At 45.0% G+C, this 70,499-nt stretch overlaps 4 protein-coding genes across 8 annotated transcripts in view; 1 reads left to right on the top strand and 3 right to left on the bottom strand.

Annotated features, from left to right (window-relative positions):
- The window catches only part of arfip1 (ADP-ribosylation factor interacting protein 1 (arfaptin 1)), a 17,007-nt gene extending 565 nt beyond the window's left edge, over positions 1-16,442 (bottom strand). Inside the window, exons 1-8 of one of the 2 annotated variants that reach the window (XM_072464079.1) lie at positions 16,382-16,440; positions 13,317-13,699; positions 5,754-5,855; positions 4,992-5,100; positions 2,182-2,294; positions 1,238-1,459; positions 876-1,033; positions 626-800 (exon numbers count right to left, since the gene is read on the bottom strand). In XM_072464079.1, the coding sequence (XP_072320180.1) occupies positions 626-800; positions 876-1,033; positions 1,238-1,459; positions 2,182-2,294; positions 4,992-5,100; positions 5,754-5,855; positions 13,317-13,697 (1,260 nt within the window). In that variant the 5' untranslated portion in view covers positions 13,698-13,699; positions 16,382-16,440. Of the gene's footprint in view, positions 1-625; positions 801-875; positions 1,034-1,237; positions 1,460-2,181; positions 2,295-4,991; positions 5,101-5,753; positions 5,856-13,316; positions 13,700-16,381 lie in introns of both variants that reach the window. The other variant, XM_072464081.1, reaches the window with a different exon arrangement.
- A 1,684-nt stretch (positions 16,443-18,126) lies between these two features.
- On the top strand, positions 18,127-40,003 carry fam193a (family with sequence similarity 193 member A). 3 transcript variants are annotated; one of them, XM_072464061.1, is made up of 23 exons: positions 18,127-18,522; positions 19,902-19,976; positions 21,191-21,430; positions 26,403-26,578; positions 27,309-27,476; positions 28,751-28,991; positions 29,087-29,211; positions 29,965-30,112; positions 30,194-30,256; positions 30,343-30,417; positions 30,492-30,601; positions 31,117-31,359; positions 31,433-31,586; positions 31,702-31,842; positions 32,628-32,915; positions 33,716-33,938; positions 34,405-34,692; positions 35,121-35,400; positions 35,554-35,758; positions 35,861-36,100; positions 36,231-37,047; positions 38,227-38,308; positions 38,959-40,003. In XM_072464061.1, the coding sequence occupies exons 1-23, from the start codon at positions 18,316-18,318 to the stop codon at positions 39,050-39,052; spliced, it is 4,683 nt and encodes a 1,560-aa protein (XP_072320162.1). In that variant the 5' UTR covers positions 18,127-18,315; the 3' UTR covers positions 39,053-40,003. The 3 variants fall into 3 exon arrangements, with proteins under 3 accessions (XP_072320162.1, XP_072320163.1, XP_072320161.1); XM_072464062.1 differs by having other exon boundaries at positions 30,194-30,268; positions 35,572-35,758; XM_072464060.1 differs by having other exon boundaries at positions 30,194-30,268.
- A 5,930-nt stretch (positions 40,004-45,933) lies between these two features.
- On the bottom strand, positions 45,934-53,148 carry tnip2 (TNFAIP3 interacting protein 2). 2 transcript variants are annotated; one of them, XM_072464082.1, is made up of 6 exons: positions 52,694-53,148; positions 51,395-51,712; positions 49,454-49,525; positions 47,666-47,923; positions 47,464-47,580; positions 45,934-47,115 (listed from the first exon to the last, which is right to left on the bottom strand). In XM_072464082.1, exons 1-6 carry the CDS (start codon positions 52,985-52,987, stop codon positions 46,798-46,800), a joined length of 1,377 nt encoding a protein of 458 aa, XP_072320183.1. In that variant the 5' UTR covers positions 52,988-53,148; the 3' UTR covers positions 45,934-46,797. The 2 variants fall into 2 exon arrangements, with proteins under 2 accessions (XP_072320183.1, XP_072320184.1); XM_072464083.1 differs by having other exon boundaries at positions 45,937-47,118; positions 52,694-53,090.
- A 4,530-nt stretch (positions 53,149-57,678) lies between these two features.
- sfrp2 (secreted frizzled-related protein 2) lies at positions 57,679-62,401 on the bottom strand. Its single transcript, XM_072464086.1, has 3 exons — positions 61,871-62,401; positions 61,197-61,277; positions 57,679-59,473 (listed from the first exon to the last, which is right to left on the bottom strand). Exons 1-3 carry the CDS (start codon positions 62,367-62,369, stop codon positions 59,169-59,171), a joined length of 885 nt encoding a protein of 294 aa, XP_072320187.1. The 5' UTR covers positions 62,370-62,401; the 3' UTR covers positions 57,679-59,168.
- Between the last annotated feature and the right edge of the window lie 8,098 nt (positions 62,402-70,499).

Below are 70,499 nucleotides of genomic sequence, written 5' to 3'. Positions count from 1 at the left end.
TATAAAGTTGGCAACATTTAGTGGTAAAACTATCAATGGGAAGTAAAGTTATTTCCTCCTGCAAACACTCAAAACACTAAACTAAAATGTTAAGGTGTAAAACTTGCCTCTGACAGGTTTTTACGATTTTCTAATTTTGACTTTCTTTGGTGTATTTATACCTGTTGTACATATAAATTATAGTTTTACACCAATCGAGCAGGTATTTGTAGAGAAAATGACAGGAAGTGACATCACACTGGGGATACTCATACCAGTTCAAAGATAATTTAGACAAAGAAACAACTTTTTTGACTCTCCAAACATGAATTCCTAGTGTGATGTCATCAATTACAAACAGGAAGTGAAATTATAAACCTATAAAATGCTAAAAAAAATTGCTATTCTGTGAAAACATTTTTATAACACATGAATCCGTTTAATCAAATATTATCAACTCTTACTATCATATTTTCTAGTTTTCTGGTTGATAAACACGGCCTTAAACCATTAAATCACACACTTCATCATCTCTGATCATCCGATAACTTTCCATAAACGATTGTCCTCAACATGTGTGAGTAAATAAAGTACTAAACTTCTGCAGCAAAAGCGAGCGTAAAGAGTCACAACAACAATATCTGACCTTGTTTTCCTCGAGGAACTTGAGCTTGACCGACACGTCGCTCCTCATCTTCTCGTACTTCTCCCGGTGGATCTGGAACTGCTGTTGGGACATCTCGATCTTGGGCACGGTGGCGGCGTCGCGGGGCCCCAGGTTCATCTCCTCCAGGTCGGTGCGATAGGCGTCGTACTCCACCCTGGCGAGAGAGAGGGGGCGGGTCGTTTTACTCGCCGTACGCTCACCTGCGGGGGCGGAGTTTCGAGGGGTTTACCTGGCGAACTCGTACTGCTTGATGTTGATCATGGTGTCTTCGATGGTCTTGTCCACCAGGGTGTTCACGCTGGAGATGAAGAAGTGGATGGCGGCGAGCAGAGTCTCTCCGTTCTTGGATAGGAGCTTCTGGGTCTCGGCGTTGTACCCGAACTCCTCCTGGTGGCACAGGATTGGCCCGGTTAGACTTTGGAGAGCGATACAAAACGGATTCCAGTAGTGTCCATTGTTCAGGTGTCTGTACTTCACTTACCGAATGACTATAAGTACAGATGCACTGCTCTAAAATTGAGTGGAATCCCCCAGGTTTACAGTTTTAAAATGGTTATACATATACGTTGAAACTAAAGGGTGTGGCCTTACGTGCAGCTCGGGGGACTTGAGGCTGAGGTCGGAGAAGGCGTCGGCCAGCTGCTTCTGCGTCTGCATGATCTGTGCCAGCTGCCCGGCCAGCGTCTGCGCCAGGCGGATCACTTGCTGGTACTTCCTCTTGTTGTCCCGCAGCACCTCGATTTGCGCCTCCAGCTCCAGGTCCACCGTTTTGGAACCTTTACCCAGCTTTTCGGACAAGATCTGCCGGGTGCACTGCGGGCGAGAGGAGAGGAGGGTGGTTACGGCGCGAGGGAGGTGGCAACGGCGCGAGGGAGGTGGCAACGGCGCGAGGGAGGTGGCAACGGCGCGAGGGAGGTGGCAACGGCGCGAGGGAGGTGGCAGAGGTAGAAATAAAGATAAATAAATAAAGAACATGAAGAAATAAAGAGCAAGAAAGTGATAAAAAAGAAAAACAAAACAAAAAAATGAAAGAATTTAATAAATGAATAAATAAATAAAAGATAATCAAAGATGACTCAAACATACAGAACATGAGTCAAAACCCGACATTGAGAAGGTAAATAGGAGAATCATTTCCATTTGACAGAATTTCCCTTGGAGATGAACAAACCCTGAAAACAAATTATAAATAAATAAATCTCACATAAATCCAAATTGCTCCAAAAAAAAAAAAAAAAAAAGGATTTTTTTTTTTTTTTTTTTGCTGATAATTGTATAGAATTATGAACATTTTAAAATTGGCCGCTCCAAACACAGCTGTTTGCTTAATTCTTAGTTTATCTTTGCTCTAAGAGTATTTTGAAATGCGCTATATAAAAACAAATGTATTATCATTAAAGTACACAGACATTGATCATATCATAGGCATATTCTTAATTACTGACTTTTATATAATGACTGATTAGTTTAGAAAAATAGCACTGGTCAACAAAAAAACACCGTGGCAACATTAAAAAAGTAAAAAACATCATTACTTTGTACGTGTTGATGCTCCATTTCCGGACCAGCTCCAGTTTTTCCAGCGCCGGGTTCCTGAGGTCGTCAGAGAGCACCAGCGCCCCACTCTGGGACTCGCCTTTCATTGGACCTGGACAAAAGAAAAGTAAGAATTTAATAAAACGATGAAATAAGTGAAAAAAATTACAGAAAATAAGTCGAATAATATTGTAAAAGCTGTTCAATGGACGTATGTAGAGTCATTTGCTTGAGCAAAGAATATATTTTATTGTTTTAGTTCAAGCTTCCAATAACCTTAAAGTGCCTGATTTCAAGAACATATTTAAATGGTCTAACGTGTTCCTAGTTCTCACAAAGCCTTTGGCACATGTTAGTATTCACATGCAGGAGGTAGAGTTCTAAAACTCTCTGTGATGTCATCAATGTGCGACGTGCCACTGAAAACACAAACATTGAACTGACACTTTTGTTTGTTAAATCATAGCTGTTATAATGTAATTCATATGGATTTAGGCCCTTGTTTACAGACTGGTTGCTAAGTAACAGTTGTGGAATGACCTCTACCCATGACATATTCGTGCCTGTGTCCAAACAGGAAGTACACATACGGTAAGAAAAGTTTACAAGAATGGTCAAACTGGGGACAAATAGGAAAAGTGTTTAGTAAAGTCTTAAATATAAATGTATGTCATTTAGACTTTAACCAACATAAAGATTGAGCATTTACTATTGTTGTTTGTATGTTGTTTTGTATATGTATATCCCTTATATGTATTGTTGTCTGTAAAGCACTTTGGGAAGCTCTGGCCGTTTTTAAATGTGCTTTAGTAATACATTTTATTTTATTAGAATCTTTTGCGTGTCATTAAAATTCATTTAAAATAACGCTAAAGGGAAGAAATGGGAAAACATTAGATTTGTGACATGTAAAGCTTAGATTGAGCGAAGGAGAAAGAGGCAGAAGTGAAAACATTAGATTTGTGACATGTAAAGCTTAGATTGAGCGAAGGAGAAAGAGGCAGAAGTGAAAACATTAGATTTGTGACATGTAAAGCTTAGATTGAGCGGAGGAGAAAGAGGCAGAAGTGAAAACATTAGATTTGTGACATGTAAAGCTTAGATTGAGCGGAGGAGAAAGAGGCAGAAGTGAAAACATTAGATTTGTGACATGTAAAGAGTAGATTGAGTGAAGGAGAAAGGCAGAAGTGAAAACATTAGATTTGTGACATGTAAAGAGTAGATTGAGTGAAGGAGAAAGAGGCAGGAGTGAGCGGACACACTCAAGAGGCGGTGAGGAGCGAGCCGGGCGCCTAGCAACCGCCGAGCTGGGAGCTACGGGCGTCGCTGGGGACGAGGGCGGGCTTGGCTGACCCCGAGGAACACGGCAAAGCACAATCGCACACGTGTCCGCCGAGCCACTTGCGTTTGTGGGAAAAAGGAAGAGGCGAGAACGTGAGATCAGAGGAAGCGCTAATTAAAATCAAACGGACGCGTGCGCAATTGAAATTCAAATGTCCTGCTCAGTGAGAAACGGCGGACACTCATGAACAAAGGTATATATTTATGACAAAGCAAGAGCGCGCGTGGATCGGGACAGTGCCATTCTGTGACAGGAATAAGCGGAAAAATGAAGAAGGTTTCAACTAAAGGAGGTAAAGGTAAGTAAGTAAGTAAATTTTATTTCTATAGCACCTTTCACAGACAGAGGTCACAAAGTGCTTCACAAAACACAGAATAAAACAATAAAAACACAAAAAACTTACAGTGAACAATACATATACAACAATATACAGTAAAATCAGTCCGTAAAACAAGTGCATTTAAAAGGCTTGACTAAATAAAAAGGTTTTAAGCTGACCCTTAAAAGCAGTAACTGAGTCCAGTGACCGCAGGGAGAACGGAAGGTGGTACTAAAGTGCCATTAACTCGATTTTAATTGCTTTCCATTCTCAAAGTTGTATTTGGAGTCATCCATGCGAGTTTTGAGTAATTTATTCAAACCGCGCTCACTCTTAAAGTGACGCATGACAGGTTTTTATGATGTTCTGATTTTGACTTTATTCGGTGTATTTATACCTGTTGTACATATAAATTATAGTTTTACACCAATCAAGCAGGTATTTGTGGAGAAAAGTTTAGAAATCTGTAGAAAATGACAGGTAGTGACATCACAGCAGGTCCGTGATTATGACGCGCCGCTCTGGGTAGCCCCCGTCAATTTGCAGATCCGAGGAAAGGAAATAGTCAGTTCTCTAGCTAAAGACTGCGGGAATGAATCAAAAAAACACTTTGGGCACATATATGAGGCACAAATAGCACTGTAAGAAGGCTAAAAGCTCTGAAAAGTCGATTTTGCATGATATGGGACCTTCAATTTTACAAACTTACAAATTTTTACTTTTTTTTTTTAATTAGCCAAAAGATTTTAGTTTTTCGGAGTGTTTGCTGGGTCATTTTTTCCTAGTGTGATGTCATCAATTACAAACAGCAAGTAAAATGTTATATTAAAAAAATAAAATAAAATGAACTATTCTGGGATAAAATGTTTATAAGTTTTAGTTAAATTTTAGATGTATAAAACTGCATTTCAGTTCAATGAGTCGTCCAACCTATAGGGGGCACTTTAAACGGTGAAACTGTGGGATTCGGCAGTGTCCTCTAGCCATTTGGGCTCAAACGACTCAATATTGTGCTTTAAAAAGTCCAGAACCCCTACTAACGATCCACGGTGGTCGTTGATCATAACTATAAACCGAACCCGTTCAAAGTGTGTGGAGCGCAGTACATTTACGCTAAAAACGATACCACAGCTTGAAATCCCAGTCACCTTGGAACGGCCCTGGTTCTCCGGCGCCCTCTGCTGTTGGAGAGAAGTGGTTCGGCGACATGCAGGAGTCCGACAGGTTCAACGCTCCGGGGCTGCCGGAGTACGAGTCCTGTCGGGAACGCAACACGGCTGAGATCAGTATTCATCACGTACGTTGTATACATCATTGTACAGTCGACAGCAGTAAAAAGTATCATTAGGATTCACTTCAGGTCATTTTAATCAACCACGTTATTTCCTCCTTAATCCGCTACGTCGCGTCTTCTAACCTCGTCACAACAGCGTTTGTGTGATCCTGCGTTGTCCTCGAGTGCTCGGAAAATTATCATTTTCACCCATCCCCTATCCCCACCCACATCGCCTGTGTTTAGTTTTGAAAAAAGTAAAAATACGAGTGATTCAGGAAGAGTTCTAACATGTAACGTCGCTGCTTTTCAACAATAAAAACATGTAAACGAGGATCTGCTGCTTTGAAGAGGCGGAGCTTATCAGTCCGAACAGGAAGTGGATGGAACCTTTACAATTATTGAGCCCTTTTAAATCAATCAATGAATAAAAGGTAAAATATGATCTACTTATGATAATAGTTCAAGCTAAAACTGCCCGTGTGCCACTCTTGTTTGTTCATAATTTAAGTTTTACAATGCGCCCGGTGCCAGGTGGCGCCCGGGGCCAGGGTGGTGGCGCCCGGGGCCAGGGTGGCGCCCGGTGCCAGGTGGCGCCTGGGGCCAGGTGGCGCTGTAGAGCTGTGGTCACTCTCACCCTCTGGAAGACCTGGTCCGGGCTCTGGTCCAGTTCTCCGTTGGTGGTGACGGGGATCTCTGCGGCTGAGCTTCGGTGTGCGTCCTCAGACATGGTGCTTTCCTGTGACACACACCACTCACAGTCAGACCTCTACAGCGCGCAGTAGAAGTAGAAGTAGAAGCAGTAGAAGTAGTAGTAGTATAAGTAGTAGTATAAGTAGAAGCAGCAGCAGTAGCAGTGATCTGAACACTAGTCAGCAGAGGCGCTGCCATCTGCTGGACAGGACTTTTTACATGCTGATTGGGTAATTGGTGTGATATAAACATGTTTAATAAATCAAGTTTATCATTGAAATCAGCATTTGATTTTCTATTCATGAGTTTCAGCCTCTTGTTATAGTAACATTTTGAGCACTTTTCACCATTACAAATCTGATCTTTAGTTTGAAGTTGTTATTTGCTATTGTCTTATTTTTTTCATCATTCTGAAACAAACCCACAGATTTATATTAGATTTTCACTGTATTTTCCGGATTATAAATCGCACCGGCCAAAAAAATGCATAATAGAGAAGAAAAAAATATTTAAGTCACTCCGGAGTATAAGTATATAAGTATAAGTTGCACCCCGGCCAAAACTATGAAAAAAGGTGCGATTTATAGTCCAGAAATTACGGTAATGTTTATGAATTATGAAGATAATTCTTACAGTCACTTTTATTTATTGAATGATATGTTAAGGATATGCTGAGTTACATCTTACAGAACAAATAAAATAAATAAAATGAAAACTAAATACAAATAAAATAAAATAAATTCTTCCCAAAAGCCCACATGCTGGTGCATCATGGTGCCTGGTGTGAGTCTTGAGCTATGGTCAGGTTTGATCCGTCTCTAAGGACCAGGCTGTGGGAGTGGCTCAGGTGGTTTGGACATGAAGAGGAGGACGATGTGCTGAGGACGATGTGCTGAGGACGATGTGCTGAGGACGTTGTGCTGAGGACGTTGTGCTGAGGACTGCTTTGGGTCATTGTAAGATAAGATAAGATTGTACACAGTAACTCATAGCCCTGATTATAACTTGAATGAATGACTCTGAAGATCATTGGCTCAGTGTTTGCTGCCGTAACCTCGGCCTTAGCTCCACAAGGTGGAGACAACAGCTGTTTGGCAACGAAAAGCACAACGTGGCGCCCCTCCCTGGCATGAATACAGCTGCTTATTGCACCAGACTTCAGAACTAGGACATCAACTCCTGAGTCACAACAATAAAAGGTTACACAATGTCACTATGGCCCTAGGCCCTAGACTTAACACATATGCAGTGACTCACAAGCAACTACAAGTCTATAGCATGTTTATTACAAGTTGAATATTGACTATTGTTGGTGTAAAGATTTTTGTGATATTTTTAATAGGAAAATTCTATAAAAGTCAATAGAACTGGCTCTTGTATTCCATTTACAATACGAACACCACCGAAATAAAAAATAAATCTAAAAAGGTAATCGTAATCTGCCCGTTATCAGTAAAGCTTCAAGGACACGTCGCCTGTGCAAAGCCATTTATTTACAAGCATGATTTTTTTAATGATCGTTAAACCGCCGTCATAAAGCGCTTCCTGCTGGCCTTATGTTCAACCAATCCGGGTTTGACATCATAAAGAGGGGCGTGTGCCGCGTTTGCATCTGGCTCGTTTGCATGATATCGGCTGTGACCATCTGACGTGTGCGTTTGGTGCCGACATCTACAATATATTATCCACGTGAACAGAAGTGTCCTGTGACCCGGCTCGTGAATGTTTTAGAGACACTCGATGCTACGGCGACGGCCTCCCAGACACGCACCCGCTCTGGAACCAACGGCTGATAACAAAGAGGATCAAAGCATGGAAAATGTAATAACGTCGTCGAGTTACACGGGAAAAAAATACAGTTTCATACTGATACCAGGACAATTGATTATTAGTATTATTTATTGAGTTATATATAAATATGCACATAAGTAATTAATGTGTATATATAATTTTTTTTTTTCCGTCTTTAGTGTCATTCGTGCTCGTATGAAGAATCCTGGTTAGAAAGTCCTCTCTCCGAGCGTCATAACCACTCTGAATTTAACCGATCTGTGATGTCATAGGTCGAGTTCTGAGAATCTTTTGTGCAGTTTTTAAAGTCCGTGAATCATCTCCAGATTCGTTATGAGCTTATTTCTGCCTCAAATCACATCATCATAATCATATTCATGTCGGAGGAAAGCTAGCGTTTGTTGATCTCATCTATGTAATTCCCTCTCCTGCCAGAAGATGGAGTCGATGTTTGGCGTAAACTGAAATCATTTTAGTTTTTGTAATCTTTTTTTTATTTATTCAAAAACATGAGATGCCAAACAAAAGATAATAAAGAGTATTTTTAATGACCAACAAATATAAAAAATAATGCTTAATATTTGTCCTTTAAGGTTATTTTTGGTAAGAATCTGAAAGTTGCTTATTCTTTAATTTCACATATATATATTTTTTATTTTGGCTCATGTTTTAGAGTATTTTAAGCCCAGATAACGATAACTATGAGTACAAAATACAATGATTTTAATTTTTCTGTTTAATCATTTGTAATGGTGCAGTATCAACAGGGTGTTTATCAAATACAAACAAGATGGATTTGGACAATTAATACATTCTCAGTAAAATATGTGCACAGCGAATGAGGTCAGCTGACTACTTATCCAGAGTATCTGGAATGACCATGGAATTACAAGCGAAGGGGAAGTCCACTCTGAAATGTTTTTTCTTTCTTCTTCATTAACTTTAAAATTACTTTCCATTGTAAATAATATTCAGCTCATATCTGGGACTCTCTTTGCAATGTAGGAAAATGCAATAAATCACACAAAAAAAAAAAACACATCTCCGACTAAGGCTGGGTTTGTTTGAGAAATCTTACGAGGATTTTTTTCAACGAGCCTGATTTTCTGAAAAAGTTTGGGATACATTTTCTTATTACATCTAATATTCAGAAACACACCCTTAAAGTGCAGTAAACGTACTGTAGTAAATGAAACGTCACATCGAGGCTGTACTAACCCAGAAATATTGACTATAGTCTAATCCTGGATGGGTCAAATGTCGATTAATCGCAACTATTCGATCAATGAGATAAGTTAGTAATCAAATAATCATTATATTGACAATAAACAGACCCCAAAACAGAGCAGATGTTTTATGACCCGCACAAAGCAGGAATTACATAACAATGACACGAGGAAACTTGTACTTTTAGCATTTTTGATCAAAAAACAATATTATCTGTAACATATCAGGACGAGCTCAAGCGGCGTCATCTCAACTTCATCTGGGCCAATTAAGTAAAAATCTGATATTTACAGGCATATTTCGCTTACTAAACAACTAATCGATTGGCAAAATGGTCGTTAGTCAAATGCGGAGGACGCGTTTCTCTTCCGATTGTAACTAAAACCTTGAGATGGTGTGACGTAGAATGGAGATGGACCGGTTTCCTGCACATAGCGACCTTAAAAGCTCCAGAAAAGACCGATGAGATGTTTGAACGCTTATAACGTCACCCGTGCACAGCGCAAAATGTCACTGCTGCTCTATTTGCAGTGAAACATGGTAGAGGATGTGGAAAATTAGCCGCTATATACAAATATTTGCCTTTATTGTTATACTTTTCTTATGTAGAGCGCTGTCCTGTAGCAACATAAGTAAAGTTTCTAGTTTTACATATATATATTACATCATTTTAAGGTGATAAGAGATGTCAGTATCAGCGTTGAACGACATATCACTCAATCTATTTATTTTTCAAGCGATATCCATTATTTGGCTCGTGGCTGTGGAAGATACTGCACCATATTTGCCCGTGTCAATATCAAACGTTCAGCGAGGCCCACGAATTGTAGCAAAGTTCTCAAATTAACTTCAAATTTCCGTCAAAATGTTTACAAAATCGGCCAATCTCTATATAACATATTTTCCAGAGTATAAGTCGCACCAGCCAAAAAATGCATAATAGAGAAGAAAAAAACATATACAAGTCGCACTGGAGTATGAAATGTGGTTGCAAGTGTGAAAATAACAAATAATATCACATATAAGTCGCTCCGGTGTATAAGTATATAAGTATAAATATAAGTAAAAGTCGCACCACGGCCAAAACTATGAAAAAAGGTGCGACTTATAGTCCGGAAAATACGGTAAGCACAAACACCGACTATCCTGGTCAAAACCATAGCTATTTCGTTTTTTATAGGACAGTATGGCGTTAAATGGGGGAGAAGAGCAATGACATTCAGCAAATATAACAGCGTTTGTGGCTTTGGGTTGATTTGTAGTTGGAACAATACGAGAGGACTGGGAACAGCAAACAGCAGCCGGAAGAGTCACATTCCAGAGCCACAAAAGACAGAATGTGACCATGTGACCGCACCATGTGCAGTGCACCCACAAACGGCATGACTTACACACGGGATAACGGGGAGAATATGGGAGAGGGAAAAGCCGCTACTCAAGCTGCCGTTAGTAATAAACTGTGAAAAATATTTAAAAATACGTCGATACTAAAACTAGTACTGATGCAAAAATATAAATCATAAAGACGGGACAAAACCAGATCTGATATAAGACCACAGGAAGAAAGTACCGTATTTTCTGGACTATATGTCGCACCTTTTTTCATAGTTTTGGCCGGGGTGCGACTTATACTTAGGCTACCCCAAATAAATTGTCTGTTTGCTGTAACCCGAGTCAACATTTTTTAAGTGGCTCGGGCGGTAGGCAAATTCTTATTTTTTTTTGCTTTGAAGGCAAAAAAAAAATGATCAAAATTTTGGGGGAACATGCGGGGGACACGGGCGCCGCCATGTTTGTTGTGATGACGCTGCTGGGCGTGTTTCAATCCCAGAATGCATTTGCGTAAGTCAAATTTCACACCCTGACAGAGAAACACATGTCCTATGCAGACCTCAGTGGCGCCGACAGAGATAAACCAACTCGATAAAAGCAATATGACAACTCCTGCGCGGGTTCTGATTTGTAACAGACGCATGTGGAGGACTGAAAATGAAGACGTACATGTGTAGCGCAGTGCGTTTTCAGACCTTTAGGATGACAGAGGTTTAACAGCGTGATAAAACTATTCAACACGGCGGTTTAGGAAAGACCGGTCGGTGAGTCTGCAAAATAATTGAAAAATAAAAGATTTTGACGTTTTTTCAACAAAATGCCGAATTTTTTTTCTTCTGTCGGCTAATTTCATAACGGGTCGGTCGGGTTACGGCAAACAGACATATTATTTTGCCTAGCCTTATATTTATACTTATACTCCGGAGCAACTTATATTATTTGTTATTTTCAAGCTCACAACCTTATTTCATACTCCAGTGCTACTTATATATGTTTTTTTCTTCTCTATTATGCATTTTTGGTTGGTGCGACTTATACTCCCATGTGACTTATAGTCCGGAAAATACGGTACTATTATTTTGGGTCGATTGTAGCTTTTTTGTTATTGTTGTGGTATTGAAATTGTTGTCGAGTCTATTGCCTACGTTTTGTTGAGTGTGAAACTCGATATAAAAATAACTATGGGATCTTTGTATTAACATGAACATTTGGTGGTTGTAGATTTCAGTATACTTCATTTGTACCTGCGGTTATTTGTTAATATTACGACTGAAGTATAAATTCAATTGCAAAACAATTTATATTCAAGTGTTTACATACTAATGTTAGGGTGCATTATGCATTTTCTCTGGTCTCCATGGAGATTGTATTCCTTTGTCTGGAAAATTCCACAGTACAGCATTAAGTCAGATATCATGTCTGTGAATTTTTATTCATTATTTTAATTCAAATATGCCATAATTTAGTTTTTGAATATTTAGTTGATGTTCATTTCTATTTATTTATTTTATTTTCGCTCTGGTCAGTTTCAGTTGTGTTTTTGTTTGTTCCGTTTATGCATTTGAAAATGGAAATAAAATAAATAAAAAATAAAACGGAAAGAAATTAATAATAAAAATAAAAATAAAAGCTACTGCACTTGAAAAAACATTTCGGGCACTGATTGTGCTCTCACGCAATATTAATTAATAAATAATTAAACACAATGAAGTATAAATATGACTCTTTCTCGCACTTACCTCAGCTCTAACCACTTACCATTTTGCTGAAAACATGTGAACAAACATCGACAATTATAATCATCATTCTGCATTCTCACAAACAGCATTGATTTGAATTGATTGGCGGTTTCAACAATCACGAGTTGAGCCGGCGTAAAGCGGAGAAATCACAAACATCACATTGGGCAGCGTCGCAGAGCAATCAGAAAAGCCACGGTGATGCACCAAGCGGAGAAAACAACCAGCTCGCAAAGCACCGCCACAGCTACTCACTACAACCAAGGCCACGTCGTCAAGGCAACGAGTAGAAAAGACTCAAAAATGTTTCAACACAGTGATATGGTACGGGTCAATTCAGAGTAAAAGTTTGAATTCACTGCACTTTTATAATGCGTGTATTTAAAATCAGTCAGTGGTTCAGTAAAAAGGATGTAGTTTAGAGCATAACTTTTCATTCAGATTCACTCATTTGTAATTTTCATAATTTACTCGGGTCAATCCTCTGTTATTAGAAGTATTGGAGGTATTTGGAGCAGATTTAACACTTCAGAGTAAGAAATTTGACTTTTTTGTGTGTTAAATGGCACTGATTGCAAGTTTTGTTTATGATCAGGAATGTATTGAAAGCCATTTTAATTTTGGAGATATTTATTTGTCAGGTGCTCTCTATTTTTATTTCGTTTTTTAAAAAGCAAAAAGAAATAAATTGTAAAAATTTTGCTTGTTGAACGTCTTTGTAAGTCCCTGTGATGCTTAAATATGAATTTTCAGGGCGTTTGAAGAGCCCGTCGTCGCCCCCTGCTGTCTCGGAGCAGAAAACAAGCCTTGCAACATTGAGCTCCGCCTCTTTAAATAGTTTCTAATGTTTTTGTATGTGATCGTACTGCCTCGCTACATAAAACGATCAAAAAAATAAAAAAATAAAACACGTTTGTGTCTGTTCTCCGACAGTGTATTTTCACAAAGGAAGCTGCAGGGGGAGCTCTATTGCTTAAGTTGCTTAGTTCTGCTTTAAGAGTGTACTTTCAACACTAATCCAAGTAGATTCTTCTAGTTTCTTGCGCTAATTGGCACTAATTCGATGTCTGGCTTGTTTAGGACTTCAAGCATGGTGATTAAGATTTTTCAGTTCCACAATTACAAAATTAATGTAGCAATACTTTTCAAAACCGTCCTTGTATTAAGACTGAAAGCCACGTTTCTTTGTAAAAAATAACACTGAATCTAAAATTGTGACCCGTTTCTTTGACATTTTGCTCAGTGCGTAAAAAAAAAATACAATATATCCAAAAAGTACAAACCGGTACCATACCACAATGTTGAAAACTGCCAAATCAAAGTCTCACAGATATTTAGCGAAGAACCCACCACCATAAGCTACAGACACCGACACAGAGCCACGGCTACGGACCGCTAACCCAGCGCTTCGGCGTCACCTTGGTTTCCGCCTGCACATCTCCGCCCTCCTCTGGCAATCCCGGCGTGTCTTCGCTCACACCGCCAGTAGCTCGTGCCTCGCCGCCGCGTACAACTACCGCCCTCTCCTCTTGAATCGCGCCATCGTCTTGCCGCTGCCTTTCCGACCTCGCCCCGTCTTCGCTCTCCTCGCCGCTATCTATTTCCACGTCGTAAAGCTCGCCGGACCTATCCTCTGCGCTATCGCCGGCGTCGTCCGCATCGCTAGCGCCGTCCGCATCGCTAGCGCCGCCGCTGTCCGCATTCTCCTCGCTCAAGCTCTGCCCTGCCATGTCACTCTCCGCACAAAGTTCCTCTGCGGAGGTCTTCCCCGACTCTGCCTCAAGACTAACTTCCTCCATACCTGAAAACAAACACACCACAGTTCATGCACAGGTTCTCGTGTTCCGTTGGCCGAATTACATTTAAAGGGGACGCGTTATACTTTTGTTCGTAGCACTTCTCTGGTGCCCAGAGTCAGGACAAAACATGGGGAATCTGCGTTTCAGTTTTATGCAGCTAAAATCTGGAACAGTCTTCCTGAAGATGTGAGACAGGCTTCTACTCTGACAATGTTCAAATCTAAGCTAAAAACAGTTTTGTTTAGCTGCGCATATGACTGAAAGGATTTTTTCTTTGCACTCTTCTCTTTTGTTTGTGATTTTATTAGTTTAGAAAATCAGTTGGATTGATAATTTTTAATTTAGTTAATTTTATTGTAGTTAATTTTTATCTTTGCACTCTTCTCTTTTGTTTGTGATTTTATTAGTTTAGAAAATCAGTTGGATTGATAATTTTTAATTTAGTTAATTTTATTGTATTTCTGTTTCTGTAATTTCTTTGTGATTTGAATGCATTTTTCCTGCTGTGTGAAGCACTTTGAATTGCCTTGTGTATGAAATGTGCTCTACAAATAAACTTGCCTTGCCTTGCCTTCATATTTAGCTGTAGCGTAAGTAGATCCTCATTGTACATTTTGTTCACTGTAAACCGCGATATCGATTTAAAACGGCTCCGTAATAGAAACGGGTTCTTTGACTTCCTGTTCAAAAGTGCAGACCTGACAAGCCCCGCCTCTTCATAGTCACGTTACACTGGATTGTTATTTGCATGTTCTTGTTGTTGAAACGTGGCCAAGAGACATTTCAGAATTCTACACGTGTCACTCTGAATAATCGCGACTGAGTGCAGGCATGTGGGCGGGGATAGGGGGTAGGTGAAAACAGGAATTTTCTGAGCACTCCCGGCCACAGCTGCAGGACAATACAGGATGAATCAAAATACAACACACAAAATATATAAAACAAGAGTAAACTAATGATGAGGAAACACAGTTGTAACGAGGTTAAAAGCAGATTTAACAAAACAAAAAAGTGCCTCAGTTTTGCTAGTTTTTTTTTGTTGCATTTTTTAATCTCCAAGTGTTTCTTTTTCACTTCCTGGATGGACCTGGCCTGCAGATGGTGACTTAAGGTCATTCTAATACTGCTACCAGGCAACCAAGCTGTGAACAAGGACCAACGCTTGTTTACTTTACACAACAGAAGCTGTTTAACAAAGTAAAATATGACAACACCTTTATTTTTGTTGAATCAATGTTTACACGGTCAGAAAAAAATGTTCCTTGTAAAGTATCCTTGCATATTCTATGGAATTGTGTGTATTTTTGGCAGTGTTGAGAGGAAGTGCTTTTCTAAAACTTTGATTTTTCCTGTCATTTTCAACTTAAATTTTAACATTTCTTCACTGCCTCTTGACTGATGTAAAACTGTAATAAATGTTCAGTACTATCCCACCACATGATGTACAATAATTAGAAAAAACATGTAGAACTTTGAAAAATATACGTGTGAAGTGTAAATAGACTACTCTTGCGTCGTGAAGGGTAGAAGAAGGTAGAAGAGTTTGAGATAAGAAATGTAACAGTGAGTTCTGTATAAGCCCCGTCAGTAGCACTGTGATATTTAAACATCTGATTTTACAATTGAGTGTTGAAGACAAATTTCAGTTTTATTTTGGAACATTCAGCTAGAATTTTATTGAGAATTTTCCCGTAATTTTTTCTTTTTTTTTTATACATATTTTTATTATCATTAACTGAATACCTGAATAAAATTGTAAGTTTCTTATTTCACGCTACAATATTTTGAAACCAATTTTGAAAGTGCATGTGACGGATCAGACCAAACATTTCCCAGTTTGACAATTTTGTTGAAGTTTAAAATGCCATTTCCTGGTTGGACACGAGCATGCACAGCGGTGATGCCACAACTGTTACCTAGCAACCGCATTGTAAACAAGAGCCGAAAGCCATACATATTTACATACACAACAGTCGCGATGTGACAGATAACAACACCCGATTACACCTTTACCTTGTTAAATAACCGTATAAACTTAAAAAACATGCTGCAGTTGCGTGTAACTCGTGAACGTCGCTTAATGATGACATAGAGGGATTCTGCACCGCTTCTTCCGGTCATTTTCAACACTTATTTCCCTAAATTCATTGACAAATTGCCACTGGACAGATGTAAAACGACGACGAATATTTACCACATGTGAACAACTCCGCCCAAACTAAGACGTAACTCGAAAAAACATGAGATCTTTAAAACGCGCCGCACTTTCGCCGTAAATCGCGGACTGTCGCGTTCTCGTCTCCGTCGTTGCCACGTTACGGACCGAGGCGACCGTTAAAACGTATAGTTTCCTACCGCGTCAGGTGAAACGACCTGTTGCGCCAACGATACACACGTGACCGCCGCAATAAACTCCGCATCAACACAAGTGACAAAAAAACACAAAAACATTTAACGATTAAAACTGCACAAAGTAAACGCATCAACCGCTGTGGACGCGTTATTAGTGAAAGTTGTGGCGGAAGGACGCGGTTAGCTCGATGGACGTGACGAGATGATGCTTAACGAGCTAACGCGCGCCACGCTAACACGATAAACATTAGCGGTGCGTGCGCAGTGCTCGTTTTCAAATGGCTCGGTGGTCGGTTAAAGTCGTTAGAGACGATCAAAAAAGTTGAAATTACCCGTGCAGGTCCGTGGCTAACGCTCTGGTCGCTAGCTGTCAGCGGCGGGTAGTTAGCCGCGGTACGAACTGTCTGTTCCGTGTGGCGCGTGCAGCAGCGGCGGGGCTCGCGGTCACGTTTACGCGTCTCTCCCGGTCATGGAACGGGACGTGCGCGGGGAGGGTGGGGGAATGTATCGTCCGCGTCCGTTCGCTCTTTGCGGTTCAGCGACACCGGGACGTTGTGCTGCTCGAACCCCGGAAAGAGAGAAGACTGGTCCGCTGCGGGGCCCTCGGGTGTCGTCGGGTGTCATCCGCGTCAAACTGCATGGCACTGGCTGGTCAAGTCTGCCCCCGCGCGGGCAAACTGAAGAAGTGCAGCTTTGTGGATAAACTACTACTACTAATACCACTAATACTACCACTAATACTACTAATACTATTACTACTACTAATACCACTAGTACTACCACTAATCTTATCTTATCTTAATACTACTAATACTACTACTACAACCAATACCACTAATACTACTACTAATACCACTAATACTACTAATACTATTACTACTACAACTACTACTACTAATACCATTATACTACTAATACTATTACTACTACTACTACTACTAATACCACTAATTTGGAGTTTTTATTTATTTATAGGAGATCTTCTACTGAAAGTGTTTTTCAGACTTCCTATAAGTGATCTGTTCTTCTGGATCTACCTCTGTATCTACCTGCGTTGCACCAATGAAATTTCCCCATGTGGGACAATAAAGGAATATCTTATCTTAATATCTTATCTTAATACTACTACTACGACTACTTCTAATACCACTAATACTACTAATGCTAATACTACTACTACTATTACTAATACCACTAATACTACTACCACTACTATACTACTTATACTACTACTACTTATAAGATAAGATCCTTTATTGTCCACACATGGGGAAATGTTGGTGTTACAACACAGTAGATACAGAGGGAAAGGACAGATAACTTATAGGAAGTTTAAAAAAACACACTTATACTACTACTAGTTATACTACTACTACTTATTCTACTAATACTACTACTTATACTACTAATAATAATAATTATTATTATTTCCATGATATTATCATTATTATTATCACTAATTAATTAATTCGTTAATTATGTTATATAAATTATTCTACATAGATACTTTTACAACATTTCCTAGCTGTCTTGTAAGTCTACTAACTAATAATATGAATAATGATAATGATGAAGATGATTATGATGATAATAATAATAATAATATTAATGATTATTTTATAAATGATTCTACTGAGATACTAGTACAAAATAGCCCATCTGTCTACAGAAGACAGGCTAGTGTATCATTTGTATTAACATGTTTATGAGTAAATAAGTGTAGTTGTATGTTTTGCACAGGTCGGTGTTATTCCTGAATGGTCCAAAACTGATCCATAGTTAAAATTAAAAAATAAATAAAAAGCTTCTCAGAGCAGCTCCACCAGATTGAAAATGACTTTCGGATGGAAGTCGAAACATCTCGACTTCAAAAACATCGTCCTGCTGACTACCTCTAGATCTTCTCTTAACTATATGTTTTGCGCATATTTAGTTGAAATATATATATTTTTCAAGTTATTCTCATAATATAATACATCCATGGTTATTCTTCAATTCTTTTGCCGAAAGAGCGAAAACTTAAAGTCCCATGAGCCTCTTCGCGGGGCACGCAGGATGACGACATGACGCAAACCACGGCAGCAGCCCACCCAGAGGCCATATTGGAATCTATGAAGTCGAGCTGCACTTTGGTGGAACTGTGCACCGTTTTGGGAGACTTCAAACCGTTTTCCCGGACCCCCACCCCAGCGATTCCCCCGGACACTCGACCCGAGACGCCCTCAAACCTGGAGGACAAGTTGTCTCGCTGTGTTTGCGCGGAGAAATGAGTCCGACCGACGCTAAACGAGGAGCTAAGCGCAGGAAGAACAAGCGGGGCGGTGGCAGTAGCTGCAGCGCTATCTGCACCAGCAGCGGTGCCAAGGCCCTGGGCTGTGCGGGGACAGCGTCGCCCGCCTCCGTGGTCAACTTTCTGTCCCCCGGCAGCGCGAGCAACGGGAATATCGGCTCCATGGCGGGCATGAACGGAGAGGTAAGGGCCGCGGCGGCGCTCCCCGGCGGATGTCAGCGGGAGCGGACGCGGAGGAGAGCCGCCGTTATCGCCGACACAGATCTGCCCGGGCCCGACGCTGGTGCGGGACAGCTAGCCGACCGAACTCCGCTACCTAACTCCGGGGAAACGCTACGATCCGCCGTGAATCTGCGCGAACTCGCACGTTATTTCACCGCCGACCGTTTCGTCACAGCCGTATCCGCGACGACACGCGTAACTCCAGCGTAACAGAGCAGCCCCGGACGCGACGCTACACACGTCCCCCCGGCCCGACAGCTCGGTCCACTCGCGTTAGCTTAAGTTTCGAGCTAATGCGACAACAACTTTTGACTCGACCCAGGTTTAATCGCGCGGCCACGACCCCGCACGCCGGCGGACGGGTCCCGTGTGTCGGCGGCGTCACGCGGGAGACCATCTTTACGGCGGAAAAGACGGTTATTGCCCACATAAACACTCCGATGCTAATGCTAATGCTAGCGCCGCTGCTGTGTTGTCACAAGCCGCTGCTGTGTTGTCACAAGCCGACGCTAGTCCGGCTCCTGCCTGTCAAACTCTGCACATCCGACTCAGGTTTGGTGTTTACTGACGTGCAACTGAGCTTTTGTGTCACACACTGCGCTTGTAATGCTGGTATAACTCGAGTTTAAACGTTATATTCACTGTCTAATGCGTATTACACGGAGGTTACATGAAATAACACGTAATAACCTCTATTGTTGCTTGTATTATTTGTGTTTTTTAAATGATACTAAGCAATCTGACCAACAGTTTTACACAATACTTGAATCAATAGAAGAGGAACAGGGTTATAAAACGACAAGCTGCAGTCTTTGTATATAATAACATCGTTGTAAGTGGGTTATTCTGTCTTATTTTAACTTTGACCGCTGCGTTGCCATGTTACTCATTTGTTTATGTGGCATGGAGTCCTCTTATAATGGTACAACAAAGGAATGACAGTGTACGGCAACCTTTTCACTGGTTTTAATTCAGTTTAATCACATGTATTTTCACATTGTTTCATCAGGGTTAATCGGGATAACCGTGACTGAAGCAACTGTGGTCGTGTTTCGAGAATCCAACTCGTTAGCTGGACATTACAGACTCTAAAACGCATGCGAAAACGACAATACTAAACCAAAATGTCAAAAAAGAAACAAACAATTTCCACTTTTCATCCATATTGCAGTGAATTTGCGAATATATTCTTTCTAGAAGCCTCCAGTCGCCGTATTTCCACACGTCATTTGGCCAAAACCGTAGAAATACTGATTTGACTCGTGGAATAATAGAATAATCGTCAGTCGCAGCTCTCGGGGTCACTTCTTTGAGTTCACTTCTTTGCGTTTTCTCCTCAGGTCAACATGAACAACAGCGCTGCGCCCCAGTTCACAGAAGGGCCGGTGAACGCAGACTTCTCCAGCGTTCTGCAGGTAACGACGCTCGGCACTTCAGAGGTTTTAAGATGGAACGGACAATTCTACGCGTCCGTGTTTTGACCTTTCATCTCGCTCCCATTAAATAATAACGTTGTCGTTCGTACTAACTTAGCGATGTGTTATGTATCGTCGTCGGGTACAAGCGCAAGGTCAAAAACTCCGCTCGAAGGTTTTCTGTAGGTTCGGTGCAGTCGACTGTAGCCATGAATTGTTTTTTGATTATTATTTTTTTGTCTGCTGCTTTAGTCGGCAAAACTCTGGACTTACTGTGACTTTTCTCCTGTTGTTTTACACGGTTGTCAGAATGTTGTTGTCATGATTAATAATTGGTAATAACACTTGTATTGAAACTGGACACTTGATTAATCGTCATAGTGTCGTTTTAATAGTTATCTGGACCATAATGACTTTAAAACACATAAGAAAATACCTTTTAATAACAGACAGAAGCATTATTAAATCAAAATGTAAAAAGAATAAACAATTTCCATCAATAATATACTTTAGTTATAAAAAATCTGTGTCTGGAAGCGTTCAGTTACCACATTTTTTATTATTATTTATCCATTTATTTTTTATATGGTCGATAGTGTAGGTTAAAACGTCTCACTGTACAATTAGAAATAATCGTGTATCGAAAAAAGAATAAGTGACTTGTTTGTTGTAGCCCGACACGTAAACTGTGTAGAATGAACTACATCAGAGCTAGTGTTGGACCACATTGTGACTTTATAAGAAATACTATTGATTTGTGTTAAAGTAGTTTAGTTACTTTTAGAGCGTCGGTCTTAAATCTCCAGCAGCGGCCGATTGTTTTGTTTTGACCGACCTACTGCCTAAAGTAGGGCCGGCGCAGAGGGCACTTCACGGGACTGCTCTCGTTTAGGTTTGTGCTGAAACGAGGCTGTAGGTGAGTTAGTGGAACGTTTTACACATTTGTGGAAAAATGGTCAAAGTGTGCCTTGCACGTCTCGGTTTCTCTGGATCCTGAACAATATCGGCCCCAAAAACACTGTCAATCTCTTATCATCTTTCTAAAAAAAACTCAAACGTATCAAGCCTTTTTAGTGTTTGAGTTTGAAATGTTAGTGACAGTTTTAACCCTCGTTTCGCTCTCATTATCGACTCGTCCCGTGCTTGTGCTTTCATTCGTTAGTACTTTGTCGTTTTTGGTGACTCTTTCCCGTGGGGTCCTCCTCTCGCCGCAGACACCGTTCACATTCGGTCTGAACCAGCGCGCCCCGTACTCGGCTGGAGACCGCTGCCTGTTATGCCGCTGCGAGAGGAAGGACAGCGCGTCGCCCTCGGACGCGGGGGGCTCCGGGCTGAACGGCACGGAACAGTCGGGCCCGGGCAGCTCGCTGCAGCTGCCCCTGTGGGTGTGTCCCGACTGCAGGCGCACGGTGGAGAAGGAGGATCGGCACACGGCGCTGGAGCAGCCCGTCGGGGTGAGTCTGGGCTTTGAGTGTGTGAGCATCATTGAACCTGAACATTACAAAGATGGCATTCATGATGATTAATGAGCGATTAATGAGAAATTAATAAGCAATGATAATATCTGTATTTGGAGTCTTTAAGCTGTGCTGCTGTAGGACTGGGCTGGTGTGGGACAGGGCTGGTGTGGGACAGGGCTGGTGTGGGACAGGGCTGGTGTGGGACAGGGCTGGTGTGGGACAGGGCTGGTGTGGGACAGGGCTGGTGTGGGACAGGGCTGGTGTGGGACAGGGCTGGTTTTGGGCTGGGACAGGCCCGTGGAAATATTTATCCATCCAGGACGTCTCTGAAGCTTTTTCATTTACATTTGAGTCTCAGTAATTACAGTTGGAGGCCGACTCTTTGTTAGCTTCATTCTAAACTTTTTATAGTGTTTTCCTCTTCATGTCACTCTTTGACTGACTCCAGCCTGTGTCCAGAGGACAATGGGGTGCGCGTGTCCAGGAAGGACTGAGGGATGCGCGTGTCCAGGGAGGACTGAGGGGTGCGCGTGTCCAGGGAGGACTGAGGGGTGCGCGTGTCCAGGGAGGACTGAGGGGTGCGCGTGTCCAGGGAGGACTGAGGGGTGCGCGTGTCCAGGGAGGACTGAGGGGTGCGCGTGTCCAGGGAGGACTGAGGGGTGCGCGTGTCCAGGGAGGACTGAGGGGTGCGCGTGTCCAGGGAGGACTGAGGGGTGCGCGTGTCCAGGGAGGACTGAGGGGTGCGCGTGTCCAGGGAGGACTGAGGGGTGCGCGTGTCCAGGGAGGACTGAGGAATACCGGGGGGGGTCTGAGGAACACCGGGGCGACGGGGGGGTCTGAGGAACACCGGGGCGACGGGGGGTCTGAGGAACACCGGGGCGACGGGGGGTCTGAGGAACACCGGGGCGACGGGGGGTCTGAGGAACACCGGGGCGACGGGGGGTCTGAGGAACACCGGGGCGACGGGGGGTCTGAGGAACACCGGGGCGACGGGGGGGTCTGAGGAACACCGGGGCGACGGGGGGTCTGAGGAACACCGGGGGGGTCTGAGGAACACCGGGGCGACGGGGGGTCTGAGGAACACCGGGGGGGTCTGAGGAACACCGGGGCGACGGGGGGTCTGAGGAACACCGGGGCGACGTTATTTCACTCCAGACTGTTTGGTGGCACTCGTGAGCCTCATTTTTTCACTCCTTTAGGTGTTTGAACAAAATAATCAATAGAAATAGAAATAATCAATTCTGTGTCATCTTTAATTCCACAGAAAACAAACAGTTGTAACTTAAGTTTTAACTTATTCAAAGTGCTCGCCAACAGCTCGAGTCTGCACGTTAAACAAATGAATTGAATTAAACATGTTATTAATGAAGTATTTCTTATCTTTGTATTTATCTATTCACTTTATCCAGGAGCCCGTCTGGACCAGAGAACAGAACGTGCTCTGCCAGACCGAGACGTGTCACTCTGAATTAACTTCTACACAATACCAGTCTCTCAAACGGAACAAGCAGAGAAATTAAACAGTTGTTAGAGAAGAAAAGCACAGACTTCTTCCCCCTTTAACTCACAAAGTGCTTCTATGTGCATGTTTAAAAAAAACAAAAAAAACAACAACAACTAAATATTCTGTAAATCTATATATATATATATATCATTTCCTCTGTTCCCTGATGATTTGTGTCATAAGAAGGCTCTGATATCACAAGACATTTATGCTGCTGGGCCTTTTATAGGACGTTAGAGTTGTGGAAAAATCTTGCTTATCACATTTTCTGTGCTTCATATATCAAGTTTTAAATTATTTTAACTCTTATTCTTTTAATATGTGACCGCCATGTTTTTGTGTTTCCACCACGAATCCAAACGAGTGTTATTCATCTCAAATACAAAAGGCCTGTCATTATGTTGTTACTGACATGACATAAGCATCATCACGACTGGAGCTGGGACTGGAGCTGGGGGACTGGGACTAGGACTGGAGCTGGGGGACTGGAGCTGGGGGACTGGAGCTGGGGGACTGGAGCTGGGGGACTGGAGCTGGGGGACTGGAGCTGGGGGACTGGAGCTGGGGGACTGGAGCTGGGGGACTGGAGCTGGGGGACTGGGACTGGAGCTGGAGGACTGGAGCTGGAGGACTGGAGCTGGGGGACTGGAGCTGGGGGACTGGAGCTGGGGGACTGGAGCTGGGGGACTGGAGCTGGGGGACTGGAGCTGGGGGACTGGAGCTGGAGGACTGGGGCTGGAGGACTGGGGCTGGGGGACTGGAGCTGGGGGACTGGAGCTGGAGGACTGGGGCTGGGGGACTGGAGCTGGGGGACTGGGGCTGGGGGACTGGGGCTGGGGGACTGGAGCTGGGGGACTGGGGCTGGGGGACTGGGGCTGGGGGACTGGGGCTGGGGGACTGGAGCTGGGGGACTGGAGCTGGGGGACTGGAGCTGGGGGACTGGAGCTGGGGGACTGGAGCTGGGGGACTGGAGCTGGGGGACTGGAGCTGGGGGACTGGGAGAAGGCCAATAAAGGCCGCAGAGAACAGACCATTAAAGGGCCAATTGTGACGGGAACTTGTAGCTGAGCTCACCCAGAGGAGCGTCTTCTACAGCTGCAGCATGAGTCACTGCGCCACAGACTCAGTGCTGTCATAGGCAGGACCACAGGGCAGGACCACAGGGCAGGACCACAGGGCAGGACCATAGGGCAGTGGTGGAGCACCACATGTTACTGTCTATATTATTCAGATTTTTAAATGGAAGGAGAGATTTAGAAAAAAATAACAATTGAGGTTCCATTCACTAAATAAATAAATAAATACATATTTTAACTCTTTGTGGGGGGAAAATGGTCCAATTGGACTACATACTGCGTAACACCTTATGTCTGTCGACGGTCTCGTCATGTGGAGGTTTGTTGTGTTTCTGCAGTACTTCAGTACTTTAGAGTACTTCACTTTAACCTGCCATGGTCTTCCTCTTGTGTACTGACCCGTACCATGGATCTATTCAAATATCTGGATGGGTTGTTGCTAACTTAAACCTGTCGTGAGTTGGAGGGGCCAGAACTTTGGAACTGCAGTGAAAATCCTCAGCTGACAAAGGTCGAATTTTCTGGCTATTTTTGCTTATTTGTTATTTATATATTTTTTTATTTATTAAAGTTTAAAAATATCTATGCAGTGCCTCAGTATCGTATCATTACTGGTGAGGCCCCGGTGAGGCCTGGGCAGTCTCCTCTGGTCTCTGATGTGAGGGCCTGGCACACTGTGAGGCCCTGGGCCCCGGTGAGGCCTGGGCAGCCTCTCCTCTGGTCTCTGATGTGTGTGCCTGGGCCCCTGTGAGGCCCTGGGTTTGGTTTCCTCATTAAAGTATTGTTCTTGGCATTCCGGACATCAGGAGTTCATTGCAGTCACTCAACACCAACAACACTGGAAACACTGGTGTCAATTTAAATGGGAGTTTTCCAAATTTTTACTTCATTTTAAGTTAGAAAATGCGAAATACTAATGCCATCGTGACCAAAAGCATTTTGAAAAGCCAGTTTAGCCACAAGAATGTGTAATATCTCCACTTTACAAAATTCTTGTGGATTTTTTATTTGACTGTTTTGCTTTTTAATGGTTTTCCGTCTTTGTCCAAACTTATAAGGGTTAAAACATGTTTTTAGTTCTTGCATTTAATGCTTTACATTCTTAATGTTAAGCATTAAGAATGCAAATTACGTCGGTCATAGTTTCATTCAAATCTTCTGAGCCCTGACCGGTCAGGAGGGGTTTAGGTCATTATGTATTCTTGCTTTAATATACAGAATATATCTTTTGAGAATCCATAAACACAGGAGGCTTTAGGTTTCAATTCCAGTGGAAATCATTTAGTTGATGTCCTAAAAATAAACTTGTCCGTCCAGTTCATCTTCATTCTTTATGGACCGAATGAAAGTGAAATAGTTTGATCTCGTTTATGTTTCAGTTTATGCAGTTGAGGGCATTCAGAGGGATGCAGACCTAAACCCACGCTCAGGTTCAGGTCCGGACCTGATGAGTCCGGACCGGATGATGAGTCCGGACCGGATGATGAGTCCGGACCGGATAAGTTGAAGACGCTTGAACAAGGACGACTATCAAACACAAGGCTTAACTGCAGATTGAAATAAACTCCACTTGTCTGGTTTATTCACTGTTTTTAACAGAAGTTACAACTTACAAATCACAAGCTACTAGCTACGAGCTAGCTGCTAACTATAGCTTAACAGTTAACACACGTTCATGTGTTTTTCTTGAGGAACAACTTCTGAACAAGAGCAAGTTGAGTGTTGACAGTCGGTCTGGATCAAAAGGTCAAGGCTGTTTCATCTGATACAACGTTTTGCCTTTAGACACATTTCCACTCTTTAATGTTCAGATCCATTGGCATCAAAAGTCGGGTAAAAACCTTCAAACAGACAAAACACCAGTGAAAATAATTAAGTAACAGAGTAAAACAGTGTCACAAAAACTAGCATAAAAGTCAACTAGAACCACTATAAAGCAATCAACTCCCGTCTCTCACGCGTACGAGGCGCTCCCGTCTCTCACGCGTACGAGGCGCTCCCGTCTCTCACGCGTACGAGGCGCTCCCGTCTCACACGTACGTCTTTTCCAACACGAATTTTGCGATCTATGGAAGGTTTAAGATGGTCTAGATTCTAGAACAAAAAGGATATAGTATGTTGTTGAGTGCTAGATTTGTTGTGAGTCCAGAACCGAATCACCGGGGTTTCATTTTTTTTTTGGACCTGAACCGAAACGTTTTTACAAGTCCAGATCCGGTCCGGCGTTCCCATACACATCCCTAATTCAGACACAAGTATTACATAGAACATCTCACCAGAGCCCAAACTAACAAAATGAAATGACAACCCGCTGCTTGTTACGGTGAAATGACGCTATGAAGAGGCGGGGCTTAGTGACTTATATTCTGTGTCTGACCTTTGACAGTGCCAGAACTTCCTGCTGCACATGCCCATGGGGAACGGAGCCATGACTCAGGACGTGGGCCTGGGGGACAGACTGAGCAGCGCGGCCCCGCCCCTCCCCACGCTCCCCGCCCCGGACCTGACCGCGCCCCTGCCCCCCGACGCCGTGTGCAGCTGCGACGCCTGCAACGAGAGGCGGTACGTATCGAGTCGTACTTAGAAAATGTGCGGATGAGCTGGTTTGTGTGCGGCCGCGTTGTTGTTGTTGTTGACAAAATGCTCTGTGTTTGTTTGTGTTTTCTTGATGTTCAGATGATGTTTTAACAATGCAATGCCTCAAGAGAGTGCTAAAATGAACCATCAAAGAGCAGAAACGTCACTTTAAACCCTCGTTTTGGCTCTTTTTGAGGTCTTTTTTAACTGTTAACAATAAACATTTACCTCTAAACGCACATTATAACTCTATACTGATTGAACAGACAGTATTATTATGTTCTTACTTTGTTCATATTGATATCAGGAATGTCATTTCTAGCATTTAAGTCTTGAAAGAGAATGATTCGTTACTCTGAGGGATATAACTAACTAAAAAAAAAGGCAAATCTTCGTTAATTTTCATTGGGTTAGTGTATCCGTTATATGTAATCACCCTTTTTTACATCAAATACTACAGATTTTAAGTATTTTTTGTACATGGATGGTAATAAAATAGTAAAATAATTAAAATAATCCAAAAGTTTTTTCCTTGAATTTGAATCCAGGCAAGATGTGGCTCATTCTTCTCAGTTTAAGCACTTTTCTGTCAAATCGAGGCTATTTAATCCATTATTTCATTAACTTCACGTCGTCTGTATTAAGGACACAAGTGCAGACACGTGCTCCGTAGCCCAGACGACCTAAAACCCGCTCTTGTGCCCTCGTTTTCCAGGGAGATCTCGGCGGAGTCGGAGCGAGAGTCCCAGCAGCTCCAGAACCACTGGTCAGAGGTGCGGTACCTGGTGCGGTGCATCTACCGTCAGAGCGGCACGCCTCTCGCAGACGACCACGACCAGCCGCTGGAGCGAGACAAGGACGGCATGAAGGAGCTGGTGGACAGGTCAGTGGCACCGCCGCCATTTTAGCCCCGCGCTCCTGTCCCCTGGCCACTAGAGGGCCCCACGGGACTGCAGAAGATGAGGCTGTGCTGATGGATGACTGATTACTGATTGAATAAGCTAATTTACAGATATAATATGGAAAATCAACTTTAACAGGTCTTTAGCCATATATGCTTCTGATTTGACCCGCTCAAAGTTGTGTTTAGAGTGATTCATGTACGTTTGAGTCCTCTTTATTTCTTTATTCCCCTGCCTGCAACTCCCCATTGCTCCGAAATCCCTGTTTCCCCCTTCCCCCTTGTACACGCCCACTGCTCGTCACTGACCTCATGTTCAGGCCGTCATCGATACTGAGATGTGTATCAGGAAACTTTTAAACTTTAGTCATTCATAATCAGTTCTACACTTATTAAACACCTGAACCTGCATAAAAACAAACAGAATGAAAAAAGAAAACCAGACCAGAGAGAGAAACGACAGAGTAAAAAAACAATAGAGAGAATCAAGGCACACGAAACCCAAAGAAAACGTCTCATTTAGTCCAAATTCCTGTCAAATTTGTCCTTTTTCAAATTAAGTAGTAATGTAGTTTTTTCAATGCTACGAATGTCATTGGACAATGACCATCGTATGTATTGGACAATAATAATGATATCTGACGTTGTGAACCTGAAATGCCAATGCTTTTTTATTATTCTACTTAATCAGATCATAAAAATAACATTCAAGCCATGTTTAAGGCATATCCAGGTATCAAGCTCTTAGTGTCGGGATATGTATTGTATTGCAGCCTCTTTATGTGGGTACAACGAGGTAACAACGAGGCACCCGGCCCTGCCTCATTCTCCTATTATTATCTTTGTTAAATAAAGTTTCACGTGGGATTTAGCAGCGTTTCTAGATTCAGTTCCTTAATGATGTGCATCTCTCCAGAGCTGAAGCTATCAGTGTGGTCCGGCAAAGCAGCCCGGTAAAGAGGCGTGCGGGAATTTATTTAGTAGTTTTAATTAAAAGTGTGATTTAAAATGTCCAAAAAATGCAATAATAAGTGAAATGGCATTTGTTGTGTGCCTCAATATCATCATGACCTTTGACCTGACTATGAAGAGTGAACCCCTGATGTAAAAACACATTTGTTCACTACAGCCTGGAGTTAAGAACACTAAGTCTACTGATATTCTAGAATTTCCCTCATTATAGAATAACATTTTGCAGTGATTAGGTCAATACTGTGACAATACTAATGACACTTAACTTGTGGAAATGTGTGCAGACTGTGTGAAAAGGACCCGTACCAGCTGTACCAGCGTCTGGAGCAGCAGGCCCGCGAGTATGTGCTGGAGATGAAGGTGCGCCTGCTCAAGCACCTGTCCGTGGGCTCGGGCGGCTCGGGGGGCAGCGTGGCAGTGTCTCAGGGCCCCCCTCAGGCACACCAGTTCATCTCGCTGCTGCTGGAGGAGTATAGCGCCCTCTGTCAGGCTGCGCACACCATCAGCAGCTTCCTCCTCACTCTGGTTCGTCCGCGCTGAAGCTCGGTTAGCGTCATTTACCTGTCGACTCCTCTAACCCGATGCACGCTCCTCTGTTCCCCGCCCGTTTGTCCCGTCAGGAGAACGAGCACCTCCAGAAGTTCCAGGTGACGTGGGAGCTGCACAACAAGCACCTTTTTGAGAATCTGGTATTCTCAGAGCCCATCTTGCACAGCAGTTTACCTGCACTGGTTTCACAGCTTAAGTAAGACTCTTTCAGCTACACTTCCCTCCATACCGGGACTGTCCCGCGCGGAGTTTGCATGTTCTCCTTCACGTCTGCGCAGGTTTCCTCCGGGCGCTCGCGTACAGTTACACCGGGATCCAGAACACGCGCTGCTTTTCCAATACTTGACCAAGACCTGTCGTACTCGCACACAATAATTGAGAAAATGAGAGGTTTTGTCTATACGAGTTTTTGTTTATACGAGTTTTTGTTTATACAAGTTCTTCTATTCCTTTTCCTCTGTATTTACCTGCGTTGCAACAATGAAATTTCCCCATGTGTGGACAATAAAGGAATATCTTATCTTATATCTTATCTTACGAACGAGTCGGGTCACCACTCCCACCTCGAGCCAAACTTGAACAGAAGCGTGCAATCAGGCCTGTTTATTTTATTATTGCGCACGGAAAGCAAACACAATCAACAACAAAACAAAATCAAAACATCGCTCAATCATTCTTTCATTCTGTATAAATCCACAATGTGTTTCAGTCGGTTTCAGTTTGTGATATTGACCCTGATTGGGTAACGCGCCTGTCAATCACACCGGGACAATCTCAACAGTATAACCAATGCAGAGACATTTCCTTCCTGGCTTTCTAGTCAAATGTACAACAGGGTCACTTCTGGCAGGACCGCCCATTTACCCTCGCAGTCGTTTAGTTCTTCGAGTATCATTCTGTACAGACTCTTTAACACGATCGAGAAGGTAAAACGCCACTTTCTGTGCAGGCATGGCACAGCCTCTCGCGACTCGTACAGCGAGGACATGTACCGCGCCCTGTTGGAGCGGTACCAGCAGCTGCAGCAGGAGATGGCGTCCGTGGCGGCACTCTGGCAGGAGTGCGAGAAGAGGATAGACGACTACGTGGACGAGCAGGTAGACGAGGACGAAAGCGCATCAACCGTTGGCGGCGTCGTTGTTGTTGTTAGAAATAAACCTTTGCTTTTGCTTCGACAGCTTCTCTTTAAGGTCGACGGCCAGAGTCTTACCTACCAAAGAACAGAACCTCATAAATCCCTGGTTAGCAAAAACGTAAGGGATTCAAGTGATTTTAGTCTTCTGTTTTTAGTTCTTGCCTTGAATTGTTGTGCCACTCTTCCGTTTAGACCTTAAAGACCAAGCAGCGGATGCTAAAGGAGGACTGGGAGTTTTTCAAGCAGAGGCGGTTTCTGGAGGAGCAGGTATGAAGCGATGGAGCTGCGGCGGGGACATTGTTGACGGTCGTGTCGCTGTGGCTAATGTGTCCTTCTCACAGATGCCTAACAAGAAGTCCAACTCTGGAGACAACAACTTCACAGACACGATGAGAATGCTGTCCTCACGTTTGAGTATTCCCGACTGTCCAAACTGCAACTATCGCAGAAGGTACGTTCGTTTTCACGCTCTACGACAGTAAAGGGTTTGACGTACCTGGTTTTCAGTCTGTGAAAGAATTTGAATCCTTCGGCACATTGCTGATATTCACATGCATGGGTTCTTTTGGCCAATAGCTCAGAAGTTTGGTTCCTTCTTACTGGGCACTAGTGTCTTCTTAAAGTACACTGTCGCTTTTCTCGTTGGGGACTTGCTTCCACCTGCTTCTCTCTGTGGAGATGTTAATAAGTCATACTGTGGAACATTCTGGGCAAAGTAATCATGTCCGTGGAGACGAGCAGGTGGTCACCAGAGATGCTCTTGGATAATGCACCAGTCTGTGTTCTGTGGAGGATTACTTAAGCTTAAGCTATTTTAAAGAACAAAACAAGTGGATTTTGTGTCACGCCTTGTTCCATTGGGTGTGTTTTATAAATAACATGTTCCAGCGGGGCTTCCATAGTAACTTACATGCTCTAAAGATGCCGTTCATTTTCCCTCGGCCCTGACTGGTTCCTCCGTCCCAGGTGCACGTGCGACGACTGCAGCCTCTCCCACATCCTCACCTGCGGCATCATGGACTCCCCCATCGCCGAGGACCTCCACATCAAACTGCCCCTGCAGGGAGACCCGCCGCGGGACTACCTGTCCGAGGTGCACCCTCCCAGCCTCTCCTCCGGCAGCTCCGCCTCCGGGTCCAACTCCAGCTCCCCCATCACCATCCAACAGCACCCGCGGCTCATGCTCCCCGACGCCGATCCCAACACGTTGTGAGTCGCACGGACGCGCCGCCGGCTTTGTTTGCCTCCGAATTCTGTGACCGAACGAGTTCTTGTGTTTTAGCATTAGCGACGACTACGAAGTGCTTCCGTTATCCAGTAAATTCGGGGACATCTACCCTCTGAGCGGTTACGAGGACGGCGGCGTCATGCGATCGTCTGTGAACGGGCTGCACCACGAGCTGAACGGGGAGGGAGAAAAGACGCTAAAGACTGTGGTGAGGAGCGAATAAAACGTCACTCATGAATATCCTCGCCCCGTTTCTTTGTGTTCCGTTTATCGACTGAGATCACGATGTTGTGTGCTAAACTGTGTCTATGCTCCGCCCACAGTCTCCTCATCTAACCAGCAGCAGCAGTTCATCAGAGGGCGACGAGGAGGAGGCTGATGGTGACGGCGGGGAGCCTCCGGGGCAGCAGGGGGAGCTAGGCAAAATTCACAGCCCGCCTCCTTCATACAGCCATCAGCAGCAGGTATGACTCAACTCTCTCATGGGAATCATACAGTGAAGTTGTGTTAAGTCCTCGCCCCTCTGAGCCTCAGAAAGCGCTCCGTTCCAAATGTCCCAGTTTTGTGACATCGTAGGCAGAGCTCGGAGATCTTCTGCTCTGGAGTCCATAAATCATCGCTCGACTCGTCCTGAGCAGTTCTGCCTTGGAATTCATTACAACCGCGTGCCTGCATTAGCATGTCGGGGCAAGCTAGGTTTGTTTAGCTCGCTTTTAAGGAATTGTGTGAGTTCCAACACAATTCCTGAGGATAGATCGCCTCGCAGGGATAGAGTAGTGTGTGCTTATTTTCCGCACTATAAGGCGCACTTAAAATCCTTTAATCTTTTAGAAAAACCACAGTGCGCCTTATAATCCAAGTGCGCCTTATATATGGATTAATTCTGGTTGTGCTTATTGACCTCGGAGCGATTTTGTGTGGTACATGTTTTGTTTCGCTTAATGCGCCTTATAGTCCAGTGCGCTTTATATATGAAAAATGATCGAAAATTGACCATTTATTGACAGTGCGCCTTATAATAACCCTATAGTGGGGAAAATACAGTACATTATTTTAAGTTCTAAAATGGCAAAGTGAAGGTACTTGAGCAGGTTTAAAGGCCATTAATGACACAAATAGTACATAATATTTATCCTTTTAAAAGTTAGTGACCACTTACAAATAACCGTCTGACACCTATATTTGCAATATCTTTGCACACGATAAATATATCAAATCTAAAATGTCCTCTTCGGTCTTCAACCTTCAGGTAGCACCGGTGCAGCATGCGTGCGAGTGCCACGTCTGCACTCAGGACCCAGGCTCCACGATGCTGGGGCCCGCTTCCTGCCTGCCCCCCGGCCGCCTCCACAACGCGCCCCCGCCTCCCCCTCCCGCGGTGGGGCACCAGTTCTTCACAGACCCCAAGACGCCCCCCACGCACCCCGCCCTGCACCTGTACCCCCACATCCACGGTCACCTGCCCCTTCACAACTTCCCCCGGCCCCTGCTGCACCCCACCATGTACCCACCAAGCCCGCCGCTCTCGCACAACAAGGTGAGCCCCGAGAGCGCGGGGAATCACATCACAGGGCCATGTCGTTGTGTGTTCATGTCGCCACTAGAGGTCGCACATGCTCCACGCTGATGTGAACTCGTTAGATGTCTAAAAACGGTTTTAAAAATGTAACAAGGCTGTGACAAAAGTCCATCCATCCATCCATTTTCAGTCATTGAGCAATATTTCATGTATTTATAACCTGTGCTATTGTTTCTCAGTCATAGATGTTTGTTGTAACAGATTTTACATGCAGATGAAATCATTTGCATGTGTGTGGTCGTCAGCGTTTTGGGAGATTACCTAGCTCTGGGTAGTTATAGGTAGAAAATATATTTGAATTATAACGAAAGCAGAAATCTGTCTTTCGCTTAGAAAACCCCCACAGTTCACAAGCATTGTGAGTGAAAGTCAAATGTAAACTTTTTGCACATTTCCACTTATGTCATGCTGTTATTTTTTGGTGTTTTTTAATCCTACTGTTTCAATATAACCTTTTTGTTTCATCAAATGTATCCCAGCTCTGCCCGGTACATACTGTTGTTGTATCCTTGGTCAGTCTGTGGTTATTAATGTGAAGAGTAAATGAGAAATGCAGTGTTTGACTCTAAATAAGCTCTAAATCCAAATTAGGTCCAGGGCAGTGAGACAAAATGAGATGTTAACATAATTTATAATATGCTTAGTACCACAATTTTCACAACCTTGATATAACTGGAACTCAAAATTATTCTAGATTCTACACGTTTGTATGATTTTTACCCCTAAAAAACGTATCTTTCTGTCTTCCTCTTATCCAGCCCATTCCTCCATGTCCCACGTCCAGTCATTCGGCAGCGAAACAACCCGCCTTCAGCCCCTCTTTACCGGAGCATGTGTACCCGAACTGCTTCGGCGCGCCGGGGGGCACCGGGGACTGGAACAGCTCACTGCAGTGCCTCTCCCTTAAGTTCGAGAATCTGTGGGACGCTGCTGTCATGAAGAGTTGGAACCCATCGGTGCTGCTGCCCGACTCTTTACCAGGTCAGTTTAGAATCCGATACGCCGCATTTCAATTCTGTGTCAATTAGTCTTCATAACGTTGGCATTTTTAACAAGGAGGAATAGTTTGTACAGGGGCAAGGAAACGATCTTCAAATATTTTGCCAATGTGTCACTGAAAACAGGAACAACTGAGTGAAAACATGTAAACAGTATAGGGTAAAGGAGAGGCCCTTGAGGTACACCACAAAAAAATACGGTTTAGTGGTGTTTTTCAGGATTCCATGTTAACCAAAAATTTTAAAAGTCTAATATTGAAAATCATACAGGTGTCAGGGCTGCAGCACATACACAGTAATGTAAAATAGACTAAGTTTATCTCCCTTTTACTATTTGCAAACAATGATTATCTTTCCTAAAAGCCTGATAGCTGATAGGAATATCTAAAAACAAAATGTATAGATTCCATTACCTAAGTTTTCCCCCCATCATCTTGTTGGCGCCACAGGTGACATGCTAGGACCACCCTTGACCGACGTGCCCCTGCCCCCAGCGTCGCCTCTCGGCCCTCAGGCGGACCACTGCTCCCTCCCCACCCCTCCCTCCTCCTCGTCCTCCTCGTCCTCGTCGTCCTCGTCGTGCTCCTCGTCGGACGTCAAAGAGCAGAAGCGGAGCGGCGCCAAGAAGAAGTGTCTGTACAACTTCCAGGACGCCTTCATGGAGTCCAGCCGGGTAGTCATGGCAACCTCCGCTTCCACGTCCTCCGTGTCCTGCACCGCCACCACTGTCCAGTCCAGTAAGAACACGCTTTTTTTAATACGTATGGCATGAAAACGGCAAAATGAAGGTCTTGTTTTTAGACTTTAGTTTGTGTTTCAAGGTCAGATTTGTTTCACGCACATGTTTTAGATGTTTGGTCCTCCTTCTGAACAGACAAAACTGTAAAGTCATTGTGTCCCCTTATGCTAGCATACATTTCCACCTCTACAGTTCAAAATCTGTTTCTCACATGTTAAGAAGGTGAAAATGGAACAAACATGGAACATTTTCTTCAATACATTTACTTTAATTCATTTTCTACCCCTTGCGGGTCATTGGAGCCTATCCCAGTGACTTTGGGCCTATACTTTTAGTGAAATAATTATAATAATGCAAAGATTTTCAAAAAAGACGTGCGACAATGTTTATAAATGTTGAATCCTCACTTTGCCCCCCCTTCTCCAGACGATGTCTTTCATAGTTTGGGTAAAGAGGACCACAGACCCCCCTGTTCCAGTCCCAGAGGCACCTCCACGGGCCTGGGCTCCCTCCCGCCGCTGCCGGGCCCCACCCTGCTGCCAGCTCCCACCACACACCTCCCCACAATGCCCCCTCCCGCCTTCCCAAAGCTGGCCGCCCCGGCTCCAGACTTCGGCGAGGCGCACCACGGCCTGTGTCTCCCCCCCAGCGAACCTCCGGTGTGCTCCACAGACGGGCCGGTCAGCGCCCCCCCCAGCGTCTGCAGGTAATGTCACCCCCCAGATCACCCCAAACTGCACCGTGAATACAATGGGGCTACACTTCTTAACACATTAACGGTGACGTACAGCTCGGTGACAATAAGGATTTGTATCTCTTTTTTTTTTGTATTTTCACTTGGTTTGACTGAATCATGAAGACACCACTGTCCTTCCAGTGACCCCGACTGCGAGGGCCACCGCTGCGAGGGCAACGGCGCGTACGAGCACCAGCCGTACGACGGAGAGGAGAGCCAGGACGAAGACAGCTGCTCCGAACACAGCTCCTCCACCTCCACCTCCACCAACCAGAAGGAAGGGAAGTACTGCGACTGCTGCTACTGCGAGTTCTTCGGACACGGAGGGGTGAGGGACGCTTCAAACTTTCAAAATGCAGTAAATCTAAAGGTGTCCACGCTGGAAAATGTCCTTTAATCCATTTGTCGTGTAACCCTCTCCCCGTCCCAGCCCCCAGCCGCTCCCACCAGCAGAAACTATGCAGAGATGCGAGAGAAGCTCCGTCTGCGGCTGACCAAGCGCAAGGAGGAGCAGCCCAAGCGCGAGGAGCAGCCGCCGGTGCTGGAACGAGACGGAGGGGTGGAGGACCACAGACGGGTGGAGGACCTGCTGCAGTTCATCAACAGTGCGGACAGTAAACCTCCGTCCAGCTCCAAAGCCGCCAAGAGAGCCAGGCACAAGCAGAAGAAGGTACGAGACGCCAGAAAAGAATGTTATACAGCCGCATGTACACAATTCCATTCAAGACTTGATTAGATATGAGACATTTTTGTATTGTACATTGAGTCGTTCCTAAGCCTAACGTGTCCCCGTCTCGCAGCTGGAGGAGAAGGCCCGTCTGGAGGCCGAGGCCCGCGAGCGAGAGGAGCAGCAGCTTTTGGAGGAGCGGCGGCGGCGGCAGGAGGAAGAGGAGGCGGCGCTGCAGAAAGAACTCCTACGCCTCCAGGAACTACAACACCAGCGTGCCGCCAAGAAGAAGAAGAAGGACAAGGCGAAGGAGAACACGGCCCCCACGCCAAACAACCCCCAGCCCCTCAAACAGACTGCTCAGAACGTCCTCGACAGCCTGCAGCTCCAGAGCCTCATCCGCCTGCCCGACCCCAGGCCCCCCACGTCCCACTGTCCCAAGCGCACCAGCGACAGGGGCCTCAGCACGGACAACGGCGTGCTGAGCTCCGCCCTGCACAACGGCGCGTACCCGCACATCGAGATCCACGGCAAGGCCAAGAGCAAACTGACAAAGGCAGCTCCCAGCGAGACGCCCGCAGCCAAGAGAAGCCCGGAGCTGGCGCCCAAGCACATCAACGGCGCCCCCGCTCCCCCTGCAGCAGACGCCAAAGAAACACGCCTCAGGCCCCTGGAAGCCCCGGCGACGCCCAACGCCGAGACCGGGCCCAGCTACAGAAGCGCCAGCGGGAAGAGGCCGCAGCAGCAGCAGCAGCAAACGGCCGGTCAGGCGAAGGAGGAGCGGACGAGCCCGCCCGCGTACCACCATTCCCCCTCGCCGCCGCCGGCCCCGCCCCAGCAGGAGCCGCACCAGCAGAACGGAAAACCAGCCAGTGCAGAGTCCCCACAGTCCAAGTCCAAGAGCAAGAAGAACAAGAAGAAGCGGGGCGACAAGTCGAATACGTCAATCGGTGGGTGCAACTGCAGTGACACAGGCGCTCGGGGCTGTATTTGACCCACAGGGGTAATTTAAACACACTGAGCAGTTAATTACAGTAATAAGAGCTAAAACAAGGGTCTCAGTGCAGGTCAACAGGAGGACAGGTCAGGTAGATAAGCGCTAGGGCAGTTTGAGGGGAGTAACCACCCTCAGGACAAAAGTGTTATGGAATCAGAGTGGTGTTGTCACGACTTGAGTCCGATACCACAACAATGATTAAAAAAAACACAGACAATAGACCTTTTTCCACATAAAACAAATGATAGTAATAGAATGTGATTTGAGCCATATAAGATTCTGATGGACTTGATCTGGTCCTGTTTTAGGTCAGTTTTAGCCCTGGTCTTGTGCCTGTTTAGTCCTAGTTTTAATGTGATGTTTGTACAAGTGAGACCGCACCCTTAAACCAGTTCAAGACGCTTCTAAAACCAGTCAAGATTGGTACATTTTTGTGTTTTCTAACTGTAGAAAATTTGTAAACGTATACATGTTGTACACACTTATTTTCAGGGCAACTTCAATCATTTAGACAGTTATCTTGGTGATTTCTTTAACTTTAACTCGCTCTAACATTTACACTTCAGACTTTAGGAATGCCAATAGAATTTAGGGCTAGACGATTTAACAATTTTGATGATCTGCAACATTTTAGCAAATCAAAACTTCCAATAAACCTTGATGAGGACAAAATATCAGAAACAAATCGAGAAGATGCATTCAAATACTGTCATTTAATACTTTTGAACACAATGGAGAGAAAGATTGAAATTGCTATTATATAAATGTTTCCACCAATATCTGTAATGGATTTATTTTGAATCCACTGAACTTTAAATCCCTTTGAGGGCAGTCGAATCTGATTAGGATCATCACTAGTTTAATTTGAGCCTGCCGTGACCAGTCAAATCGGCGCAATAAAAATACTTTCTCGTACTATTTTTAGCCCACAAATGATTTCCAATTACATAATTCTCAAAATTCTACACGGAAAATAACTGTGTTTCCACCCGCCGCTGTGAAAAGTTCAAACCGCAGCGTGTCACTCGGCAGGTGCTTCCTCTTTTGGCGCCGGGCTCAGAATACTGCACAAGTGACTACAAAGAAGTCGACTAATCCTATGAATTATTGTTTCTTATATTATGATTTGCAGATGACGTTTTCCTTCCCAAAGACATCGACCTGGACAGCACGGAGCTGGACGAGACCGAGAGAGAGGTGGAATACTTCAAAAGGTAGATGTTTATTCACCAGATGCACAAAGTGTGTTTGTTTAGAAGTTAGACTTGAACCTGAGTCACATTCCTCGATTACGAACGTCCTCGCGTGGAGCTGAACGTCCTCGCGTGGAGCTGAACGTCCTCGCGTGGAGCTGAACGTCCTCGCGTGGAGCTGAACGTCCTCGCGTGGCGCTGAACGTCCTCGCGTGGCGCTGAACGTCCTTCATGCAACCGGGGCATCGACGGCCACACGCTACGACGGCCGCGTGATCGTCGGGATTCAGATGACGTCACGCGTAGCCGAGGCCCCCCCAGTGTCCCGGAGTGAAGGCCCCCCCAGTGTCCCGGAGTGAAGGCCCCCCCAGTGTCCCGGAGTGAGGGCCCCCCCACTGTCCCGGAGTAGGCCCCCCCACTGTCCGTTAGTATTAGTGATTAGAGTATTAATGAAGTCGTCTTTGGTCATGTTTTGATAAGGCCATTTAAGGTATTTTTAATCATTTTAATCGTTTTTCAATGATTTCAATGTTTTCTTTTAGTGATAATCGTGTAACACCTGTAGAGTTTTAGTCTCCATCAAGCCGCCTTCGCCTACGACAGCGTGACCCGCCCACTGTTCCTGGACCCGCTCAGTCCGTCACTCACGTCCCGTTTGTCTTTGTCCCCAGGTTCTGCTTGGACTCGGCGCGACAGACACGCCAACGGCTTTCCATCAACTGGTCCAACTTCAGCTTGAAGAAGGCCACTTTTGCTGCTCACTGAGTTGGGGCGGGGCAGGGCGGGGGGGTCACAACAATCAGAACAGCCTCTCTTCCCCCCCCCCCCCCCCACGACCCCCTCGCTCTTCTCCCCGGACTCTGCTACCCCCTCTGTGCCCGCTCCTCACACACGCACACACACACGCTGCCTTGCTTCCCTCACACGCCCCCCGGACGCCCCCCGGACGCCCCCCCCCCCCCCCCCCCCCCCCCCCCCCCGAACCGGCCACACACGCCCCCCGGACCGCCCACACACGCCCCCCGGACCGCCCACACAACAGAAGAAACGCCCACACAACAGAAGAAACGCCCCCGCGTGCTTGTGCGCTTTTAGTTCACCCGACTGAATAAGCCATGGTCGAAAACGATTTCTACCTGTAGTCAAAAAACAAACCGCTTATTATTATTATTATTATTATTATTATTATTATACTGTCAGAAAAGTTTCCACACCAAAAAAAAGAGATAAATATGGAAACGTTTAAAAAAAATCATATATTATGTACTAAACGAGAGCTGTATTTGAGACACTGTGGCTTTGACTGTCCCCAGCACGCCGCCTCGCCAGGTCCGTGGAGGGGGGCACAACATGGGGGGCACGACGGGCTCCGCTGCTACCCCCTCACCCCCCACCCCCGCCCCCTTCAGCACACCCGCCCCCCCATTTCACACCGAGGAAGAAGGAGGAAAATACTTGACAATGTTCTTTTTTTTTGTTTTTAAGTTCTGTTTAACAAACTGTTGAGTAAAAATGTACCCGTTCCACTTGTTTTCTCTCATTTTGCCCTGTAGCCAGCTTGTATGAGAATGATTGAAAAAAGAAGAATACTCCTCACACTATCAGTCTGTTTTAGAGTGTATATTGTATTAACACTGAAGCCAAACCGGCTACTTTTAACATATTGTTAAGTAATATTAAATCTGGTCTTTCTTTTTTGAAAGATGGAATACCGTAGTATGGCAGGAGGTGTCTTGTGTCGAATGTTCTTTCTCTGAGCGCGGTCAACGGGTCGGGCCTGGGTTCTGGTCATGATGTGGATGCTTCTTGAGTCGGGTCAAAAGCTGCACTTCTTTACACGTAGTGCGCACGAAATCGAGCGCAAAGCGCTCGCCCACTTCCAAACACTCACTAACGCACTCCTCCACTCATGCACGCCCCGTGCATACTAATTAGTAGGAAAATGGAACATTGCCGTTGTAAACGGGCAAAGCCCGTGCAAAAGTGCGCACTAAACGAGCGCTTTAGGGATCATCTCAAAATGGGTCTCTCTCTGGACCCCCTCATGTCTGGCTTCACATAAAATGTTAACGCATTGATAAAACGATAGTAGCTTGATAGACCCTGCTCACCTTTAGTCCCTGAACATCCTTTGCTATGTTTATCAGTAGAAGTTATGAATTCTCCAAATAATGTCACCTGTTGCGCATGTTTGTTTACTCAATCCACATGGTCCACGGCGCGCCGTGGCCAGCGCGGGGAGCGGGGCGGGTGCTCCCTCGCACAGGCCACTGCGCCGTGCGCACACGGCGGTGCGCCTTGCTCCCCCGTGCTCCGCGCCGCACCCGCCGCCTAATGTTGGCCTAATGCTCGTTGCTGAGTTTTTTAGCATTTTAAAACAATGACTGCCACAACGATGTATTGAAGCTTCAAAGCAACAAAAAGACAAAATGTAGGTTCAACCCCCCAAGACGAAAAATATTACGTCTTTTCAGCTTCAACCCATTTTGAGATGATCCCTTACATGGGGATGACGACCGCGGGCGTCATCCCCATGTAAAGCGAGTGACTGGAGCCTATCCCAGTGACTTCGGGCCTTAGGCGGGGTACACCCTGGACAGTGGCCAACTTGTCGCAGGGCCAACACAGAGACATAGACATTACAGACAGTTCACGCTCACATTCATTCACTAGGGCCAATTTAGAGTCACCAATTTTGCCTAACACATACATGTCTTTGGACGGTGGGAGGAAGCCGGAGAACCCGGAGAGAACCCACGGTAACACGGGGAGAACATGCAGACTCCACCCAGAGAGATCATGTGATGTTGGTCTGGTCCGGGAATCGAACCCATGATCTCCTTCTTGGGAGGCAAGAGCGCTAACCGCCTTTGCCACCGTGCACCCATATATAAACATGTAATGCAAAAATTTTACATTATTACTTTATAGAGGGTCAAAAGCACAAAGTGCGAAAGTACCCGTCAGAGACCAGGGACCCACACCATGAGGTAGGAAAATGTATAGTTTATGATATTTGAAAAATGGGAAACATTGTTTTCGCTTCGGAATATTATTCTTTCTTTCTTCTCGGGACCAACCCCCCTATTTTTCACCCAGTGAACATCGACAAAAAGTCACAAAAATTTGCACACCTCTAAAAATCGTGCCTCTCTACATTCTGGCTCTCTCCCTTTTCTAAAATTTAAAAAATTGGCGTGTCAGCGCCCCCAAATGTACAAAAAATGCACTGAGAGATGGGAAATGGTACAAAAAAAATCTGATCGGAGAATCATGAAATTTGGCGCAGAGCTAGATGGTGACAAGAGAAGTAAAAAATATTTATTACGGCAACGACGTCCGCCCAACTAAATGTCGGCCATATTGGATCAAAATTTGCTAAGCATGACTCAGAGTTTTTCCAAATGTCGTACTTTTACAAACTCCCAGGACGTTGGCCAGAAAAAGCTGAAATTTGATGAAAATGATGCTGAGAAGTGGGCCATCAAAAGTTATCCAAATTACATTGATACCTGTCACGGTCTCTGTGCGGCGAAGCTGCAAACTGTAGCTAGAATTTAGGAATTTTCCCAAATTTTAAATTTGCTGCCGTTTGCGCAGATAAAGTCTGAATTGCGTCAAATTTGAATCAGTTGTTAATCCTTTACCCTAAACCTATTTTAAGTGAAATAAATTAATTTGGTGCGACAGCGCCCTCTACAGGGTGAAATCAAATTTTAAATGGTGGGTAAAATGTTTAATTTTTCAAAATTTTACGAAATTTGGCACAAAATTCCATTTTGGCATCCCGATCAAAAAAGTCAATGAGACCCATGTCGTATTTGTTACGCCGTAGCCGTAGCGATGACAGAAACCTCCCATGTTATTCCAATGGGGAAATCTCCATATTGTTTTACTTCGGTATCGGATCGAATCAGAAGTCGCTGGCGTCGCCGTTACGATCCTGGAGCCGTTTACAATGTGCACTCTGAACAGAATTACAAGCTTTTAAGCACAAACTGCAAATGTAATCGCAATACTTACTAAATACCAATAAACTGATCAAATTCGAATAATCCCGTGAAAATCCTAATAAAACCCTGAATTCGTAGCTCTACTGCTCAAACACGTGCATGTTTCCTCGCGCACTCCCCCTACTGGTCAGTCTTTGTATCCTCTGAGTGAGTTACAGCTGAGTTCACCGTGATTGGTTAAACCATCAGAAGAAGCAGATGGTTGAGTCAAATTTTAACGGTGATACACATTTCGCCCGCCCCATGAATCGAGTAACTTTAATCATAAATGAGTCCCGCCCAAAGAGGGTTTTATTTTTTTATTGACATAAAGAAAATGAAACAAAAATGGGTTGTTGTTCTAAATAAATGGGTGTTTACTTTATTTCACAATACTGTACATCCTGCTGCTGAGTGACGGCAGCGATGATTTCACAATATCCCAATCGTACGTACAATATTGCACAAAATTGAGTCGGGTTATTGCGAAACATGAATGATTTGAAAAGCAGAAGGGGATTTTAATTTTTTTCAATTAGAATATACAGTGTTTAGACCCTTTTTATGCTAAATATTGAGTTAAACACTGCTGCAAATTAGTGTCACAATACAAATATTAGAAAAGAAAACATCCTGAAAATTACTGTAGTTTCTTTCGATCCAGACCATTCCTAAACTTGTCAGAAAAGTTATGTTTTTTCTTATTTGTTTTGTATCGGCGTTGACACTTACTGAACATCTAGGGTGACCAGACGCCCCCTTTTACCCGGTAGAGTCCCAGTTTAGACCCCTGTGTTCCGTGTCTGTGCAGATTTTTCCAAAACCACTGATTTATCCCGAGTTTTTCATCACTTTAAGACCTGACAACACCAAACGGGGGAATGTATCGTGTTTCTTTAGTCAAAATTGCAAAAATCTGACTTTAGAAGAACCAGAACGCAAAGAAACCATAAGCCCCGCAGGCTCATCCCAGTAGTGGAGTACTCTCGGCCCTCAGGCTCGGGGAGGACGGGTACTCTTCCACAGGGGATTCCCTCTTTTAAACCTCCCATGTTTTTCACCTCGACCGTTGACATCTCTAACGCTGCCATTTACAATCACTCAGCATTAATAACACACAGACACACACACAGAGAGACACACACACACACACAGAGAGACACACACACACACACACACACAGACACACACACAGAGAGACACACACACAGAGACACACACACACACACACAGAGACACACACACACACACAGAGACACACACACACACACACAGAGACACACACACAGAGACACATACACACACAGAGAGAGACACACACACACACACACAGAGACACACACACAGAGACACACACACACACAGACACACACACACACACACACACACACAGAGACACACACACACACACACAGAGACACACACACACACAGAGAGACACACACACACACACACACACACACAGACAAATAATGCACATTGAAGCTTTCTTGGAAAATAAACAGCCATTATCTTCTGTTCTTATGGGACTTCCCGCTGGAAGGTGGGAAAGTCCCATTCTTCTTGGATACAGAAGATTAAAGGCCTCAATGTGTGCGCTGTTTGGATTTGTAGTTTTAGCTCAAACCTTTGGCACTCAAAAGGCGACAGGAACTAAGCGAGTGCGGTCACATGATTGCTCTTCTGACTTTGAGAGTGTCCAAAGTCCCCGGGCAGGGTCAGATGGGGGCGGGGTCAGACGGGGGGCGGGGTCAGACGGGGGGCGGGGACGGCTTTGTTCCACTGCTGTGGTGAGTGACTTTGGAGTGTGTGAGGAAGAGGTGTGTGGGACAATCCCCAGTGTCATGTCTGTGTGTGTGTGTGTCTGTGTGTGTTTCTCTGTGTGTGTGTGTCTGTGTGTGTGTGTGTGTCTGTGTCTGTGTGTCTGTGTGTGTGTGTGTGTGTGTGTCTGTGTGTGTTTCTCTGTGTGTGTTTCTGTGTGTGTGTGTGTGTGTGTCTGTGTGTGTTTCTCTGTGTGTGTTTCTCTCTGTGTGTGTGTGTGTGTGTCTGTGTGTGTCTGTGTGTGTGTGTGTCTGTGTGTCTGTGTGTGTGTGTGTGTGTGTGTGTGTCTGTGTGTCTGTGTGTGTGTGTGTGTGTTTCTGTGGTTACACGTGACCCAAGAAAAGCACGTTTTCAAACCTTAAACAGAAGTGATCTGTGACACACTGTGACATTCCACACGTGTTGAAAACCATGCGTCTGTGACATTGAGCGTCATGTGATCACACTTGACCTACTAAAGACTAAAGAGTGTGAGTGTGTGTGTGTGTGTGTGTGTGTGTGTGTGTGTGTATTCCTTTATTGTCCCACATGGGGAAATTTCATTGGTGCAACGCAGGTAGATCCAGAGGTAGATACAGAAGAACAGATCACTTATAGGAAGTCTGAAAAACACTTTCAGTAGAAGATCTCCTATAAATAAATAAAAACTCCCATAGACAAATAAATACATAAATACCATTGCATGTGATCACGACAGTAATTGCACATGAACATGTGTCACGACAGCACATAGATTGCACATGAATTTCACAGTAATTGCACATGAATTGCACATGAGTATGTGTATGTGTATGTGTGTATATGTGTATGTGTGTATATGTGTATGTGTGTGTATGTGTCTGTATGTGTGTGTCTGTCTGTCTGTCTGTCTTTTTGTCTGTGTGTGTGTGTGCGTGCCTGTGTGTGTATTTGTGTGTCTGTGGGCGCTGAAGGCTCGAGCAGGTGGAAACACTGTTCAGCCACTTCCTGTTTGTGAGGGGCCAGCGCCTTCCTCCAGCACAGACCTGCCAATCACAGCTTTGCACCTGAGTCATTACTGCTACGGGACATGTATAGTACGTGTGCGGGGCCCGCCTCTGTCTCGTTGTGGTCTCGTGGCCCTGAGCCGGAGCCACACGACGGCAGCTGAGAATGTGTCTGTGGCAGGGGCGTCTGTGGCAGGGCGTCTGTGGCAGGGGCGTCTGTGGCAGGGCGTCTGTGGCAGGGCGTCTGTGGCGGGGCGTCTGTGGCGGGGCGTCTGTGGCGGGGCGTCTGTGGCGGGGGCGTCTGTGGCGGGGGCGTCTGTGGCGGTGGGGCCCTTCAGACGGCGGCGTGGCCCTTCAGACGGCCCCGTGTGGGGGGTTTCCACTGCTCGCACGTGTCACTTCAGCTCTCAGACAGTGGGGAGGGGAGCCACACGTGTTCTGCAGTAAGAGTACTTCAAAATAGTAGTACAAAGCCGTGGGCCAAGCAGTTACTAGAGTATTTTGAGAAACTGCAATATCTGATAAATGGAAGTGAAAGCTAAAAGATAAAATAGTTAAACCTTTCTAACTCGATCCCAGCTCTCACGAATACTTTGGCACATCACTAGTATTCACAAGCATCGATATCTTCTCCAGCTGTAACAGAGTACTACAGAGTACTACCGAGTACCACAGAGTACTACCTTCTCACCACGACTCGACACAGGTTGAACGTTCAAAGTGTTTTATTACAAAAATATATATCACTCTTAACCCACAATTTCCACATACTATGACGTACAGTTACTATTTCAGGACAAGCAAAAATAAATAATCAATACAATACTAATATATAATCTGTTATGAAAATATATATATATATATATATATAATTTACATTTTAAAAGTAGTCAAAATATACATAGCACCTCGATACATAAGGTAGAAGCTTATTTCTCTTTAAAGTGCATACGACGGGCTCCAGTGAATAGTGAACATGATTAATGACCTCATACGCAAACGGTGAAGTAAACGCAATGACAATATATCACTTTGTTTTATGAAAGTTTGAACTGTCTTTTTTTAAATTTTGTGTCATTTTTTCTTGACAAACTGCCACAAAGTGACAGTTAACCGAGCATGAGCCACCGCCACGTGCACTTCCGTCTGAACCAGGGCTAAATGTCACCAAAAGTGCAACAGTGGCAATAGGAAACAATCAGGTCAATGACATTTGGCGCGTGTCGCGTTCACTTCCCACGAGAGGGGGGATTCTACAGCATCTGCACACGGCGGGACCGGGGGCTTTTTTTGGAAACTAAGTAAATGTGAAAACGCCAGATTCATCACGACGGAACCTTGAGCGAGGGCGCCTGGATGCCCCGGTCGGTTCTCCTGAGTCACGACAGTTACGGGACGTTTCAGTCACAACAGAGATGATGATGTTTGTCCTTTAACTGAAAGTGTAACTGTGTGTAAAAAGTGTGACTGTCATTATGTTTTCATTGAGTGTTAATGTCCGTAAGCCACGCCCCTGCTGCCTCTCGGCTCATGCTGAGGGCGGTCTGTTTGTGTAGTGCTCCTTCCTCGCTGTTCTCAGGTTTGTGGTGTGTGAAAGGTCCTGCTCATGGTGTGAAAGGTCCTGCTCATGGTGTGAAAGGTCCTGCTCATGGTGTGAAAGGTCCTGCTCATGGTGTGAAAGGTCCTGCTCATGGTGTGGTGTGTGCTCATGGTTTGGCGTGAAAAGTCCCACTCATATCCTGGCGCACTCCTCCCAGTGGTCGAAGTACTGAGCTGCCTCTGCGTCGCTGAATCGAGCCTGACAGCGCGGGCACCGCAGCTCAGACTGCTCTGCGCTCTCGCTCCAGTGGGGGCGCTGTGGCGCAGCGGCACCAGAGGGCTGCGGCGGCTGCTGGTGCTCCTGCCGCTCCTGCCGCCGCCTGTCCGCGCTGCTCCTCGCTACATGCTCAGTGTCTTTGGTCCGTCTCGGAGCGATTCGGTGTCCGATGTGAACGCGGCAAAGAGGAACTATATCCCGATCTCTGTCTCTGATCTCCCGCACTTCTGCCCCCTGCTGGCGACAAGAGGAAAGACATGTAAGCAGCAGCACACAAACATCCCCTTTCTCCATCTTTTCAGCTAATATTGTCTCCATCTTGTTGTCTCCATCTTATTGTCTCCATAGCATAGCATAGCATAGCATAGCATAGCATAGCAACACTCGTCATGTCTTATCACTTTGCATACATATATTTAGGTCAAGCAATTATATTGTAGCATTAAAATAAAACAGTGCAATGGCTAAAATCTGATTAGTTTATTTGATTATTGCACAAACGCAATCACAAACATCACAGAACATTGCACGCCGTTGTGCGATTAGCTTGAAACTGAAAAGTGTTATAAAATGACTCTTTACCTGTTTGTGCAGCTGCTGCTTCAGCTGCCGGATCTGCTCTTTCAGCTCCTGGATCTGGCCTTGCGCCCTCTCCCGGTCGGCTCGCTCCGATTTGAAGTCGTCCGTGTAGATCAGTACCTGGAGGGCAAACGCCACATTAAACATCTTTCATTTATTGATGTATTTAAAGTGTTCTGATGGTCTCTTTTCGCCCTGCACCGACCTGCTGCTCCAACATCTGCACGCGCTCCCGGCCCCGCCTCTGGGCGTCCTCCGCGTCCCGGCGCAGGCGCACGCACTCGCCCACCTTGTCCTCCAGGAGGCCGTTGAGTCGGGCGATCTCCTGGTGCAGCACGGCGGGGGCGACGGTGCCCGGGGCCTCCACCAGCCTGGAGCTCTCCTTCACCCGCTGGCACAGGCCCCGGATGTATTCCTCTCTGCTGGAGTCGTACTTCTGCCACTGCGAGTTCAGACTCTGGACCTGGAGCAATCGGGACGTGCACCTCGTTAATACTGCGCCTCGTTAATACTGCGCCTCGTTAATACTGCGCCTCGTTAATACTGCGCCTCGTTAATACTGCGCCTCGTTAATACTGCGCCTCGTTAATACTGCGCCTCGTTAATACTGCGCCGTCCGCTATTTAGGACAAAACGGTCCAAACAGTGATCGTTCTGAGGACACATTTACATTATTCTTTTAAGTTCTGTTCCTCCTGGTTTGGTCTTCTTTTAGTCCTGGTTTAGTCCCAGATTAGTCCAGGATTAGTCCCGGTATAGTGTTGATCTAGTCCTGATCTAGTACCGGTTTATTCCCGGTCTAGTCCTGGTTTAGTCCTGGTTTATTCCCGGTCTAGTCCTGGTTTAGTCCTGGTTTATTCCTGATTTAATCCTGGTTTATTCCTGAGTTAGTCCTGATTTAGTCCTGGTTTAGTCCTAGTTTAGTCCCGGTTAATTCCTGGTCTAGTCCTGGTTTATTCCTGATTAAGTCCTGGTTTATTCTTGGTCTAGTCCTGGTTTAGTCCTGGTTTAGTCCTGATTTAGTCCTGATTTAGTCCTGGTTTATTCTTGGTCTAGTCCTGGTTTAGTCCTGGTTCAGTCCTGGTTTATTCTTGGTCTAGTCCTGGTTTAGTCCTGGTTTATTCCTGATTTAGTCCTGGTTTATTCTTGGTCTAGTCCTGGTTTAGTCCTGGTTTAGTCCTGATTTAGTCCTGGTTTATTCTTGGTTTAGTCCTGATTTAGTCCTGGTTTATTCTTGTTCTAGTCCTGGTTTAGTCCTGGTTCAGTCCTGATTTATTCCTGTTTTAGTCCCGGTTTAGTCCTGGTTTTGATGTTCTTATTCTTGTCCAAACTGAAATATCGGTCAAGAAAATGCAGATTTACTACATATAATCCTGGACAAAAGGGAATTTCTAAAGCTGAGTCAAAACAAACATGTTCTACTTCCTCTTTCTGTCAAACACTCACAGTTCAATGGATTTGTCTTTGTTTCAGCGGCAAGTGAAAGTACTTTTACTAAAGTACATTTATATTTACAGCATTTACGTAACGCCAGTGAGACCTGGGTCAAAGTCAAATAGTACGACACAATATGTAAATGAGGTCAAATGAGGTCAAATGAAGTCAAATGAAGTCAAATGAAGTCAAATAAAGTCAAATAAAGTCAAATGAAGTCAAATAAAGTCAAATAAAGTCAAATAAAGTCAAATAAAGTCAAATAAAGTCAAATAAAGTCAAATAAAGTCAAATAAAGTCAAATGAAGTCAAATGAAGTCAAATTAAGTCAAATGAAGTCAGATGAGGTCAAATGAGGTCAAATGAAGTCACTAAATCAGCTGATATTGAAAGTACAAATAACATTATTAGCGCAGAAAGGCTTGTTCTGATTTAGCGCAGTAAAAGTACTTTCTCGGAGCGTCTTCTGTGCAAATATAAGTACTTTTACTGCGAAGCGCGGGTTTGAGCGTACTCCGCGTGAATGCAGCTAAAATAGGAGTAAGTGTAGCGTCCTTACGTATGCCACGCGCTGCTTTAGCCGCTCGTTCTCCTGCTGAAGTCGCTCCATCGTTTCCGCCGCGTTTGTCGTCTGTAAACGACACAAAAGCTGCAATGTTAACTTCACACGTAACTTTAACACACATTACAATAAAAACACACACACACACACACACACACAGGGCTGGTAGTGAGGCATTAAGGTGCACATCCTCTTTTACTTCTACTTATTTAAAGGTCTTACTTGAATGTTGAAGCCGACGTTTGTTTAAAGTTCAAAAGTAACAGTTTTATCTTATATATATTTATTTTCAGTCTTGAATTTACTTAAATAATCTTCTTTAATACTTTAATAATCTTGTATGTGTTGTCTGTCTGATTACACGGGTATTACTTATGTACAATTACTCCATAACAAAATTTCCCTTTAACTTGAGCAATTTTTGAATGACAGATATTGCTCGCAGCGCCCCCTACAGGAGCGACTCATCGAACTAAAATAGAGAGAAATATATTTGGAATTTTGCTCAAAAATGATGAAAGAAATCATCACAGAGAAGCACATTATTTAGGTTTAAACTTTCACTTCCTGTTTGAAATGGATGACGTCACACTAGGAAATTACCCAGCAAACACTGGGAGAAAACTCATCCAATGTCACATATAATATATGTTAGAGAGACTTTTGGTTTGTATTTCTTTTAATTCATGTTTAGAGGGTGAAAAAGCTGTTTCTTTGTGTAAATTCTGCATAAACTGGACTGAGTGTCCCTGGTGTGATGTCACTTCCTGTTATTTTCCACAAATTTTTCAACGTTTTCTCCACAAATACCTGCTCGATTGGCGTGAAACTATAATTTATATGTACGACGGGTACAAATACGCACGGGAAATACAACTCGCAGCAGTTTTAGTCACATTTTAAATCAGTCTTTTACACAAAACGTGGTTCTTTAAATGGTTTGAAGTCGACTTAAGTTGTTCTTAAACCGCAATCCGCACGTTCTCTCAGCGTCGGCCAATCAGAGCGGGCGATGCTGTGGCGTTTTGTGTGTTTGGAACAGGGCGGAGACGGCAGTGAGAGGCGCGGTTCTCAGTAACACCCGGGACTTTAAATGTGTACGATTACCAGAATTATACTCAAATATACCAGAATTATACTCGAATATATACCAGAATTATACTCGAATATATACCAGAATTATACTCAAATATACCAGAATTATACTCAAATATACCAGAATTATACTCGAATATATACCAGAATTATACTCATATATACCAGAATTATACTCGAATATATACCAGAATTATACTCAAATATATATCAGAATTATACTCGAATATATACCAGAATTATACTCGAATATATACCAGAATTATACTCAAATATATATCAGAATTATACTCGAATATATACCAGAATTATACTCAAATATACCAGAATTATACTCAAATATATACCAGAATTATACTCGAATATATACCAGAATTATACTCAAATATACCAGAATTATACTTGATTAAAAGTGCGAGAACATGTTTCAAAATCGACTCAAAAAAGCACAATCGCCCCAAAAAACGTTTCAATTACGCAACTGTTATTATTTAGTTTTTGTCATTATTAACCTGTATTTAACCAGGTAAAAACAAAAAAACATTGATATTGAAACCTCTTAAAAACATTTACACTAAACTAGAGATATTTAAGTTTAAAACAGAACTACATTTAAAAGCGCACACACTTCTCATAGAACTGTCGCTCTTTCTTTTAGCTCTTTTAGTTACTTTCCACATTTGTGCTTATAGTATAAGTAACATTTTGACTCCGTACTCATTTTATGAACAGTCTTTTTCACTTTTCTACATTTAAAACGCACCATTATCGCTCGGTACGTGCACAAACCATGAATGTGTTTTAAAATGACACTTCTGCAGGTTCATTTTGAGCTCTACACACCTGTGCCTCCTCCTCCTTCTTCTCCTCCTTCTCCTCGCTGTCCCGGTCCCCCTCCCGGTCCCCCTCCCGGCCCCTCTCCAGGCGCGCCAGCAGCTCCTTGCACACCCTGACCGTGGCCCCCAGCTGGCCCCGGAGCTGGTCGGCCTCCTCGGCTAAGGAGGTGCACAGGACGGCCCGGGTGGCCTCCGAGCGCTCCCGCTGGCGCAGGGCCGAGCGCAGCCCCTGGATCTCCCGCTCCTTCTCGTGCCCGGGCTCCGACCTCGCCCGCTCCAGCTCCAGCTCCTTGTGCCGGAGCGCCGCCGTGAGGGCCTGGACCTCCTGCAGACGACCAGAGTTAATGTAGCGACTGTGGACACTTCTTTATGTGCGTTTTATCTTCTGGAACGTGACTTTATCTCATATGTTCTGGTATTTTGAACGTCCAGACACTTACGATACAATACAAAAGACACGAGGCTCGAGCGAGGTTTGAACTGGGTACTCTCTGGTTGACAGGTAAACAACTTAACCCACTGTGCCACCAATATTCCATAATAATTTGTATTTATTTGTTGTTAACGGTCCTTACATACACGATCCACACACGCTACACAGTTATAATGCGCGTAAGTCTATTCTTTGTGTAAACTTTGCACTATATTTTAACTTTAATACAACAAACTGACCTCTTTAATGTCGAGACAGTTTTAAGCAGCTTTTTATATCTATTTGAATGCGGAGAACTGAAAAACCATGCGGCTCCTCCGCGTTTATGAAGACGCGCAGACATCCCACGTGACACATCACACTTACAACAGCAAAACGGACACAAAACATGACGTGATAACTCCAAACTAGCCACGTGTGCCCAGTGGAGCACAAGTTTCAACACCAAAACTCCAAAATGCCAATAAATTCGGGACTTGGAGACGCACGCTTTACGCTCGCTTTACGCACGCTCTTCCAGCCTCGTACACGGGCTCTGGCTCTGACCCCTTGGCGCACACGGACCCCCCTTGGCACACACGACCCCCCTTGGCGCACACGGACCCCCCTTGGCACACACGACCCCCCTTGGCACACACGACCCCCCCTTGGCACACACGGACCCCCCTTGGCACACACGACCCCCCTTGGCACACACGACCCCCCTTGGCACACACGACCCCCCCTTGGCACACACGACCCCCCTTGGCACACACGACCCCCCTTGGCACACACGACCCCCCTTGGCACACACGACCCCCCTTGGCACACACGACCCCCTTTGGCACACACGACCCCCCTTGGCACACACGACCCCCTCCGCGGGCCCTTTACCTCCGCGTGCCGCGCCGCCTTCGCCTCCAGCTCGCCCTCCTTCCGCGTGTGTTTGCGGAGCTCTCTGCACAGGTTCTCCAGGAGCGACATGGACGGGCCCAGCACCACCGGCTCCTTCTCTCCCACGGTCATGTACGTCCTCTCGTAGCGGGCCAGACGCGCCCTCAGCTCGGACACGACCGTCTCCTCAGCGCGCAGCCGCGTCCCGAGCCGCTCCAGCTCCGCGCGCGCCTCGTGGTAAAGCGTGTTGAGCGCGTCGTAGCTGCGCACTTCGCCCGCGTCCGCCGCGTCCATGCTTATGATGAATATTTTTATTATAACGATGGTGAGGATGGTTTGGATGTGTCTGTCCGTCCCGCATTTGACGTCCCGCGTGTGGCTTGTGACGAGGCGGCGGTCGCACTTGGATAATATCCCCTCGCGGGGATTTCCTTGGGAACTTCCCCCGCGGTACTTTTTTCAGCCTCGTCAAAAGCGCGTTCAAAGCGCGTTCAAGACGCGTCGCGGCGGCAGAAGACAGACGTTTAGAGCTTAAAAAAGGTTTTTTAAGCCTCTTTTTGTTTCTCTTCTGGGACACACTTCTTGGTTTGGAGCCGGTACCGGACAGAGCTCCGGTGTCGGTACCGTAAACACTCAAAGTGAAACTGCTGCGGCTGCGGCGCGTTCAGGGGGCGTCGTAAAAACAACGCGCGCATCAGAACTTTCAGCTGGACTTTTCTTTTTTTAATTGTCTTATTATGGTGTTACCCACACACTTCATACTGTTACTGAATAAGTCTATTAATACTGATTGTCAGACCTTAAATAACTTCTTTCTTGACTAATATGTTCCATTCAAGGCCGGGGTTTGAAATACAAATAATATATCTTTATAGTTATAGTTTATGGGTTATTACTGTTCATTTAACTTTATTTATACTTTAACTTTATTTATACCCATATGTCATGTATATGGTATTTATTTTTTTGGTTACATTATTTATTTTTTTGCATATTATTATCCACCATCTTGTCAGACATTAAATAAACTTTTTTATTTCTTGACAAAAACAAAGTACTTAATGATTCCAAAGTATTTCATTCAAGGCAGGCGTTTCAAATAAAAACAAAATCTTACAAGTTTATTGTTTTTTACTGTTCATGTAACTTTATTGCAGTTGTAGTCGGCTTTCGCGCACAAGGAAACAATAAAAACAGACAGATAACAGATAAAGTCATAGATTAAACACAATGACAGTAGAAAGTACCTCAATGCTGTTCACTATTGTGACCTGTCAACTACAAAAAATCATGTTGTATTTTGACCGTTGTAAATCTGGACCATTCACAAAAACATGAATCAAAATGTCAAAGAACATTAAACCACTTTATTCTAGACTTCAATCACCATATTTTGAGTGTTTTTCAAACTTCCTGCGTTCAACAATGAAATTTCCCCATGTGTGGACAATAAAGGATTATCTTATCTTATCTTATTTCAACCTTTATTTGGTTTAAAATATATTAAAAGTCACAGTAAACACATGAATAATCAAGTAATGGGAAGAAAAAGCTATGACTGACGAACCGACTCGTAAAATAATCGTTAGTGCCGCTTTACTGTTACATACAGGATTGTAATTAACATATTTGGAATAAAAAAAGAACATTGACTGTCATTGAAAGCCTAATATAACCTGAAAACCTGCGCCTGACTTATCTATCTCTTCCTATTATATCCACGAGTGAAAAGCACGGTAACCATAGCAAAAAACCCAAGATATTTTACGTTTTGAATTTGAAAAAGTCCTAAAATCGTCTTAGAGCCTCAGAATAAAACTGTAAATCATTCAAAAAGTCGATTATCACATGAAGTCGTCGTCACGTGTTTCATTTCCCCTCGATTTTCAAAAATAAGTGTCATTTTTGTACAAACACGTCACGCGGCAACGATACTTCCCCTCTTTTGTGACTTGTTTGCACCGTCACTGTCCTTTTCCTGGCGGCGATTTTCCCCACTCCGGTTGAAGGCAGCACCTGATCTCACCGCATGACGTCACCACAATGCCAGTCTGTGCCGTAAAAGTGAGAATGATACATAAAGTGACCGCTCGGACATTTCCATTCGCCGTGACGATAACGACCGACCGGCTCGCACGTCTGTGTGATCTTTACTTCTGATGTTTGTGGATGGGGGTTTGGCAGGTTAAAGGAGACACTGTGACCGTGACGGAGGAAAAATGTCCCGGAATGGTTTGGACGTGACTCATGAGGAATGCGATCACATGCTGGAAACAGGAAACAGGTGAGTCACAGGTGAATCAGGATTACGAGCGACTGGACCGACGTGAGTGTGAATGGAGAGTGAAAACGCCGAGGAGACCGTGAGGAATGCAATCAGGGGTCCAAAAAAGACACATTTGCATATTCATAAGTTTTAAGTTAAAGTGCCTTTGGTGGGTTTTTACAATTTTGTAATTTTGACTATTTGTTGTATTTATAACTTTTGTACATAAACATTACAGTCTTATAAGAATCAAGCAGGTATTTGTGTAGAACATTTAAAAAATCTGTAGATAATGACAGGAAGTGACATCACACTACTCGTTCCAGTTAGATGAGTTTTTTCCCAGTGTTTGCTGGGTAATTTCCTAGTGTGAACAGAAAGTGAAATAATAAACCTAATCAATGAGCTAATCTGTGATCAGATTTGTATAATTTTTTAGTTAAATTCAAAATATATTTATCTTAACTGCATTTTAGTTCAATGAGTCGTCTGACCTGTAGGGGGCGCTTTAAACTGGCCCTAATCTCTCTTCAATCTGAAACATGGGCTGCAGTTTAAAGGTGCACTATGTCACTTTTCTTGTGGGTGGTCCACAACCTGCTTGTCGCCATGGCGATGTTTTTGTTTTGCCTGGAATGTTCCACAACTTGGCATTAATCTCGCATTTATCGACAGGCTCGGTGCACGAAGCTCACTTTTATCGCTCGTGCTTCAAAGCGAATGCTAACTTTGATTAAAATATAACATTTCTTTTCTATTTCTTAAAAAAAAAAAAAATACTTCAATTTGTGGCGTCATTTAAATAGCCTATATCAGGGGTGTCCAAACTTTTTTCACCAAGGGCCAGATTTTGACACTTAAACGGGACAGAGGGCCACAGACAACTTGACAAAGTGAATAATTTGAAATGTTGCTTTGGATTTGCGATGAGCCTCCACACATTTAATTAGACCTAGAACATTAATATTAAGTTGGTACAACATCAATTATGCCTGAATTTTCCCAATTTCACAGTAAAAAGTACTATTTGTTGTTTGGGCCGACATAGCAGGAAGCCGGAGGGACAAGAAAAATTGGTCTGAGGGCCGCATTTGGCCCCCGGGCCCTAGTTTGGACATGCCTGGCCTATATACAGTATTATTCTCCAAAATTAACATTAGCATCAGAGCCAACAGGGCGCTAACAGTGAGCCAACAGTGAGCCAACAATGAGCTATCAGAGCGCTATCAGAGCGCTAACAGTCAGCTAACAGAGCGCTAACAGTCAGCTAATAGAGCGCTAACAGAGCGCTAACAGTCAGCTAACAGAGCGGTAACAGAGAGCTAACAGCAAGCTAACAGTCTGAGTATGTTTTTATTTTATTTTTTCAAAATGTGATCGATAACTTGGTCTGGTGGCATCAGCTGCATCGCCATGGAGACACATTAATGCCATACTGTGAAACATTCAAGCTAATCTCCATCTCCATGGAGACAAGCAGAAATGTTACACAGTGCTCTCCTTTTAACACGCTGTTCCAAACCCACGATGTCATCTGATGGTAATGCTCCTCTGTTGTTGTTGTTGTTGTTGTTGTTTTATGGCGGTTGGCATCCGAGTGTTGCATTACCGCCAGACTTTATTCCTCAGACGTTTCGTAGTCCTCAGACTCTGTCGTAGTCCGTAAAAGTACTCGTCCCATTGCTTTGGCGTACAAAGTCCATGAGGTCATGATGTGTTTTTGTGACTAGAATAGTTGTTGTGTCAGAGACCAACCGGCTTTCTGTGTTTTTAAAGTCCACACACCTTCACTGGACTGGTTCATGTCTGTGTATGTCTCATTGTATTTACAGAAACATGAATATTAGACATAAATGATGCTTTATATCAGCCAATGATGTCATTCCATAAGTGACATATTCAGTGCCAGTGTCATTGTTCTCACTCTGTTCCTCCATTACAGCTTTATGACTTCTATTACCAAAAGTGATTACGTTCATAAAGTCACCCGTGAACCGAGCCCCTGGTTTGACTGTAATTATATACATTTAGAGGAACGGCTAATTCAGACATTTGAACAAAGCCACATTACGCACCTTTAGGTTTCAATTTCAGAATGAGATTTTCCGACGCTCTAGATTTACCATGTTTGGCCTCATTCTCACAGACTTTACAGATCCAGGCTTTCCCACAGAGATCACGGTACCTTAAATGCACCACGACTCGAAAAAAGTCACATTTTATGTCAAAGAACAAACCACAAAAAGCCCTTTTAGAAACTTAGCATCAAACTTATGAATAAAGCTCTGAGTCGGCACTTCTGGTGTTCTTATGTTGTGTGGTTACTAATGTGACTCAAAGGCTTAAGTTCTCAGAAATGACCAAGAACATATCCACTAGGGGGCGTCATTTAGCAACACTTCTACCGAACAGTCAAATTATAAACTACTTTTGGACATAAGTCTCTTTTCACTGACAGTTTTACATCAGAGGATTAAACTAAAACAGACCATAATGAATAAGTTTAGTCTCACGTATTCAGCTCATGTATTACACAATTTTAGTCTGTTTCATTGTCTTATTGTATTTTTTATGTGGTATTTATTTTATTTATTTTTACTTTATTTAATCTATTTTTTATTCTGTTTTATGACTTATCACATTGGAAACAATCCTTTGTTGGTCAAATGTGCTATATAAATATTACACTCATAAATAGAATATGTCCAGTCGAGTCAAATTTCCTAAGAAGAAAAAAACTCACACATTTTATTAACTTTACACAAGATTACAGATAATAATATTTACACAGTCAATACTTTATATTACATACACTTGATTATTCGTGTTTCATTCAAACATCACTATCACCAAAGGGGTCTTTTACTTTTAATAAACCACAACAACAACAACAACAAAATCATCTAAATCAACTGTAACATGGACGAATGACAGAGTGGAGTAGAAAAATATCTGTGTAGAAAAGTTTGCAGTGGAAGTACAAAAGTACTAAGTACAAAAGCGTGGAACAGGAAGAGAATATAGCCCGCTATCTCTCATGTTGGAGAAAAGAACCTTTTGTTTTTAACACACATCATTTTACAAAGCTTAATCACCTAAGTATAAAGAGCCCCTATGGGACATGGAACGGGTCACTGACCAATCACGTGCATCGGGACCTCCTCTTACACCAGAATGAGACACACACACACTGGGCCTGTCACATGACTCACACCTTTGATAAATATGACTAATTAACAAGCTACTTTAGTACGTGGATCATTGGGTTTAAAAAAATATTGTATGTTTGTTGATTTGGGCAGATACCATATTTTCCGGACTATAAGTCACACCTTTTTTCATAGTTTTGGCCGAGGAGCGACTTATGTGTGATATTATCTGTTATTTTCACACTGGCAACCACAAGAGGGCGCTCTAGGCTCTAAGAGACGCAGAAGAAGAATCTGCACTTCCTCTTCCTCTGGAGTTTGTGGAGTTGTTTAGAAGTGACACAGAGGAAGAAGAATTCAGTGGATTTAGTAATTTGGGGTAAAACTGATGCTTTGCTAAACTTGTTAGCATGTTCTTTATGCTATAGTTATCTGAATAACTGTTCATATGTTACGTTAACATACCAGACACTTACCACAGTTCTGTCTGTGCCTCATGTAGCTGAAGGTGTTAGCGTTAGCATACGTCATGTAGCTGAAGGTGTTAGCGTTAGCATACGTCATGTAGCTGAAGGTGTTAGCATTAGCATACGTCATGTAGCTGAAGGTGTTAGCATTAGCATATGTCATGTAGCTGAAGGTGTTAGCATTAGCATACGTACACCTATTCACCATGTTCTCTCATCTGTTATGATTTTAAACTGCATTTCTTAATGCTTTTCTTGGATTTTATCAAATAAATTTCCCCCCAAAATGCGACTTATATATGTTTTTTTCTTCTCTATTTTGCGTTTTTTTTTCTGGTGCGACTTATACTCCGGAAAATACGGTTTATTACATTCTTATTTATTTATTAAGTTTCTCTGATTGCCGTAGTCGCCCGCTGACACTTACGCGTTGGTGTCTGAAGCGTAGATTGGAACGCGGTGAAAAATAAACCTCTCTTCTCGCCAAATACTGCTCACCAATAACCTCGATCCCGCTCAGCACTGCCCGCTCAGCACCGCCCGCTCAGCACTGCCCGCTCAGCACCGCCCCGCCCCGCTCAGCACTGCCCCGCTCAGCACTGCAGCTTGAGGATGCTGCGCGAGATCCTCTTGAACTCGCGCTGCCCCTTCTGCCAGCGCTTGAGCGAGGTAATGACCAGGTGCCCGTCCAGCTTCTGGCCCATGACCAGGTAGGCGGCGTTGATGTCGTTCATCTCCTCGCAGATGCACTGCAGCCCGTCGCGCAGCCACAGCACCGTCTTGCGCAGGTCCCGCTCCGTCACGCCGTTCATTTTGTAGATGGTCCGGCTCTTGGTCTCGGGGACGATCTTGGTGTCGCCGTTGATGTACGAGATTTCCTTCACCTTGATCTTGAGCGCTGCAGGTGGAAGAGAAGAGGGGAAGCGCTGTAAAGCCTTGAATCCACCAATGACACTCTTAAGTGGTCAGGGAGCTACAGGAGGTACTTATTAGAACCTCTACGGTGTTACAAAAGAGACCCTGGCACCCTGCCCGGTTCTCTTTGGAGCTCTTTGGTTATTTGTAATGACGATGAGTGTTACCACGTTCTGGCAGTGGCTCCGGGTCCAGGGTCAGAGGTCAGAGGTCAGAGGTCAGAGGTCAGGCTGACGTCGCCCCAAGCATAACAAAAGTGTTTTCTTAATCTCAAAGTCTAAACTGCACCAGAATTATGCTTTTTCTAAATCACGAGGCCAAAGTCTTGGGTAGGTTCAAAGTTGTTCCATGTTTGTGGCTGAAGCAAAGGCAACTAAGGAGTAACTTCAGGTTTATCCTCAGCTTTATCAGCATTTATTTCACCTCTTTAGTGTGGCTGTGTCAGATGTGTGTTAAGTCCAGGTTTGATGATAAATTGTTATTTTCTGTTTCTGTCTACTTTTTGCCGTCTTGTTTTCACTGGAGTCTGTGTTATCTAATCATAATGTTATTGTAGCTCCTCCTTAGCTTAAACGACAGAGAGCCGTAAAGGCTTAGACCTCTCAGGACCTCTCAGGACCTCTCAGGACCTCTCAGGACCCCTCAGGACCTCTCAAAACCCATCAGGACCACTCAGGACCCCTCAGGACCTCTCAGGACCCATCAGGACCCACCAGGACCCCTCACTACCCCTCAGGACCACTCACTACCCCTCAGGACCTTTCAGGACCCCTCAGGACCCTTCAGGACCACTCACTACCACTCAGGACCCATTAGGACCCCTCAAGACCTTTCAGGACCTCTCAGGACCCTTCAGAACCCCTCAGGACCTCTCAGAACTCCCTCAGGACCCCTCATGACCTCTCAGAACTCCCTCAGGACCCCTCAGGACCCCTCAGGACCTCTCAGGACCCCTCAGGACCTCTCAGGACCTCTCAGGGCCCCTCAGGACCCCTCAGGACCTCTCAGGACCTCTCAGAACTCCCTCAGGACCCCTCAGGACCTCTCAGGAGCCCTCAGGACCTCTCAGGACCTCTCAGGACCTCTCAGAACTCCCTCAGGACCCCTCAGGACCCCTCAGGACCTCTCAGGACCTCTCAGAACTCCCTCAGGACCCCTCAGGACCTCTCAGGAGCCCTCAGGACCTCTCAGGACCCCTCAGGACCCCTCAGGACCCCTCAGGACCTCTCAGACAACCTGGCACGCTTCACTTTCGACACTTTCAGATTCTACCATTCGGCTCCAAACCCACAGACACGAGGCTGTAGGTTTTAAAGAGGCAGCGTGTAACTTTTCTGGAAGAAGTCTGCCACTGCTTGTCTCCATGGAGAGCTCATTTTTTTTATTTTATTTTTCACCGTGACTGTTACAGGTTGCCTCTCCACAGATCTGCCCTGTAACTTGGCTTGTTGTGGGCGCTGCGTGCTTGTCTCTTTGTAGATATATTAATGGAATATAGTGGAAGATTCCAGGCAAAGCAGTAACATCGCCACAGAGAGAGACGCCTGAAAAGTTACACGGTGCAGCTTTAAACAGCGCCCCCTGCTGTACGCGTCGAGTAAAACAATCAGTTCATGGGATCAGGCTGAGAACAGTGCGACAGTGCGACGGAAAAGTCAAAATGATACGTAAAAATGAATTAGTGCGTTGAGCTTGACGTTACTCACCAAAGTCGTTCTTGCACAGGTTGTCCACGATCTCGTTGTCGCGCTCGTCCGTTTCTTTGCAAGCGTCGCAAACTCTGGGAGCTACGGATCAAACGAACAGCATTATTGAACTCTACAAACTACAAAAAGTGAAATCAAACTTATGGAGACCAGATCTAACTTCTACTTTTCAATCCCAGAGGCCAAAACCACAGCATTTTCCTTCTCAAATACTGCAGTACATTTCTGATTTTATATCACACATTCAATACATTATTACTTTTCACTTGGTTTTTGATTTACTACTTCTACTCGTTCCAGACAGGATGTGCGGGACAGATGACAACACCGCCACCCGCTGGGCACTGGTGGTACGACGAGAAAGTGCTAAATATTCTTCTTATTCTTCTTCTGCAACAAATTCAAGAAACCGACCCATTTACGCTCGCCCTGGTTTGGTCCTCGTTATTTCCCGGGTTATTTCTTGGTTTTTAGTCCTAGTTTAGTCCACAGTCTTAGTTGCAAATAGGACTTTTTGAGTTTCTTATCAAATGTCATCGTAATCATTCATTGTGATAGTGCTTAATGGCCATTTTGACCTAGCACTGATTTAAAAGTAACACCAGCTCTCTTTACTTCTGTTCAAAAGTAACTCACGACGATATTTGCATTCTTTTCTTTCACTTCTCGCCTACCTTCTTTGGTGGCTGGCACGACCGTCCCGAGGCTCGCCGGCGGAATGCACAGGTCGTTGTCGAGGGGGAAGCGCTCGCACTCCAGCATCTTCGGCCACGGGAACCCGAACGCCGACATGACGGGCGCGCAGCCGTTCCGCACGCTCTCGCACAGGGACCGGCACGGCTGGATGGGCTCGTCCAGGTCGTCCAGGCACACCGGCGCGAACAGCGAGCAGAGGAACTTCCTGGTGTCCGGGTGGCACTGCTTCTGCACCAGCGGGATCCAGGAGGACGCCTGCTGGAGCACCTCGCTCATGGTCTCGTGGCCCAGCAGGTTGGGCAGCCGCATCTCGGTGTACTCGATGTCGTGGCAGAGGAGCAGGTTGGCCGGGATGGGCTTGCAGTGGTTCTTCTTGTAGAACAGGTCGTGCTGTCCGAAGCTGTACAGGCCGTGGATGGCGTCGGCGCAGGGCAGGGCGAGGAGGAGGGCGAGGGCCAGGCAAGCGTGGAGCTCCATGGTGCGGCGTCCGGAGGGCTCTGGTGCGTCTGTGCGCTGCCGCTGCCGCTGCCACAGTTTTCTAAGAGCACACGTCGGGGAGGAGTCACGGGATCAAGTGACTGTGGACAGATGGACCCCCACCGCTCTCACTGCACCCCCCTGAGTCCTGCTGCTGCTGCTGCTGCTGCTGCTGCTGCTGACGACAGGGGCTTTACACACGAGCCTGGGACTAAATTTAGCCTTTGGGATGTTTACTATACATTATATACTACATTTTAGGGGGTTATTCTGCTTTTTGTTACATTTAATAATCTTGGATGGCAATTTTTCGATACAACAACTGCAAAACCGATTATTTGACTTCATAACGTGGTAGAAAACATGAAGGTTCAGTTTGTAACGCATTATTCTAATTATAAAAGGTTCTTACAGTTCTTAACTGTCTTAGTTGTAGAATATCGTACGGTGTGTCTATGGGAACACATGTGCATAACTTTGAACACTTGGATCTCATTTATCAACATGATGCTGACAGATGCGGGAAGCTGAACTGAAGCAATGAATGTGGACGGACTTTAAAAACACTCAGGAGCGCCCCGGGTTCAGTCATTTATGTACAGTGTTTACGCCATGTTTACATCATGGTTACGTCATGTTTAAGTCATGTTTACGTCATGTTTATATCATGTTTACATCATGGTTACGTCATGTTTAAGTCATGTTTACGTCATGTTTATATCATGTTTACATCATGGTTACGTCATGGTTACGTCATGGTTACGTCATGTTTACATCATGTTTACGTCATGGTTACGTCATGGTTACGTCATGTTTACATCATGTTTACGTCATGGTTCCGTCATGTTTACATCATGTTTACGTCATGGTTACGTCATGTTTACATCATGTTTACGTCATGGTTACGTCATGGTTACGTCATGTTTACATCATGTTTACGTCATGGTTCCGTCATGTTTACATCATGTTTACGTCATGGTTACGTCATGTTTACATCATGTTTACGTCATGGTTACGTCATGTTTACATCATGTTTACGTCATGGTTACGTCATGGTTACGTCATGGTTACGTCATGTTTACATCATGTTTACGTCATGTTTACATCATGGTTACGTCATGTTTACATCATGTTTACGTCATGGTTACGTCATGTTTACATCATGTTTACGTCATGGTTACGTCATGTTTACATCATGGTTACGTCATGGTTACGTCATGTTTACATCATGTTTACGTCATGTTTACATCATGTTTACGTCATGGTTACGTCATGTTTACATCATGTTTACGTCATGGTTACGTCATGTTCACATCATGTTACGTCATGTTTACGTCATGTTTACATCATGGTTACGTCATGTTTACGTCATGTTTACGTCATGTTTACATCATGTTTACATCATGGTTACGTCATGGTTACGTCATGTTTACATAATGTTTACGTCATGTTTACGTCATGTTTACATCATGTTTACATCATGTTTACGTCATGTTTACGTCATGTTTACATCATGGTTACGTCAGAAGATTTCACCAAACAAGATGCAAAGAACATTTACAACAGTGAAACAGTTCTCTTTCTTTAAAGCTGCACTTGCCACAGATCTGACCTGTAACTTGGTCTCCTTGGAAACAGTTAAATCCCACTGTGGACGCGTGACAAAAATAAACGTCTCAATGTGTTTGGTTTTTTTCAGAATACTTTCACAAAGCAAAGGAATGGAAGGTGTTAAAATGTGCCTGTAAATGCTGTGTTGAGGTTCAAATATGGCACAAAATGTGATTGGGCCGTAAAATGAACCATAAAAAGGACTGAAACAACACTTCATACTTTGTTTTGGACGTTTCTGTCTCTTTTTGAGCCATTTATTAAGTTTCAAATATAGACTCAATGTTACATAACTCCAAACCAACACTGTATTCTGATATCCAGTTTTCTAGATATCTCCCGCCTTTACTGGGGAACATCCCAGATAAAACATAACATCTCCATGGAGACAAGCCGGTGGCTGTAGCGGCTCCTCCACCAGAAAAGTCCCATAGTGCACCTTTAATGAAGTGAACAAAGAAAGTGTCTGCACTTTTATCAGGCTCTGAACCGAGGCCGTCACCACACAGCGCTTCTCACATTTACCCCAGTGGCCCTTCCCACAGACCGGGCCCTTCCCACAGACCGGGCCCTTCCCACGGGCCGGGCCCTCTGGAGTTCATCGCGGCTGATGCTCGCTCAGACCGCGGGTGTAAATACTTGGGAGGTGTTGTCACTGGGGGCATTTATCAGCGTGCACTGGAGCGTTCATTTTACATCATTAGGCGTCTGCTGGTGAACTGTGCGGGGCGGTGGACCCGGTGAAATATGGTTTGCTCCGGCTGGAGAGGCAGACCTCCCCTTCAGCCGAGCGGGGCTGAAACCCAAGCTCCCGGAGCCCCCGCCGATGCTGTCTGAACCACGGACGCACATTCATTCACACATCCACTGCGTCTGAGGCTGACTGTGAGGCCAATTAAAAGGTACAGGAAGTGGAGGATACGTACGTGCGCTCGTTTGGATGGCAACGACAGGCAAACCATTTCATCACGATATATTTCTCTCACAGTACGATATTCATTGCGATATAACAGTAGAGAAATGCCACGATAGTATCCCAAAGTGCTCAATAACAGTCATTTCTTCATGTTGACTGCACTGAAATGGAGCAAAGGATCATGGTCTCTGTAGTTCCTTCTGTCTTTCGCTGCTGCAATAAAACAAAGCATGTATTTTGACTGCCCTCCATGTTATTTCGTTAATCCTATCCAGCTCCATCGGGCGGCTCAGTGGCATCGCGATTACCACTCTCGCCTCACGGTAAGAAGGCCCTGGGTTCTACTCTCGAGTGACATTGGGCTTTTCTACCTGGGACGCGCTTATTCTCCCAGTTTTGGTTTCTCCGTGGGACAGTCCCGGTTAAATACGTTGATGGAGAAAGCGCCGGGCCAAGACACAACTCAGATCCCTGCATGTTTTTGGAGGTGGAGAAAGTACCGTCCATTCAGACAAGAGAGAACATGCAAACTCCTCATAGTATGCCCCGAACCCCAATGGACCTGCCTTAAATTCATATGGCAAACGTCCTTATTGCACCAGAGCGCCGTAAACCCCAACAGTTAAAGTGTTAACATCGGGTGAAGTGTCTCCCAGAACAAAAAATGAAACGAGACACAACACGGGGCCAGTTCCTGACGCCGGGTCAACGTGGAAGGTTTACAGGCAGTTCTGCCCATTATCCTCGTCTCTTCAAAGTTCCACCGCTGTTTTAAGTGCCGCAGACCCCATTAACCTTCCGCGCGGGGTCCCGGCCTGACCTCTGTCCGGAGAGGTGGCCGCTATAAACGCTGCGCCGCGCGCTTCGCCCGGGCAGGACTGAAGAGCGAGGAGCGGAGAAGCTCTGGGGGTAAGCTGATCCCAAGCGGCCTCTTCCGCAACAACGCTCTCTAAATGAGACACAGCGTCGCTCCAGCTGTGGCCCGGGTCGTCGCTTGTACCCCTGCCCCGCTTCCTGACCTTTCCTGACCGTGTCCGTAAAGTAGAACCGCTTCAGGCTTTGACGTTGTCGCTAAAACATCTCAGAAAAAACTCCACCTCGTGTAAACTAAAGTCTGTCATAGAAATGTAAAAACTCCACAATGGCAGCTTTGGGATCACACAGATGTTACTCTCAGGCCAAGTGGGGGTCGTTCTGTGCAGACTTTGCATGTTCTTTGTGTGTTTCCTCTGGGGCCTCCAGTCTCCAGCGCCAACTCAAAACACACACATTGGGACAAATCCTCCAGCTAAGGAAGTCCTGACCAGGTCTAGCTCTGGTGATGGGTCCCAATGGGTGCTGTAGCATTAATTTGATTATTTTATATCAGGCCTGACTCAATAACAAATGAGTTGCTGCATGTTCTTGTTCTGCAGAAAACGACAACATTCAGAACAAAAGCCTCAGACACTACAAAACCCACACACTCTATAGTTCAGTCAGTGATTGCAGCGTAGCCTTCTCTCTCCGGCTCCGGAGCTGCTATTTCTGAAAGAGAGGACATTATTCCCGAGCCTGGTGCAGGACCTGTGTGTCCCATGAGCTGCTCCTGTGAACCTGCTCTGGAGTTCAGACCTGTGTTTCCTGGTGGTGTTTGGACCTCAGATCTTTGTCGCTCATGTTGTCTGAACATAAACCCTGATGGAAATGCTCTTTATAGTGTATAAATGTCATTACATGTGGACAGTCCTGTGCTGTTCCTTCAAACAGGGGCTTTTGGAGGAACAAATACCTGTTATAAAGTTATTTTGACCTACAATATGTATTAGCACGCTATATCCACAGGGAGCCACTGTCCTGCGCCTCACATGGCACCGGGGCCTCTAATGAGCTTGTTAATGCAATCATATTTGTGCTCTGACATTTGGGTTGGGACGGGCGTAATCCCATTACAAGTGCACATATAGATTATGGCTGCTCTCTGAATCTGATGAACTCTTTGTACTTTGCTCTGGCTCTGCATTGGCCCAGTCTGATGTACTGCAGTGTGCACGTACTGTACTGCAGTGTACTGCAGTGTGCACGTACTGTACTGCAGTGTACTGCAGTGTGCACATACTGTACTGCAGTGTGCACGTACTGTACTGCAGTGAGCACGTACTGTACTGCAGTGTGCACGTACTGTACTGCAGTGAGCACATACTGTACTGCGGTGTACTGCAGTGTGCACATACTGTACTGCAGTGAGCACGTACTGTACTGCAGTGTGCACATACTGTACTGCAGTGTATTGCAGTGTGCACGTACTGTACTGCAGTGTACTGCAGTGTGCACATACTGTACTGCAGTGTGCACGTACTGTACTGCAGTGAGCACGTACTGTACTGCAGTGTGCACGTACTGTACTGCAGTGTGCACGTACTGTACTGCAGTGTACTGCAGTGTGCACGTACTGTACTGCAGTGTGCACGTACTGTACTGCAGTGTACTGCAGTGTGCACATACTGTACTGCAGTGTGCACGTACTGTACTGCAGTGAGCACGTACTGTACTGCAGTGTACTGCAGTGTGCACGTACTGTACTGCAGTGTACTGCAGTGTGCACATACTGTACTGCAGTGTGCACGTACTGTACTGCAGTGAGCACGTACTGTACTGCAGTGTGCACGTACTGTACTGCAGTGTGTACGTACTGTACTGCGGTGTACTGCAGTATGCACGTACTGTACTGCAGTGAGCACGTACTGTACTGCAGTGTGCACGTACTGTACTGCAGTGTGCTGCAGTGAGCACATACTGTACTGCGGTGTACTGCAGTGTGCACATACTGTACTGCAGTGTGCATGTACTGTACTGCAGTGTGCACATACTGTACTGCGGTGTACTGCAGTGTGCACATACTGTACTGCAGTGAGCACATACTGTACTGCAGTGAGCACGTACTGTACTGCAGTGTGCACGTACTGTACTGCGGTGTACTGCAGTGTGCACGTACTGTACTGCAGTGAGCACGTACTGTACTGCAGTGTGCACAAACTGTACTGCAGTGAGCACGTACTGTACTGCAGTGTGCACGTACTGTACTGCAGTGTGCGCGTACTGTACTGCAGTGTACTGCAGAGTGCACGTACTGTACTGCAGTGTACTGCAGTGTGCACATACTGTACTGCAGTGTGCACGTACTGTACTGCAGTGAGCACGTACTGTACTGCAGTGTACTGCAGTGTGCACGTACTGTACTGCAGTGTGCACGTACTGTACTGCAGTGTACTGCAGTGTGCACGTACTGTACTGCAGTGTGCACGTACTGTACTGCAGTGAGCACGTACTGTACTGCAGTGTGCACGTACTGTACTGCAGTGTACTGCAGTGTGCACGTACTGTACTGCAGTGTACTGCAGTGTGCACATACTGTACTGCAGTGTGCACGTACTGTACTGCAGTGAGCACGTACTGTACTGCAGTGTGCACGTACTGTACTGCAGTGAGCACATACTGTACTGCGGTGTACTGCAGTGTGCACATACTGTACTGCAGTGAGCACGTACTGTACTGCAGTGTGCACGTACTGTACTGCAGTGTACTGCAGTGTGCACGTACTGTACTGCAGTGTACTGCAGTTTGCACATACTGTACTGCAGTGTGCACGTACTGTACTGCAGTGAGCACGTACTGTACTGCAGTGTTCACGTACTGTACTGCAGTGTGCACGTACTGTCCTGCAGTGTACTGCAGTGTGCACGTACTGTACTGCAGTGTGCACGTACTGTACTGCAGTGTACTGCAGTGTGCACATACTGTACTGCAGTGTGCACGTACTGTACTGCAGTGTACTGCAGTGTGCACGTACTGTACTGCAGTGTACTGCAGTTTGCACATACTGTACTGCAGTGTGCACGTACTGTACTGCAGTGAGCACGTACTGTACTGCAGTGTGCACGTACTGTACTGCGGTGTACTGCAGTATGCACGTACTGTACTGCAGTGAGCACGTACTGTACTGCAGTGTGCACGTACTGTACTGCAGTGTGCTGCAGTGTGCACGTACTGTACTGCAGTGAGCACATACTGTACCGCGGTGTACTGCAGTGTGCACATACTGTACTGCAGTGTGCATGTACTGTACTGCAGTGTGCACATACTGTACTGCGGTGTACTGCAGTGTGCACATACTGTACTGCAGTGAGCACGTACTGTACTGCAGTGTGCACGTACTGTACTGCGGTGTACTGCAGTGTGCACGTACTGTACTGCAGTGAGCACGTACTGTACTGCAGTGTGCACATACTGTACTGCAGTGAGCACGTACTGTACTGCAGTGTGCACGTACTGTACTGCAGTGTACTGCAGTGTGCACGTACTGTACTGCAGTGTACTGCAGTGTGCACATACTGTACTGCAGTGTGCACGTACTGTACTGCAGTGAGCACGTACTGTACTGCAGTGTACTGCAGTGTGCACGTACTGTACTGCAGTGTGCACGTACTGTACTGCAGTGTACTGCAGTATGCACGTACTGTACTGCAGTGTACTGCAGTGTGCACATACTGTACTGCAGTGTGCACGTACTGTACTGCAGTGAGCACGCACTGTACTGCAGTGTGCACGTACTGTACTGCAGTGTGTACGTACTGTACTGCGGTGTACTGCCGTATGCACGTACTGTACTGCAGTGAGCACGTACTGTACTGCAGTGTGCACGTACTGTACTGCAGTGTGCACGTACTGTACTGCAGTGTACTGCAGTATGCACGTACTGTACTGCTGTGTACTGCAGTGTGCACATACTGTACTGCAGTGTGCACGTACTGTACTGCAGTGAGCACGCACTGTACTGCAGTGTGCACGTACTGTACTGCAGTGTGTACGTACTGTACTGCGGTGTACTGCAGTATGCACGTACTGTACTGCAGTGAGCACGTACTGTACTGCAGTTTGCACATACTGTACTGCGGTGTACTGCAGTGTGCACATACTGTACTGCAGTGAGCACGTACTGTACTGCAGTGTGCACGTACTGTACTGCGGTGTACTGCAGTGTGCACGTACTGTACTGCAGTGTGCATATACTGTACTGCGGTGTACTGCAGTGTGCACATACTGTACTGCAGTGAGCACGTACTGTACTGCAGTGTGCACGTACTGTACTGCGGTGTACTGCAGTGTGCACGTACTGTACTGCAGTGAGCACGTACTGTACTGCAGTGTGCACATACTGTACTGCAGTGAGCACGTACTGTACTGCAGTGTGCACGTACTGTACTGCAGTGTACTGCAGTGTGCACATACTGTACTGCAGTGTGCACGTACTGTACTGCAGTGTGCACGTACTGTACTGCAGTGTGCACATACTGTACTGCAGTGTGCACGTACTGTACTGCAGTGTACTGCAGTGTGCACATACTGTACTGCAGTGTGCACGTACTGTACTGCAGTGAGCACGTACTGTACTGCAGTGTACTGCAGTGTGCACGTACTGTACTGCAGTGTGCACGTACTGTACTGCAGTGTACTGCAGTGTGCACGTACTGTACTGCAGTGTACTGCAGTGTGCACATACTGTACTGCAGTGTGCACGTACTGTACTGCAGTGAGCACGTACTGTACTGCAGTGTACTGCAGTG

The sequence above is a fragment of the Eucyclogobius newberryi genome, unplaced genomic scaffold (assembly GCF_026437365.1).
Source record: "Eucyclogobius newberryi isolate DKJ021-1_F unplaced genomic scaffold, fEucNew1.0.hap1 SCAF_4, whole genome shotgun sequence".
NCBI classification, from domain to species: Eukaryota; Metazoa; Chordata; class Actinopteri; order Gobiiformes; family Gobiidae; genus Eucyclogobius; species Eucyclogobius newberryi.
The sequence above is the reverse complement of the archived record's forward strand: the minus strand, read 5'-3'. Positions and strand labels throughout refer to the sequence as shown.

Excerpts from the sequence above, each read along its gene's own strand:
- tnip2 (XM_072464083.1), bottom strand. The coding sequence starts at position 52,987 with ATGGACGCGGCGGACGCGGGCGAAGTGCGCAGCTACGACGCGCTCAAC. Across the intron at positions 47,924-49,453 it reads TAAAGCAGCGCGTGGCATAC|GTCCAGAGTCTGAACTCGCA; the intron begins GTAAGGACGCTA and ends CGATTGCTCCAG. Across the intron at positions 47,119-47,463 it reads AGCAGCAGCTGCACAAACAG|CAGGGGGCAGAAGTGCGGGA; the intron begins GTAAAGAGTCAT and ends TCTTGTCGCCAG.
- sfrp2 (XM_072464086.1), bottom strand. The coding sequence starts at position 62,369 with ATGGAGCTCCACGCTTGCCTGGCCCTCGCCCTCCTCCTCGCCCTGCCC. Across the intron at positions 61,278-61,870 it reads CGTGCCAGCCACCAAAGAAG|CTCCCAGAGTTTGCGACGCT; the intron begins GTAGGCGAGAAG and ends TTTGATCCGTAG. Across the intron at positions 59,474-61,196 it reads CCTGTGCAAGAACGACTTTG|CGCTCAAGATCAAGGTGAAG; the intron begins GTGAGTAACGTC and ends TTCCACCTGCAG.
- fam193a (XM_072464060.1), top strand. The coding sequence starts at position 18,316 with ATGAGTCCGACCGACGCTAAACGAGGAGCTAAGCGCAGGAAGAACAAG. Across the intron at positions 18,523-19,901 it reads TGGCGGGCATGAACGGAGAG|GTCAACATGAACAACAGCGC; the intron begins GTAAGGGCCGCG and ends TTTTCTCCTCAG. Across the intron at positions 36,101-36,230 it reads CCAGGCACAAGCAGAAGAAG|CTGGAGGAGAAGGCCCGTCT; the intron begins GTACGAGACGCC and ends CCCGTCTCGCAG.